We start from the raw sequence: 72,089 nt of genomic DNA on the forward strand, positions 1-72,089 counted from the left end.
TAATGTGCCAGGGACTGACTTCTGCCTCTGCACCCTGCAGTAGCCTTTCAGCATAGCCATAACTGTAAGACACAGAACCAGACATGCCCTGGGTTACAAAGGAGAAAGCAGCGGTGCGTGCAGTAGGCCTCTAAACGACACCGGCAGGATTTGCACTGAAGAGCGTGTGTTCATAATTAGGATTTGTTTCCTCATCGGTAGTCTCCTCCTCTCTGGAATTGCCTCATGGCTCAGGGCTTAGGATGTGACAGACAGCGTTTGGTTTCAGGCAAATTGCTGGAGGGCAGGGTTGTTGGTGTGTGTGTGTGTGTGTGTGGGGGGGGGGGGCTTTGAGGCGGGTGCACATGTTCCCATGGGGGCTTTTGGTTGAGGCAGGGTACGGGTGGAGAGGCCGAGTGGGTGTGGGTGACGGAGACTCTGGGAACAATAAAGTCAGACAGTGCTGGCTAACATCTGTGAGCAGGATTAGAAGTGGAAAATGGGAAAAAAGTGTAAACGTCTGGGCTCCACACACAGCCTTACTTACACGCTAATACATCTCTGACTAATTCATGTACATAATACATGAATATATGCACATGTGCATTTGTGCAAGTACATGTGCCACAACATGCACACATTCACACACACACACACAAACACACACACACACACACACACACACACACACACACACACACACACACACAGTTACCTCCACAAGTGCACATCCTTACTCTGGGGTTTAAGGCAGAGCTATAAATCGGTGCCGTGTGCACACACTGTGCAGGTTCCCCCCAGGAGAGCCCATGCTGGACACACAGCCCGGCTCCACCCCTCCTGTTAAACTCATTCGTCTGGGTGGAGGAACCTCTAGCAGGCCAGCTGCAGCATATGGAGCTCGGTGACATTTAAGAGCCCACACTCCTGCCACCTCTGGCAAATCACACACACACACACACACACACACACACACACACACACACACACACACACACACACACACACACACACACACACACGTGCCGCACACAGTCACACATTATGCACACTCATAAACATAAACACATGCATGCACACGAAACACACACACACACACACACACACACACACACACACACACATGCAGCCCACACTCACACATATGCACACACAGAAACATAAACACACGCACACACTCATTCACTCCAGCCCCAGCCATAAACCTGTGTGTTTGATCCTACTCCGACCCTAACTTGTGCACCAAGGATTTCCAGACTGTGCTGCTCCCCTTCACCCACTGACTCAGCCCACAGCCATAAATACAGGCCCAGCAACTATACATCCACTATACGCTTAAATATATATTACATTATATGGCCGCTGTCAAATCTCTGAAAATTGTTGGCCGAGCAGTCGGCAGGGCCTGACACTTTAATGAATATTCTGCTCTAGCAAAAGCAGTGGCGAGGCATATTTTTGGGGGGGCGGATTTAAAATAGGGTCATTTTCTGTGTCAGACGTGAGTTTACGTTGGCAGCAATGTTGGCATGCACAGCACAGCGAGGCTGTGTGAACTTTACTGCACCACAATCTCCTCTGCATCCTCATCAGCAGAAAAGACGGTTTAGATGGAATGAGTCACAAGGCCTTACCAGAAATCTGTAAAGAACTGGCTAGCGGCGCAGACAAGCATTAGTCACTCAGAAATAGAAAGACACAAAAGCTCCTCTTTTCCATGTGTTTCAGCCTGGCAATGAATGGCTGCAAGCTTAGTCTCAGCTACTCCAGTAATTGTTCCACTAACCTCGACCATGACCACCTATTCATCAGGACGCAATGTAACAGTGTTTTTTAGGTTATTCTGTCATACTGCCACTCTAACTGCATTTTGAAGCCTTGAATAAATGCCTATAAACTACCTATGGCTATAGATGAAACCACACCTGGGACTGCTAGGTCTGCATCAGCTTATTTCTGCTCTTTCCGTGGACCTGAAATACGGCTCGACCACGTTTGAACTTGAACATGGTAATGTCTTAATCCCGCGGGGAGCCGTCACGGCCGACACATTGCATGTATATCATCAGTCGCACAGAGGGCCCCTATAACAACACCATTGCGCTTCGGCAAGCCCAGATCCTTCACCTACCCAAATGCCTTCCTCCTACCCAGAATCCCCCCTGGCAGGAGAAGGAAGGAAAATATTTTCCCTCCGAATGGTGTAGTGAGGGGGAGGGTGCATGGGGTGGTGGGGGCGACAAGGCTGTTGCCCACTGGGAGACCAGGACCTGTACAACTCCGACCCCCAGACAAACTTCACGGTCAGCGGGCACAGCCGGTCGGATGTCAGGGCGACGGAAAAACATCCATGACTGTTTCAACAGAGGGAGCGTTGTTCTTTTATGTATATGGGGGTGTGGGAGGCAGTGGGTGAGGGGCAGAGGCGATATCAAGCTTCAGGTGACCATTAAGGTCAAGTGTGAGGCTTGATCGCATCTTTACTACTGCGGAGGTGGTAGTGTCCAGTGCTCACAAAAGACACAGATCCAGCCATGTTTTTACCTCACCTAACCTAGAGTTGTCTGACAAAAGGGTCAACTAGTCTGCATATCTGTTTTCAGTTGAGCTATAGTTCAAAAACACAATCCAAATCTTGGCAGAAACAATACTGAGGAGTAACTGTCTGCCATTCCCTCTGTCTGCAGTGAGAATGTCTTTATCTGCTGTCTGTGGAGCAGGAAATGAGATCGTTTTGAAAATGGTGATTGCGGCTCATTTGAAACGGCCTACATTTCACCGCCTCAATTGGACTGAAAATCTGATGTCTGCCTATGTGTGGATAATCTCAATGCTGCTGACAGATTCTGCAATGTTGCCTTTATTTTTTGCTTAGCTGCAGACATATTCTGGTCTGTCAAAGCATGTGTGTGTGTGTGTGTGTGTGTGTGTGTGTGTGTGTGTGTGTGTGTATGTGTGTGTGTGTGTGTGTGTGTGTGTGTGTGTGTGTGTGTCACTAAGATAAACGGCTTCTCCAGGGAGTCTATGTGTTCAGCTGCATGTGTGTTCAGCCTGTCTCCATGTCTGTGTTTGTGTATGTGTCAGAGTGTGTGTCCCTAGCACATGCAACAGTGTGTGAGTGTGTGCATAATCAACAAAGGCCACGTGTGTGTGTGTGTCTGTGTGTGTATGTGTATGTGTATGTGTGTGTGTGTGTGTGTGTGTGTGTGTGTGTGTGTGTGTGTATGTGTGCGCGCGTGCACTTATGTAAGTTAGGTCAGTTAGATGACATGCAGCATACACAGGCATACTCACTCACATATGATGTGTAATGAAAAGCCTAAAGTTCTTATGTTCCTCAGCTGTTTCAGACATGCACGTCTATATCAGTGATAAGCATCACCTGTTTCCTCTACCTAATGTTTCCCCCCCAACCCCCGCCTCACAGAAACAGGCACAGTATTCCTAATGGGTCATTGTACTGTATTAGAAATACGTTTGCTTTCCTCAACAAAATAACTCAAACAGCTTTATTGCTTCCTCTATTTTGTGCTGCTGGGAGACCAGATGTATTTCCTGTCCCTGAAAGATGTCGGCATCTTTGCCAGAAAAACAAAAGTTGCTCACTCGCTGCGCTTTGCGGGGAGAGAGTATAACATTTCAGACATGCGTGCCGTCCATGGGCATCGGTACTCAGTGCTCCATCAGCCAGCAATGCTCTCAGAGGTCTCTCAAATCCCTCATCTGGATGACTCCAGCGTCTGGAAGTGTGCTGCTGCCTGAGGCAATAAGTGTAATCACATGGCTCCAGAATCTCAATTCTCAGTAATAATAAATAAAAGAATGATAGTCAGACTCCCTCTTTGTCTCCAGTGTTCTCCCAGCAGCCTCTTGGAGAGGCTAAAGTGGCCACGAGTGGGATGAATGTCGGGTTACAGTAATAATATGTTTCACCTCAAAAAAGTTTTAATACATTTTGGAGTTGTTTTGTGCCGTGGGAAGACATCCAAAATAGAATCAAGAGGGCAACATGGAGTAGGCAAAAACTGGCAATACCAGGGGGGTGAAATGTCCACACCTCTACTGCAAGCCTACATTTCTTCCTTTTTCTTTTTTAATATGATTGCAAGCCAACCCTAATTTATCTATTTTTTCAATGACAGCCGGTGGAGTCCAGTCCAGGGTCAGAAAAATGTAACTGATGAGGTGAGTTGCAATGACTTATACTAAACAACAGAGGGCAGTCAAGTCTAAAAGGAAAACAGCTCCCTGACCAGTATTTCCCCTTTGTATCCACATGCCAAGCAAGTGTTCATCTACTACAAATGAACGTAAAATACAGATGATGAAAAAATGAGATAAGAGATAATTATCTGTAAAAATTGATAATTTTGTATGTGTTCAACATGATATATGTGACCCATAAATGACAAAGAGGTGGAAAGGAGAGGAGAGAGAAAGAGAGTGAACCCATATCAGTTATGTTGAATAATTCTGTATAGTGCTTACACTGAATGTGAGAACTGAGTGTTGAAGTTGGGACAGACTCAGCCAGCCAGAATCTGGGGCACTGTCGAAGTTTAACATAGGTTGGCTACTTAGATAAGCCCAATGTGTGTGTGTGTGTGTGTGTGAGAGAGAGAGAGAGAGAGAGAGAGAGAGAGAGAGAGTTTATGTGTGTGTAAGTGAGTGATTTGAAGTGAAGTATCAGACAGGTCTATAAGTGTGTTTGAGACGAGGTGGCACAGATATGAAGCGTGCCGTGAAAGAAGATGTGATCGGTATGACCTGGCTCCTCCTTACACAACCTCACACACACACACACACACACATACACACACACACACACACACACACACACACACACACACACATACACACACACACACACACACACACATATGAAGTGTGGTGTGAAAGACGTGATCAGTATGACCTGACTCCTTCCTCCACCACCGCACTGCTCCACATTCGCACATGCCACCGTGTGATACACAGACAATTCAAATGCGCCACGTGAGGTCAGATAGAAAGACAGAGAGAGAGAGAGAGAGAGAGAGGGGGGGGGAGGGGTGAGAGAGAGAGGGAGAGATGGAGAGGTCGATGGGGGAGAGAGAGGGCAAGAGAATGATGGAGAAAGAGAATGATACAAAAACCATGGGGAAGAGAAAAGCAGGACAGAGAGTAATAAAGAGACAGATAGAGGGTGCACCTGGGTTTGATCAGCTGCCCCCTAGGGGATGTGTGTGTGTGTGTGTGTGTGTGTGTGTGTGTGTGTGTGTGTGTGTGTGTGTGTGTGCGTCTTGGGGTGGTAGTGAGGGTGGGGGGTTTGTCTATCACAGGTTGGCAGGTGAGGCAAGATGACTGCCCTCATTTGGCTTATATAAATGCCCTAGATCACAAGCTGACATGCTTTGACCTGAAGACTCCTGACAGCCATAGCATACATGCATGTGCACACACATGCCGTTATACCCTCACACAGACACAGACACAGACACAGACACACATACACACACACACACACACACACTGATGAACACACATACATACACAGGAACACACTCATATACACACAAACACACACACAAATAGATGCTCACAGAGTTTTTCCACTAGCTACCTACCAAACCAATCATCATTTCTTGGCTTTTAATGTGACAAAAAATGCTTTTTAATATGCTTTAAATGTTTGAATTCCTCATAAATGCCTTGAATTGTATTGCGTATCAGGACAGGAAGTTAAACAATGTTCAAAGAGAACAACCTCTCTCAATTCTAATCCCATGACGTCAGACCTGCCAGAATAAAATGATTCGGCCTGAATTCCTTCTTATCATAATTACTCACTGATAGCTTCAGCACGTAGGGTGCAGTGAGAAGATTCGTCCACTCGACTATCTCTACACCCCCCCCCCCACCCCCACCCGTCATTTCCTCAGAGGGCCTAAACACCACCTTCAATGACTGCCTATCTGAGTTGTGCTATTATGGGTCTAAATTTGGTCATCCCCTGAAAGAGGACGTGAGGTGTCTTGCGGGAATATGATTGTGCACGACCCGGTCTGAGTGTGTGTGTGTGTGTGTGTGTGTGTGTCCTCTCATCCATATGGTTTAGATCCTGTCACACTCTCAGTGGAGCCCCTGACAGCGATGGTTTTTGGAGGGAAGAGGAGCTGTCCCTAGATTGGTTGCAATGAGGCTGTTAGCTGTTAGAATGCCAGCAGGCGTGTGTGGGGCACAAAAGACCCATGAGAAGGGTTGTTTGGGATGGCATCCCCTCCTCAGTGGAAATGAGTTTCTCAGCAGTTAAGGTCTATTTTTAAAACCGTGACACCAGCTCCGCAGAAAGACCTGTGTGCTTGTTTTGGTCGCTCTTCTGATGAGAGGGATAGAAATAGCCATGAGTCAGGGTACCAAATAGTCAAGAACAGCACCGGTCATTGGAATGATAAAGTGTTATGGCATGCATTAACACTAATGGTAACGCATACACGCACGCACGCACGCACGCACACACACATACCTTTGGCCTAACTGGCACAGACTGGATTAGAATAGCATTCCAGAGTAGCCTGTCTTTATTTGTGAGGGGATAAGTTATGTAAACTTCTCTTAACAAAGCAATCAATCAATTTCACTTGCATTAACAAGGAAGAGTTCCTGCGAGCTCTATAAATAGGCCGTGTTTTGACGACCTTATAACTGTTTAGTGCCGCTACACGAGAAATCAAATAAAGGCTTTAAATTGTTTGAGTGAACTCAGTGTACAGAGAACTGACCTTTTGAGTGGAAATCTATTGCTCTATTTGAGATCCATCTGCATGATGTGTTGAGGATGGTGGTGGGTTATGGGTCTTAGGAATGTTAGGAGGTGTAAAGTAGATCCGCTTTGTGACACGCTCAGGAGCTGACCCAGAGCCTGTTTTTGTCTGGTGATGGTGCACAGGGAATGTGGGTGGAACGACTGGGAGTACTGACCCTAAATCATTCAGACAGAACCAGTCAGAACCAGGCCCACTCACCTATCAGCTGTGCGTGTGTGTAAAGCCAGCACTGCTACTGCCACCGCAGCCCCAGCTGCCGCCATATGGAGAGTCTACAGTAAATGAATGAGTCAGTGTGTGCGTATGTGTTTGTTTATGTATGTGTGTGTGTGTGTGTGTGTGTGTGAGTATGTGTGTGTGTAAAACTCATGATAGATTGCTGAACTGCTTTAATCTACTGGATTATTCAGAAGATTTGATTCCTAATGTAACTTGACTTGTAAAGTGGAATCAAATAAAGTATATAAAATTTGTGTGTGTGTGTGTGTGTGTGTGTGTGTGTGTGTGTGTGTGTGTGTGTGTGTCAGTGTGTGCACACGGCATGCATGCCTGTTTGAATCACTGGGGCCGAGGCGACGAGACGCTCATTGAGCCATAGTCTCCATAAATATGATGAGGAGTTCAAACACCCCTACCCCCCAGGACGCCTGGTACGTCTGGCATCTCTCCGTCTCGGGGCCTTGGACACCTCACAGCTGGAGGCGACAGCACGCGCTAAGCAGGACGGGCCGAGGCAGACGGGGCGCCAACCAAATGTCTCTGTTACCCACATACTGACCCCCACCACTCCGCTTGTCTTCCCCCTCCATAAATCAAAGTTTTTTTCGTCCGCTGAGGAGGGCCAGTTCCCGTAAAACTGTTTCATGTTTGATGGCTCTCATCACCGATGGGGCTCGTCTGACCCGGCAGTGGACCTGCACAGTGATGCATTCAGTCTAATTGGAATAAGCACAGAGAAATAAAACAGTTTCAGGCCACGACCTCTGGAAAGGTACCCAGGAAGCAAAAGAGCACGGGATTAGGAAGAAAGCACAAGACTCAAGACAGGAATTCCAAATAAGTGTAAAACATAACTCTGCTCTTATCGTGTGGGCTAAAAATAACCTGAGTCATTTTTTTTGTGTTACTTTAGAGGAATTGAATCACAAGGGCCTCCTATTCACTGCAGAGCAGATGCCACCCCTCATTTGAGCCTGCGTATGGGAAAACGCAGAGACATTTTGGCAACTGTCCAAATTAACCCTTAAAAGTGAATGACTTCACAGTAATTAGATACCTCTTCACTAAAGAAGTTTATATATGGTCTGTCATGACATAAAAAGCTGATTTCACAAGTGAGATGTAAACTTGAATCCTGACTCAGTCAGCCACTCTGCCCTAAACTATCGTCAGTGTCATTTCCCCCCAACAACCACCAAGAGGTCAAAGGTTAGACAGTTGCACGCCAAAAAGCTTACCACTTTTACTGGAGGGAATGCCATGAGGATAATGCCCTATAAGTTATTATTACTGTAAAGCTAACAGCACTGATAGATAGATAGATAGATAGATAGATAGATAGATACTTTATTGATCTCTAGGGGAAATTCAAGGTGGTACTGGTACAAAATAACTCCATCCTTGTACCACGGGCTAAAAAAGTACTTTTGTGCAGCATTTAGAATCCCTATAGCCTCATATTCACAGCAGATGCCACCCCCCAATTTAAATCAAAGTGGGTCACTGGTCGGCGAGTTAAGTGAACATTTTGTGTTTGTGTGTGAGTGTGCTTGTTTTTGTTTGTTTGTGTGTGTATGTGTGTGTGTGTGTGTCCGAGTTTCCCCTAGAAAAAAATGGTGCCGGTCAATTTCTTTTTCAGGACATTTTGAAGATATGCTGGTCAAATATCCTATTATCGCTTCTTAATTAGTCAAATTGAGGTAAACTGGAGACAGGCTATGTAGCTTAAAGAATGACATAATCAGGCTGTATTGAATGCAACGTGTTCATTAGCCTAACTTAAACATGCCTAACAAGATCTAGCCAGTATCTATGTTTTCATGGACAGCAAGAGTCCGCTTCGTTCGTTGTTTTAAAAAGGCGTTGTTGCTGCTACCCACGTTATCTCCAGTGGTGACTGTTTAACTTGCACAGATGCGCACACACAAGAATGAGCGCTCACACCACTACCCCCTAAGCTATGCCTCTTTATTTTATAACAATAAATTAAGAAATGTTGCTTATTCTGAGAAATGTTTAGTTTCTTTTTCTTTCGGCCCGCGGTTCAATGATACAGTTTAATTGTGCCTGAAATTATCAGCGGACCAGCAATCTCCTCGTCGAGGAGGCCCTAACTCTGCAGATTATAGACAGAGAAAGCATATAGGCCTACTGTATGCTTTGGGTAAAGAACACGTTGCATGTCCAGTGTAGCTACACGGAGAATGACAGTGTCTTGGAGCGGCCGCACCCCCTCAACTCCACTTCCAACGTCACTGATTCCGAGAGGCCTACGCCCGACACTTCTGCTTTTTAGCTGGGGGTGGTGGAGTTGACTGGACAGGCTTCAGACGTTACCAATTTATCATCATCCATCGCGTCTGGCCTCTGAAAAAACTTTTAAAGCTAGTCCATACCTGTCAACATTTAGCTTTCCAAAAACGGGAGATTTTTTTTCGGGGTCAGTGTTTATACCGGATCTGTGTTTGCACATTTGCATATTTAATACGTTTCATACACGTGTTTCCACACTGCAATTCGGTCGTTGCTTTTACCTTACCATTAGGCTACCTTACGTATGCCAGTTATGTATCCACCAGCTGCCTGCAGCCTACTTCCAAAACTCCAAAGCTGCTAAAAAACGGGAGTGTTGACAGGTATGGGCTAGTCTGCCTGGGCCTGGCCATGTTTGAACCGCCTCACTCATTTGTTCGTTGTTTAACATGGACATTTTAAGCGTGCGCTTCATATTTGAAATGCAGCATAGGCTATGCGTGTTGTTTAAAAAATGCCTGTTCATTAAAAAACATAGCCAGAGGATGTATAATATAGGCTTACATATTAAGGCTTATTCTCAAATTCAGATTGCGTTAGGGGACGGGATTATTAGCCAATTTCAATCGGACAATTTGACCGGAGAGATTTAATTTTGTCGGACATTTCATTTTTTTTCCGACCAATGTCCGGTAATTACCGGACAACGGAAACCCTGGTGTGTCTGTGTGTGTGTGTGTGCATGCTTGTGTTTGCGTGTGTGCTTGCATGTTTGTGCGTGTGCTTTTATGAGTGTAGGCTATTGCGGAGAAGATAACGGGGTTAGTGGAGTAATGGCATATCAAGTGAACTCATATGGTTTCCCATCATGGTTGTGGGACATCATAGTGTGCTTTGATAAAGTGGTCTGCAGGGCCTCCTGTTTAGAGGGTGTTGTGTGTGATTCAGCTTAATAAAGCCTGTGTTACTCTGATGGTGCTTGTTGCCCTTTGCATTGTATCCCCTGCAAATTAAAGTACATGTTTATAAATTTGTAAATAAAGATGAGGCTTATCTATACACATACTGCTGGAGTGCATTTACAGGTTCTGATATTTATTGCAATTTCCGCAAGGTAAATTACCCAATGCAATTCAATATATTTACCTCATGCAGGAACATGCAGCCATTTGAAAACTGACTTAAAGGTGCATTAAGTGATTTTACACAATTTCAAGCCCCTAGCATTTTTTGTCACATTCAGCAATCATTTCGTCATGACCACTAGCTGCCCATTCCGTGAGTACACTGTCAAACAAAACGGTGTCTGTAGGCAGCCCAGGCTACGAAAAACTGGAAACAAACAAAGTGGGGGCAGCCAGTGTCCCCCAAACAAAAACTAAACCCTGCGTGGAATTTCTCTGGAAATACTGGTAGGGGTGAGCTACCTCTCTGGCGTGTTTCCATTGGTCCTTTTACACAAACAAATGCCTCTGCTAATACATTTTAATATAAACATAAACACAACCAAATGCGACTTCCTGTGCAGTCCCTGACTGCACTTTTAAGTAACCCTTAGTGAATGACTTCACCATGATTAAACACTTCTTCTAGATAAGTTTGTGCATGCTTCCTCATGACTGAAAGTGAGCTGTAAAGTCATCTGTAAACATGAATTCTGACTCAGTTGCTCTGACTAAACTTCAATACTGAAAAATATATTTTTCCCGTAACATCTTCCAGCGGCTTAGAGGTTAGACAGTTGTATGCCAAACAGCTACCCACTTTTGTTGGGGGATTGTAATAAGGGTTGTACGAACAGAAAAACTAACAGCAGTTCGTTTTTATTATGGCTTGATTCTTCCAGATAATGCTGGTTGTATTCCAGTGGCTGTTTTATTCTTGAGGATGCTCGGGGGAATGGTAAGAGGTGTGATGTCAATGTCATGATAATATATCAGTGGGTGTATGTCTTCTTGTGAAGAAATATGTAATAAGTAGCCAATATTTCACAACAGTCAACAAACTAGCCATGGCCTTTCAGCAAGTGTTCAAGAACTAACTTGAAAGGAAAGGTATTACTGGAGGTCATGGCATGATGTAACAGACATATACAGTATATATGACATACAAATCTTTAACTGCACTGCACACATAACTCTGAGTTAATAACATATGTGATCATACCTGCATGCCTGTGACGAATCTACACAGAGCTTGTCTATGTTTATAAAACACCTGTATGTGGTATGGGTCAGTTCTCATTTATGTTCTGTTCTTGCAGGAGCAGAGTGCATCACTGCATCCACACAGCTGTTTAGAGAAAGGGAGCAAAGAGAGAGAGAGAGAGAGAGAGAGAGAGAGAGAGAGAGAGAAGTGAGGGAGGGAGGAACGGAGGGAGTTTCTTTATGCCTCTGTTTGGGCTTCCGGGAAGAGAAAAGACATTGAGTGTGTTGACCTTGTTAATTTTCCTCAGTAACAATGAGGTGGTGTCTGTGTGTGTGTGTGTGTAAGTGCCTCTCTCTCTCTCTCTCTCTCTTCTGTGTGGAGGAGATTGATAATTTCTGAGAACCTGTGCTTGCTTGGAGGTCTCATTTCCAGGGAGCACACAAACACACACACACACACACACACACACACACACACACACACACACACACACGTTCCCGTAACCTCTCTCTCTCTCTCTAATTCCAATGAATTCTTAGTTTTCTCATGAACTGCTGTGCAGCTGCACTTAATAAGACGGATTGAAAATTCCATTGCCATTAGTTTTCCCTCTCGCAATATTGCTGATTATATGAGGCCATTGCAAATCTTGTGACATAAGCTTGCATTTCTAAACAGTTACAACCTGGCATATGGTTATGTCAGGAGGGCATCTGACAGAAACCTCTCACACATGCACACACACACACACACACCTTTTGCCCTTCTTCCGGGTCTTGCCCACGAGTCTGTGTGGGGGGGAACAGAGGATTCACTCTTTCTCTTTCTCTCTCTCTCTCTCAGCACAGGGTCTGACGCACTTCTCATGTCCTTATGTCCTTGAAGATGAAAGGAGTGCAGAGAACAAATAAGAGAAAGGGAGAGAAGAAAGAGAGAGAAAGGAAGTGAGGGGGGGAGAGAAGGGTAGCGAGCAATAGAGAGACATGGAAAACAATGGAAGAGGGGGAGAGTGTGTGTGAGAGAGAGAGAGAGAGAGATAGAGAGAGAGAGAGAGAGAAAGCTGGCCCTGAATCAGCCCTTTTAAAACAATCAAAGACAGTGGAGAGGAGGCTGGATGGAGGGGAAACCCAGTCTTTTCATCTCCTCTCCCACGTCTGTCTCTGTCTGTGGGCCATGTAGTCTGTCTGATGTAATCACTGAATCCTCCGCCCTCACACGGCCAGCTTGTTCATCTGCCCGCCTGCGCTGTTGGCGTGGTGGCTCTCAATATTCACTGTCCGTATAGCAAACACTAGCCACGTTTACATGGACAGTTTTTTTTGTCATTCCGATTAAACTATTCTGATTGAAAAATTTCAACTGTCTGTTGACATAGGGTACGTTCTATTCTACGGAAGAGTATTAGGGCCACATGAATAAAAAAGATTTTTGTAAATTCAGAGAATAAATCTGTCAGAAAGTAAGAAATAAAATAAATCTGATTCTGTTAAGACAGGGTACTGCAGCCAAGTCATTGCCAACTGAGCACAGGGCACACACAGTGTGTGTGTGTGTGTATGCGCTCTCCAGGTGCTGATGCGTCACACACGCTCACACACAGTCACACACACTCATTAGGGACTCACTCTTATTATGCACACATTAAAGCCAATTATGTTTCATCCTGCTAATGACCTTGATGCATTTTTTTGAAGTTCATTTCTGCTGCATTTCAGATGACAGGGATGTTCTGATACTCTCCTCACTCCCTCAAGTTCAGGGTCACTGAGTTGAAGCTCTACTGTTCTGGAACTTTCTCTGCATTCTATTGTAATTTCTCATTGGGCTATTTATACGCATGCACACACAGAAACATACATTTTTTCATAGGTCTTACGCAAAACCCTGTAGTTAAGCTTATTGTGAGATGTAGTAGCCTATTGTCCTTGTAGATTATTGTAGTTACTTACACGGGTAAGCTGCAGCTGCATGGTCACTAAAGACATAAAACGCATTGGCCCACATCAAAAAACTCATAATGCATATGTCTAATCCTAATAGCACACACAGATGATAAGGGGGGTAATGAAGAGAAACCCCCACTTTAACACCACCCCACCACACACACACACTTACACACACACACACACACACACACAAACACACACCATTCTCTTTTCTCTGAAGGAGAGAGCACCTTGTTATGTATCACCTAGGTGAGCTACAACACAGTGTGTGCAGCGCTACAACCATACGCACCTCTGACCAGACGCCACAGTTATCCACTAAAACTGCCCATATGAAGAATGACTCATTATCCTGCCCACTGCAAAACACCTGGAGATTCAAAGGTGGAGGTTTGGGGTCTTTGTTTTAAATAGGAAAGCAAGATGAGCAACAGCTGTGGGACATGAGTCACCTATCGTCACGGCAAACAGAAATACATTTCTATTGTTCAATGTTATTTACCCAGGCAGCAATCAACACAATATGCTCATGAATATGTCTAAATCACCTCTGTAACATTGATCACTCATGCAATCATACACATGCAGAGCCCTTGAATATTAGTCCTTGAACCAGATCCCATAGTTTTGGTCAATCGGCATTCGAGGGGAATAAGTCTCATAGTGATTTTTGCCAGCGTGTACTACCCTAGAGTTAGAAAGTAAGCGATATCATTGCATTGGTAGTAGCTATTATATGCTTTGGTTCGAGGATATGTCAAAGTCAAAGTCAAAGTCTGCTTTATTGTCAATTTCTTCACATGCCCAGACATACAAAGAGATCGAAATTACGTTTCTCACTATCCCACGGTGAAGACAAGACATATTTTACAAGTCCACAGAAATAAGAGCAGCAAAATTGGGTTGAAATTGTGCAATTGTGCATAGACAGTCAATATAATAGTGCAAAGTCAGGTGGAGGTAGTTCTGTTTGACCTAAGTAAGCAAGTGGCATAGTGGTGCAAGTTATGTAAGAGCAGCAGAAGTGTTGTATTTTCAGGACAACAGGACAACAACAAACAAGTTGCAAAGTGTGCAATAGTGTACAAGTGGAGTAGTGCAAGTGGAGTAGTGCAAGTGGAGTAGTGCAAGGCAGTCATTGTGGGTCCAAAGTTCAGGATGTTATGTAGCTGAGGGTGGAGGGGGGAGAGAGTTCAGCATCCTAACAGCCTGGTGTATAAAGCTGTTGGTGGTGCTGAAGCTGAGTCTGGTGGTGCGGGAGCGCAGGCTTCTGTACCTCTTCCCAGAGGGCAGTAGATCAAACAAATTGTGAGTGGGGTGACTTGCATCACTCACAATTGTGGTCGCCTTGCGGGTGAGGTGGGTGGTGTAAATGTCCTTCAGGGAGGGGAGTGAAGCACCAAGAATACTTCCAGCTGTGTTCACTATGCGCTGCAGGGCTTTCCTGTTGTATTCAGTGCAGCTTCCGCCCCATACAGCGATACAGCTTGAGAGGATGCTCTCAATGGTGCCTCGGTAGAATGTGGTCATGATGGCTGGTGGAGCACTTGCTCGCCTGAGTTTCCGCAGGAAGTAGAGGCAGCGCTGAGCTTTCTTCGCCAGTGATGCAGTGTTGGTGGTCCAGGAGAGGTCTTCACTGATGTGCACCCCCAGGAATTTGGTGCTGCTCACTCTCTCCACCACAGCACCATCGATGGTCAGTGGCAGGTGTTGGGTGTGACCTCTCCGGAAGTCAACAACAATCTCCTTGGTCTTGCTGACGTTCAGCAGGAGGTATTAGAGGTGAATAGGCTAAACATCTTTACTAATAGATATCCCCACAAAATGTCCACAGCTGATTATTTACATTAAGTTGAATGATATTTTCTTGTATTGGAGGTTTTTGGTAATTTTATGTACTATAAATACTTAAATGAGTCATTATCTACTAAAATATGCAAATTTGCATACCTTTACAGTATAGAAACCTTAACATTGGATAACACCAGGTTTAAAATTCATTTTGTTTTTTCATTTCATCTCAGATGGTACCGACCAATCCCTCTAGCTCAAGACTATATGCTTTCACATGGCACCTTGGTGGACAGATTGCAGAATGCAATGAGTGACCAGAGGTAAGGTGAGGTCTTAGTCCACTTGACAATGAGTGTGGTGATTGAGAGGGTGGGAGATGTATACTGTGGGGAGAATGGAGAGAAGTCCCATGTCCTTGAGTGGCCTTTGAGGAGGGTGATGGTCATAGAAAAGAGTCTGATGAAGTGGGGATGATATATTGATGAAACGCTTCAGGGGAGCTCAGTGCTCAGTAAATGACAGATTTTGGTCCACAAGGGGATCTCTGCCCCCCTGGAGCTCAGAGTAAACGCTGCTCCCTGCGGGGGAGCTTTTTTCCTGGGAGAGGTGTGTTTCAGGGTCATGGCCTTCATGTACACTCACTTTTATATACACACACACACACACACAGAGAGACACAAACACGACTAGCCGCAAACACACCGTAGAGATTTCTGTGAAAGTTCTGAGTCTATCCACAGGCTCATGGGGTTTACATTAATGACCTTCCCTGCCACACACACACACACACACAATATGACTTTGTTGTGAAAGTGTAGAGGGATGGGATTACTTAATCTCCTTGCTCAAGAGAGTAAATCAGGTGTGTAGGCTAGCAGGGTGATGTCAGAAGAGTGAAATTAGTTAACACAATGCTTCCTGCCTCAAGTGGCTTACCTCATAGAGGTAGGTACATACACACACGCACACACAGTGGTTGTGATGAAGGTGCTTTAATCAAAGTTCACTACCCTCGGGACACAGTTTATTGTTGTGACGGTTCCACAACAGATTGTTGTGATATAACAAATATAAGATGTTGCCATTTACATCAGTTCCCCTTGCCTGGGGTTGTTTTGGCGTCTTAGATCATAGAGCTTCCTTTTTGCTACAGTGTTGCAATGTGTCAGTTGGCTTGAAGTGTCTGTCGAATAGACAAACCAAAAATTAGGAAAAATTAGCTTCGGTATTGCTCAGCATAATGAGAATTTCATGACATCTAATCATTCGAAGTGCATGTCAGAGAAACACATTAATGATAATGAGTTGTGTATTTTTTTTATGATGTTCTGGGCCCAGTTGTTCAAAATAAATCTGATCGGATTTCGGCTATTGGATTGGGTCAAATCTTGAAAATGGGTTGTTCAAAGGGAAAAAAAAGATCCTGAAATCGGATTGGATCACGTAATCTTCATCTTGGTTTTGATCCGGATAAAACCTTCACTTTGTGTTGTTAAAAACTTTTGAGTTGGTTTGGGATACATTTGATCCAAAAAAATAGGATTACCCTGATCCCAACAGTAGGGTGGATTTCAGGCACAAAATGATTGTTTGTATTTATGTGTTTGTCGTGGATAAGATGAGGGGTCTGATAATAATGGAAGGGGATGTTTGTATTGTTTTACTGTGGTGTTTAGACAACACAGTCAAAGCTACCTCAGGCCACCTATTCAAACTGTTGTTCTTTACACAGCCACGAGGCCAGATTGTGATATAGTTCCATTTAGAAACATAGGTAATCTGGATTTCGTAATCCTGAAAAGGTTGTATCTGGATCAGGTTGATCCAATCCTCAATTGCTTTGAAAAACAGGCATAAAAGAAACATGGATTACCTGATCCTGGATTTCCAAATCCGGATCATTCTTATACAGATTAAACTTTCTGAACAACTGGGCCCTGGTGCCAGTGCGGACAGGATAGGGTAAAGGTTGATGCTCTGCGATGTTCTGGGGCCTGGTCAGTGTTAAGTGCAGTCCTCTGTGTTTGTCTGTTACTCTGTACGGTACGGACAAAATACGGTACCACTGCGGTACAGTGTAGTTCCAATGAAGTGTGGTACTCTGTGAGGTTCCTGGTACCTGGTTAGTGGTCAGTATGAAGTGTGATTCTGTGATATTCTGGTAGCCAGTGTGGTTAGCCTGAAGCCTGCAAGCCAGTTGCAAATAACAGACACAGACACACAGGTGTGTATGTACATATAAATAATGTAGAACACTCAAGCCTGATTTCTTATGTTTATTGAGAAACCAGAGGGGAAAAAAAAACACTCAAATCTCAGTTACTCCACAGCTCTTATTAAAGCATTTTAATTCTGCGCTAGAAAAGTGCACTTACAGTTCCACCTAGAAGAACACACACACACACACACACACACACACACACACACACACACACACACACACACACACACACACACACACACACACACACACACACCTATGGTGAACAAAGTCAGACTTAAAAATAAAAAATCTCAATGGGGACCAACATAAGCACAAACTTACACACAATGTGTGATTAACAGAACTTCTTTCGTACATTGGTCTGTATGCACATTTTAAAAATGGAATATTTACAAAAATATAACAAAGATAATCATGGTAAGACCTTGATGATGCAACAATTATGTATGTACGTATGTGTGTGTGTGTGTGTGTGTGTGTTGGGGTGGGGTGGGGTTGGGTAGGGGGTTGTGTTTTGACAGACAAAGCCATTGAATTCACAGCTGTCTTTTCCGAGACCAGACAAAAAAAAAAGTTTCTGGAACTGATACAGAAATGGGACTGACCAACCAGGTTGAAAACTTCTAGTGAGCATTGCATTTATTTGATAATTTCTTCCATCTTCACAATAGACCTTTTTTGTATAACCTTCACTTTTTTTTTTCTTCAAAAATATAGATATCGATTTCAAAGTCCTAGCAGATATTTCTACGTTGTACCTATGTACAAAGGTATGTTAGCAGGTAACATAGTGTTCATCATGGAATTCTTCTAGAAGAGTTTGCATGTGAGTCTCTCCACTATTCCAGTTGTGGTAGCTGTTCTTGTCCATGTGCACACAGTTCTCACTTGTGTAAGTGTTGTTATTATATTCCAGTTTTGGCACATCTTTATAAGAATGTGGTTCCACTTCAAGTTGCAGAGGGACAACTCAGGATACACGATCGCATGGGTACCGAGCAGAAGCTACATTTGCTTTTGTACCCACTCTTTACATACACACAGGTGAACACACAGGTGAACACACACGCACACGCAGACCCACACACACTAATAATTGCTCAAGCATAGATAACTAGGTAAAAAGGTCAAATGAAAGGGGGGAGGTATCATCAGTTATGCCAGCATCACAGTGAGTCAGGGTGACATTACGGGACTTGTGAACCAACCATTCCAAACACTAATGTTACCCCATTTTCATCTCCAATGCACAAAATGATTACCTATGAAATAAACCTTACACGGTGAGAATAGCTGAATTTAGTTGCTGGCAGTAACATATGTCAAGGTTTCCCATAGGGAATGGTTTCAAGTAAGATGACATAAAGCACATCAAACAAAGACAACGCAACAAGGGAAACTACACAACAATGGGTGTAGGTTTTTTTTTTGTGAGTACTACATTAACTAACCAGAAGGTTAGCATCATCACAAAATGTGATTTTAATCAAATCACTCGAAAAAATGTTCATACCAATATGTGGTATGATCACTGTTACTTTATTGCACCATGATATGGAGTTGAACCTCCATTCCCCTTTCTACCACACACAAACACACACATACACTCGCATACACACACACACACACTCGCACACACACACACACTTGCGCGCACACACACACACACACACAGCACGCACACACACACACCTTTTCATTGTTAAAGATTAAATGCATTCACGTAAGTTTACATACTGGTCATACTTTCACCACTGCAGGCATGGAATGCCTTCAGCATGTCTGCAGACTTAAGTAACACTTCTATACACACAAACACACACATCGTCTCTGTCTCTCTCTCTCTGTCAGAGAGTGATGTAACCCTCTCTAAGCTGAGCTCAGTACTGGAGAATGAGAAGCAGAATCAATGGATGTCCACTGCTGGGAAGTTGTGTGATAAGAGCTCACCTTTACCCCCACCCCCCTCCTACTCTCTGCCCAGGCACCTGCCTCTCTGCTGGGGGACAAATCTGTCGAGGACTAGAAAAGGCAAGCCTGAATGGAACTAAGGCTTTTAACGATGCTTCTGTCTGGAGTTAAGATGTGTCCATGTGTGGTGTTGACACGACACCATGAAGGGGTTATATACACAAACATAATCCACACACACTCTCTCTCTCTCTCTCTCTCTCACACACACACACACACACACACACACAAACAAACTTAAACACTCACACGGCAATCCTGCTACCTATAATTAGGGCAAATCATTAAATGAGATCTTAGGAGATGTGTCATGTTAAATGTCAAACAGTTGCAATGGGAGGGTGGGGGCACACCCCACATCACAACAACACAATAATAATATATCAGTGAACTCCACACAGCCAGAGACTTCAATGCGTCACACACTGCAGAGGAAGGACAGATATTTCCCCAGAACCAGACCCAGAAGACTGCAGTCTTACACACACCCTAAGCCAATAACAAAGCAGGAGCAGCTGTAAAACTCGCCGCCACGGCACTGCAAAGCCGCAGACGATACATCAGTGTTTGATACAGCTGCTCAGCCAAAGAAAGCCGACTGTTTCTTCATTTCTTGTCAAAGTGAGGGGCCCTATGGCTAGACAGGAAACACATGGTCACAGAGACAAATAGTGCCAGTATCTGGAATGAAACAAGCAATTTAACAAAGCAAGCTGGAGAAAGGATGCGAGACGACTGTGGACCACAACAGCTCGGTCAGAAAAAGACGAGATTACATTAGAGCCTCTTTTGTCATCACTGCTGAGTGACAGGCTGGCCTTGCTATCTCCCTCTTTCTCCTTCCCTCCTTTCCTTTCCTTCCCTCCATACTCCCTTACTCTCGCTCTCCCTCTCTCTACCTCTCTTCTCTCTCTCTCTCAAAAACTTTGCTAGAAGTTCATTGGAGTCACACAAACCTGTACCAATCTTCTGTACAGAAGGGATCCAAGGCTGCTCTCCTTCAACAGATCTCTGCGTCTCTATGGCATTCAGAAGGGGAAAAAAAACCCTTGAATTCCCCAGTGTAAACACTTAGGGGCGGCTGGATGGTTGCAAAAGCTGCAAGGTCTCATCTATTGAGATGGCATAACAAAGAGATCTACAAACATGCAGCTATTCAAATATCAGAGCGCAGAAACAGTCATGTGCTTTTCTGAGCAAGACGACAAAATCCACTGGGTAAAGATACGGTGTTTTCCCAGTTCAACACCAACTCCATTCAACTCCACTGTATCCATCCATCACATCCATCACCTGCAGCTTCAACTCCTCCACTGTTCCTATGGCAAATTCCACCCTGTGATGGTGTGACGTGATGGTGTGACATGACGAGCCAGAACACGGCCAACTCGACACAGGAGCCATTAAGAGACTCCCCGAGCACGGCCGACGCCTATCAAAACAAGCTCCCAGACTTCAGCACTTTGCAATATAAGCTCAGCTCCACGTGACGACACCTGTGCATTTAGCACACAAATATGTGCAAGGTCCTGCAGGACACCATCTTGCATACTGGTACAGGCTTCTGTGTGCTTACACACACACAAACACACAGACACATACACACACACACACAATACCTATTTTACCACAAGGTCTGGTTTTCACTGTCCCCTTTCCAGACAGAGAAACAGTTATTGATATGTTAAACACTAGGCCTTTGACAGTACTTTCAAGTCCCTTCTATATAGTCAACGAGAAATCAAACACACACACACACACACACACACAGACATACACACACAAAGCCTCTGGGAAGGGATCAGCACCGCTCTGCTTAACATCACTTCAAACACACTCACTCACACACATAAACACACACACACTGAGACAGAACAAAGGCCAGGCACCTTGCCAATTAGTATCAGAGTTCATTTGATTCACATGGAAATGCACATGAACTCTGCTCATCAGGCACACACGCACACACACACACACTATACATAAATATAGAAATTGAGATTTCTTGCTAAGTTTCCTCTACTGTGGAAGAGAGGCCCAAGCAACGAGACCACACCCCCGGTAACAGTGAGAGAGATGTCCATATTTGGGCACTGGGCAGTCAGAGTCCCTCCTCATAGATAGCTGAATAGTGGGAGCTTCAGTTGTCAGTTTTCTCCTCACCCAAATCCCTTTCTTTGTCTTTTGATATTTGTTCTAAAGTGCCATTCAAATGCAGGTGAAATGCAGTTTCTAAGAGAAAGAAAGAGTGAAATGTAGTGTTGGCAGACTGAGAGGGAAGAAATGGCTGGGTTACTGGCACACAGTTTTTTGGGGGGAGAGGCTACTGAGGAGAGGAGTGTGTGTGTGTGTGTGTGTGTGTGTGTGTGTGTGTGTGTGTGTGTGTGTGTGTGTGTGTGTGTGTGTGTATGGGGGGGGGCGTTTGGGGGTTAGGTTTAAGGGGTTCGAGTCAACTTGTTTATGTTCCTTTCCCCTCCCTCCCTCTGTGTGCTCTCTCTCTCTCGCTCTCTCTCTCTCGCTATCTCTCGCTCTCTGTCTTCCTTTCTTCCTCTTTTGTTTGTTATTCCCTGGACTGGTAGAAGAGAATATATCCAGACTCGGAATTCTTGGAAATGTCAGAAGTCAAGCCGTAGAATTCCTCGATGGCCTGTGCATCGATTTTCTGCAACATGAAGGGGAAACAAAGCCAGAGAGAGAGAGAGAGAGACATGTAAAGACACAAAAGTGATAGTGAGAGAAAGACAAAGAAATAAAGAGAGAGAGAGAGAGAGAGAGAGAGAGAGAGAGAGAGAGAAAAACAGAGAGATCAAGTGGTCATTGGTTAAGAATGAGCTAAATAGGGATGATTCATGCACACTCAGGCAGACACAAACACATTTGATGTGGGGTACGCACCTCCACTATGTCGTCATCAAACAGCAGCCAGAAGCCGTGGCTCTTCACTATGGTGATGTAATGTCCTCTGTTCGGCCCACTGACAGTCACACACACGCACGCACACACACACACACACACAGTTTTTCATTAAATGTGAATACAAAAACCCTACCAGTTGTTTACCAGAAGCACAAGGACAAACCGACCACACAGTGTGCAGCACCCGATAGCCTGAGGGCACATGACTGCGGTGTCAGAGGATGACCAGATGAAGAGGAGTGTAAACCTCAGAGGCAATAAAACACAACTAATTGAGCCAGTGGTATTGGAGCCAAGGAATATTTCTCTAATGGTGTTTGTGTGTGTGTGTTTGTTCTTATATCCCTTTGCAGACGGCCCATTCTAATTTTTATCAATACCCCAAAAACGTACCATAGGCTTTCTGATGGCGTTCAGTCTAATAACTCAGCAGGAAGCCATACCCCAACCAATTTTATCAATGAAAACTTCCTCAAAAATTTTTTGCGGTCACATCATAGGCTTTCTGGATGACGATATGATTGGTTAAGGGATTTATATGGCGACCTACTAAGAATTTCTTTGTTCTATTTTTGAACGATGAAGGAAAAATCAAACGAGTTGACGTCTCCCTCCACGTATTTTTGCTTGTAAGCTGGTATGCTATGTATGGTTTAGCCAAGGCAATAACACTTACTGTAGTGAGCTCTGAGACTAATGCTACCTCTCCAAGCAATATTGGAGTCCTCCAGTGACAATAATACTTTTTTAGTGAAAAGAGTCATGGTTGGTGGTGATTAGGATTATGTGGAAGTAATGTAAAAATAAAACTAAACAACCTATTCACTATCAGACCTGTCATTTTTTGTTATTTTAGATGGAGGGAGAGAAGTCACGTGCAACTGGGGTGAAAGCAGCCCGACTGCTGATGGCAAATATGACCCCAAGGACCACGATGGCATGGACATGGGACATGGATGGGTAGCTTCTGGATGAAGAAGAAGACAATGATGTGCTACAGGAGGAGATAATCTCCCATCAAACCCCAGCTGGGTAAGCATGTTTGTGTGTGTGTGTTAGTCCATCTGGGCAAGCACATTTCTGGTTGTGATAAGAGTGTTGCTTATAACAATAATGAGAGGGATTATAGTGATAATAGTTTGGTTAGATTTGTAATTCAATTTCTATATTTCTTATCTGACAATTTCTTTTATTTTGAGTTTGGTCAAGTCCCATGTCAGATAGAAAGCATACACTTTGCCTATCCTTCCAACACCGACAGAGACGCCAACTCCAATAGCATTTACACCCCATCGTCTGCTAGGCTTAGATGGACACACGCATGCACACACACACACACACACACACACACACACACACACACACACACACACACACACAACCACACAACCATGCCACAGCTGTCACAATGCACACACCACGGATCTGGTGTGAATGTGGCGTTAGTCTATCACCTTATGTGTAGGGCAAATGATATCGATAATTAGATATTGTATCGAATTATATGCTGTATGGTTGTTAAATGTATTGAATTTCTTCTAACGTTTTAATTGTTTATATATATATGTATGTGTGAATGTTCGTATGAATTGATGTTTTGTTCACCATGTAAGATTTGTTGATCTTTGTTATACTGTTGTCTTGTCATTCTTGTAGTTCTAATAGTTACTGCATGTTTGTAAACATATGTTTATGTTATTTACCTGAAGTTGTTGTTCCTGGTTATTTAATCACATTGTTTAAGACTTTTCTAAATAAAATGATTTATTTCCCCTTTAAAGTAAACCTAACACATGTGCCAGTGTCTCTATATTCTTGTTTTCATAGTAGAATGAAGCACATGGAAAAAAGCAGTTACAATCAGCTAGTCTGTCTTTCAGCCTTTATCTGTCCTCCCCACAATTGATTTAGCCTCTTCAGAGTACAGTAAGACATCCCATATTGAGCTTGTTTTGATGGTAAAACATCTTATTTTTGTTACATGACCATTATATCTGTATTTTTAGGTCAGATGCCAAACCGGGAAATGAAAACATTCTACTCTTTAAAAATTCTACTTGTTAGTGTTATGAGTAAATTAATCATAACTTCTGAACCAAAGGTGATAAATTGATTCTGTTTTTTTCACTGAGGAGAACACAACACTGGCTATCCTTTGCACACTATATCTACAACAGACATTAGGTGAAAAGAAAGATTCATCTTGACAAATTGATATTTTCACGTTTTTTGATGTTGAATTTTGAAGGTTTTGTTTAAAAACAATGTGTGGTACACTCAAATGTATTAACTATGATGTGTACCTATGATATATATATACCATTTTAAAGGGCTAGTTCTCCTGATTACAATGGTGGGTATATCTTATCTCTGTCATGTGTAGCATGGCCACACAATAAGCCTTTTTGTCTCACAAGGGCATCAAGTATGAAAAAACGGAATGTTTTGTGCCGTCTACAAAGGTCTAATAAATTTATCATAACTTTTGAACAAAAGGTGACACATTGATTCTGTTTTCATCACTGAGTAGAGGACAAAATTGTGAATCTCCCATACACTCTATGTTTTTCTCTATCTACAATAGAAATTGGGAGAAAAATGAGATTAATCTTGACAAACTGATATTTTTAAGTGTTTTTGGGGTTGAATTTTAAAGATATTTTTTAATAATTATGTATGTTCTCCTCAAACTTATTAATTATATTTTATACCATTTGAAAGGGCTATTTCTCCTGATTACAGTGGTGTGTATATTGTATCTCTGTCATGTAGCATAATCATACAATAAGCCTTTTTGTGCCATAAGGCCATCAAGTATGAAAAAATGGAATGTTCGGCACAGTCTGCAAAGGGATATGCATGTACATGTTTTCTATATGACTGCCGATGCATATGTAGACTGTAGCTCTCTCTCTGTGTGTGTGTGTATGTATATGTATGTATGCTTATTTATGTCTGTGCAGTTGTTTGAGAGTAGGCCTATATGAGCATGTGACTGTGTGTGTGTGTGTGTCTACCTGCCGCAATGGACCACCACGGCCACCAGGTCGTACATGCGGTCGAGGTTGATGGCGTCGCCGGAGGTGTTGAAGAGGCGCAGCTCCAGGGGGAAGACCACGCGGTAGGACAGCTTGGTGTAGCGGTGCAGCTGCTCCATGTACTTAAAGCGCTTCAGGTGCAGGGCCAGGATCATGGGCAGCTTCTTCACCCGCATCCTAAACACACACACACACACATACAGGTACATTTTTAAAAGAAAATGTGTTTAAAAGGACGACACAATCCCTAGTCTTCTTCAGTCGCTGCCTTGGCATGCCCCCCAGAACCCCCTAAGATTGTCGGGTACCACTACATGTGTATTTCAGATCTTTGGGAAACACTGTGCACAGACAGACACACACACACGCACACAAACACACACAACACACACAGGCACGCACGCACGCACTCACACACACTAACCTTTTCTGGGCCTCCTGTTTGCTGCAGCATGTTTCACAGTAGTATTTATACTCACTGCACAGAGTCTCTGTATTACTGAAGTCCCTGCAGGGAGACACGGTAAAAAGAGTGCAAATCAGAAACACTTTAAAACATTTTTTATATATATATATATATAAAAATAAAAATATATAAAAAGAGTGCAAATCAGAAACACTTTAAAACTGTGAGTGTGTTTCAAACAAATGACCAACATGGTCAAAAATGTATTGTGTGTGTATGTGTATATATATATATATATATATATATATATATATATATATATATATATATATATATAACCTGGAGGGATTGGCTTAATTCTGAATAACGGTAATGAAGTAGCTCTGGTAAAAAAAGTTCTCACCATTCCACATCAATGCTTATGAATGGTAACTATAACAACCATAGTAGGACGACAGTTGTGCCTGGAAGCAGGCTTCACAACAATGGAATCAACTGTAAACAAGACAACTGTCCATGCTATCTCTGTTAGGGCCAAAGAAAGATGTAGAACAAACTGAACAAGTCGGCTTCTTTTTAAACGGAACTGCTTGTTTCCTTTGCGTGCTATAAAGGCATGACTATTGCCTATAGTGGCAACCAGATGATAAGCGGGATAATGGCCTTCGAGGTGTCCTGTTATACAGAATTAATGGACTCGGGTGGAGAAAACTAGTAATTTGCCTCCCCCCTCGTCCATTAATTCCGTATAACAGGACACCTTGACGGCCGTAATCCCTTAAACACACTTTATGTGTGTGTGTGTGGTGAGTGGTGTGTGTGTGTGTGTGTGTGTACCTGAGGCAGTGTGTTATTGACGTGTTCTGCTCCACGTCCACAGACAGATCAAGGGAAGTCCTCATCCTTGCTGCTGACCTGTAGAACAATAAAAAGAATGCACAGGTGAGTGTGTGTGTGTGTGTGTGTGTGACCTGTTGGGAGGGGTCAGGTTCCACTCATGGTTGCACCTGCTTCTCAGTCTTTTCAGACTGAATTTATGAATACATCAACAAACGCCAAGCACACACACACACACACACACACACCACACACTCGAGACACACACTCGTCTTTGATATGCTGATAGGGGTGTAGCTCTTAAGAGGGTGTTGAGTGTGTGTTTGGCTGTGTGTGTGATCATTTCTCTATGTGTCTATGAATCAGTGTGTGTAGGTGGGGGTCATCTGAGAACGGCCACAGAGAGGACAAAAGCTCCAGACAGAGTGACGCAGACATGGCTTCCCGCAAGTGAACACACACACAGACACGGGTTGTTTTTCAGGACAAACTAATCCAGTCCCCTCAGGTATTTAATTCTGGTATTACTGGACATCAAATGGCACTGCTGGAACTGACACCTACACCATCAGAGTCAGACAAAACAGGGGGTATGTAAGAGAAGAAAAGGAGAAAAATAAAAGTCATGGAGTAGTTCTGGTGAGGTGACATGGGAAAAGGCTCCAGTGTGAGTTATGCAAACAGGGCTTCCAGCAAGAGAACACACTTACACAGACAAGACGACACACACACACACACACACAAACACAGACCCATAAATGTGCACACACAAACACATATGTGCACATGCACACACACAAAACAAACACACACACACACACACAACAACCATGCACACAAACACAGACCCATAAATGTGCACGCACACATGCACACACGCACACACACACACACACAAACACACACACTTCTATTCCATCCCCAAACACACACCCCTGGCTCTCACCGTCTCGCAGTTGAGGCAGCGCGTCTCGTTGGTCAGTGTGCCCTGGAAGATGTCATGCACCCACGTGGGCTCGGCCTTGTTGTCGGCGTCGGCCGCGTTGACGGTGTTGTCGCCGGTGATGGCGGTCGTGCCGTTGTTCTTCAGGCGTCCGTTCTGCTTCTCCTGTTTCTTCTCCTCCTGCAGGATGTCAGCCACGGTGTTCAGCAGGTAGTTCAGGAACTCATGCGCGTCCTGCTGCATGTAGTTATCAAACAGGTCTGCAGCACGGACACACGGACACACACACAAAGAGAGAGTGTTACAGTTTCAGGGAAGTTCCAGGTATGCAACCTACCACACACACAATGTGTGTGTGTGTGTATATATATATATATATATATATATATATATATATTCACCCCTTCGATTCGATTATATATATATATATATGTATGTGTGTGTGTAGATGGGGAAAAAGCAATTTGGGGAAATGCAGAAATATTTATGCGCACACACCAAAGATACCTACAGACTGAGACATACAGTATGTATCCATGTGTGTGCATGTCTGTGTGTGTGACAGTGAATGAGTGAGTGGAAGTATGTGTGTATGTTACAGTATGTAAGCGTATGTTTGGAAGGAAGGGGTTGAATCTACAGACAGTAATACATTACAGTACAATAATACGTAAGGGATAATGTATAGAACGCCGGTCATTATTGGGAAAATAAGTCCCAACAGGGCGAACCGGACCCCGATGCGCAGCGGAGGGGTCTTGTTCCGCCCTGATTCGTCCTCCCTTCCACATTAAACCATCGTATCAGCGTCTCCAAAGTGGAGCAATCAGAATTACGCATTTTAACGCAGGTTTTGAAGGCTTCCCAAACTGACACAGTGTTTTTGGACACGGATTGGATTTGATCCGAAAATCCGTGTTGAAATTGATTCGATGTAGTGTAGCTGCAGCCTCAGACTCACACATACCTGTGGTCAGCAGCCAAGCCAGCACAGAGATATAGGCACAGGTGAGCACACAGACATGCATAGAAAAGTACACACACACCCACACACAAAAGACGCAGAGACAATATCCACCAAGTGTGTATGTGTGTGTGTGTGTGTGTGTGTGTGTGTGTGTGTGTGTGTGTGTGTGTGTGTGTGTGTGTGTGTGGTGGGGGGGAATCTGTCAGCTGACCTTACCCCAGCTTTGACAGAGCATGGCATTGTTAATTCATCTGGAGAGAAGCTCAGGATCAGACAGCAGAACAATCTCTCTCTATCCCCCAATAGCAGCGCTGGCTATCTGAGAGAGCAACCCTTCCCCCTCCTTCACTCTTCCCCCTCTTCTCTCCTGCTCCAGTCTCTCTCTCTCTCCCTCCCTCCCTGTTTCTTATTCTCTCTTTATTTCTCTCAGAGTGTCTCTCTCTCTCTCTCTAAACCTTGCTCATATCACTCACTCTGTGTCTTCATCCTCTCTCTCTCTTTCTTTACTTTTTCTCTCAGGACTCTTCATCTCCATCAGTAACATGTACTCAGTGAAGCACACCTGAATCTGTGTTTAGCCAACAACACAACTACCAAAAATCCATTCAATTGGGCTCATAAGCAGCACAGCAGGCAACCTGGCATCTGACCCTGCCGTTAGCCCTCCATAAGCAGGTCTAGGACCAGTAAGTATGTGTGTGTGCGTGTGTGTGTGTGTGTGTTGAGAGTGTGTTTGTGTCTGTGTGTGTGTGTGTGGTCGTGCCCGACCCTCTCACCATTTTCCTTGCGCAGGCGCGAGATGAACTTCTTGGGCGGGATGACGCCCACCTTCTTCTTCTGCGTGGCGATGCTGTGGAAGAGGTCGGCCAGACAGGTGAGCAGGTTCTCCTTCTTCTTCTGCTGGGCCTTGTACGCCAGCACGTTCTCCCGGAACGGCCGGCAGAAGTACAGCGCCTGCAGCACCGAGTTACAGTAACACGTGTTCCCAAACTGAGAGAGGGAGAGCAGAGAGAGAGAGGGAGGGAGGGAGAGGGAGAGAGGGAGGGAGAGTCGGAAAGGGAGTAAAAGAGAGGGAGAAAGAGAGAGAGAGAGAGAAAAAAACAAAAGAAAAGAGAAAGAAAGGTTAGATGGGTGAGGGAATTTGGAGAGTGGGAGGGAGAGAAAGAGAGAGAGAGAGAGAGAGAGTGAATGAAGAAAACAAGAGAAGGGAGAGAGAGAAGGAAAGTGTGAGGCCAAGTGTGTTTGACAGAGCGCAAACGTGCATCTTTCATTATGGATTAGCAGGGCTCCGGGCATGCCTTTCCCCCGGTAAACACGGCGAGGGGGAAACGCCACAACGGTGAGGAGCCGGCGACAGAGGCCACCCATGGCGGCTGGTTCCCGTTAACAACACAGACAGGTGGAATCCGACGGCCATTAACACCGCTACAACTCAGCCCGATAGCGCCGACCCCTTCTGGCACTCCTGGCTATGCCCCAGCCGAGAAGCCAGGCCAAGCCAAAAAAACGGTTCTGCTTGGATGAGCACTCTCATCAGGGGAGAGGGAGTGTGTGTGAGAGAGAGAGAGAGGGAGGGGGAGGGAGAGAGAGAGAGAGAGAGAATGTTTACTCTACATGCATAAAAACGCTAGATGGTGTGGTGGAAAGAGGCATCAAAACACTGGGATGACTCATTCGTTTTGGAGCCCCCATATCTGCACCTGACTGATTAAAAAATATGGGCACGAATGGATAACACACACACACACACACACACACAAAAACACACACACACAACCTGTTTCACAACAAGTGCTGGACCTGAGAGGAACACCGACAGCGAATTGCCATGGAGACAGCAGTTTTGTTGTGGTTCCGGGCGACCCGTTTCTGACCCCTGCATTCTGAAAGGGACACCCATGTTTTTGTGTGCTTTCTTCACGGGAACCACACTGTAGGCCAAGCAAAAGCCGCAACAGAGAGAACAGAGAAAGAGAGAGAGAGAGAGAGAGAGAGAGAGAGAAAGCCCTCTGCTGTGTCACCAGGCCAAAAACAATACAGCAAAACAAAAAACGAAAAACATATTATGGATATTCATCTCCAAAAACAACACCTACAGCCACTCCACAAAAACATCAGAGACACTGAAGCATCGGAGCCTTTTGATAACTAACGGAGACTTGGCTGCCTCTCCTTCCTCCCAGAGTGCCCCTTTCTCTCGCAACACAACCAGATCGTGGGCATGATACCCATTTTAGATACACTGCTCTTGACAATATGGCTCCCTTCAAAGAAGCACAAGGCGAGAAAAAGGGAACCATTTTCTCCTTGCTGTCTTTTCTCTCCTTCCTGTTCAACTTGTTTCTTTTTTGCTTCATATTGGGGTTGAGTCTTACTGACTCAGCGTGAATGGGAGCAGTTCTCTAGGCCAAGACGGAATTTTTTTTAAAATTTGTCCTTGTGCTAGGTTTTGGCGATACTTGTTGTTCTGTCACAGCGAGTTTGGATATTTTGTGTGCAGGCCACCGATGATGAATGCCTTTTGGTAACAACATTTGGAAGGCATCGTTACCGCAAGGATGAAATGTTATCCCCTTCCTAAATGAGAACACGAAAGGCTTTTCAATTAATTGAGCTGCAGGAGGGGAAAAAAATCAATATGACATTGTATCTGAAATACGACTCGCAGGAAAATGCTGGCCAAACCAATGAGAGTACAGCCTTCATGGAAAAATACTGGGGAGAAAGAGTGACAATGCCCACGAGTATAATCTCATGTCAACACAAAAGGGACCTAAAATGAAATCTAATCAAGTGTAGATGTTGATTTAAGCAAAAAGATCAAAGCAAATACAAGCTACCTTTTTATTCTCTAGGAATATAAAACACATGCATGCAACTTCTCCTGATGTTATGTAATGAGTGAAGTGTGTGTCATTTGTTGCATAGATACTCACATTGACCAATCCAAAGTAGTGTTCATTAATGGGGAACTGCTCTGGCCCAATGTCTTTTTCCAGGGCAGAGGCATTGGTGCCCTGTGAGAAAGAAAGAAAGAAAAGAAAGAAAGAAAGAAAGACAGACATAAAGAGGGAGAGAGATAGAAAGAGGGAAAGAGAAAAAGAGAGAAAGTAATAGTGTTACTCTAGTTGATCAAAACACCTCAGAATGCCTTCTCCCACTCTCACCAACCACACACACACACATATACACACACACACACAGCTCTTCCAGCAAGTAATTATCTACCACACGTCATCGGTTATGCCAACTGCAGCCGTTCAAACACACAGGTGAGAAACCCTTTTTGGTGACTTTCCACGTCCCCTGGGCAGCGCTGAAAAAACACTGGGCAAGGTCAGCGGTCCGCCAACCAGCCGGCGAGTCAAGACAGCCAGCCCCAGGCGGTGGGGGTAGGAGTGGGACGAGGGGGACGCAGACATGAGCGTACAGCCTGTTCTCTTCAGACCGGAGTCACGACCACCGCACGTCGCCTCGAGGCACCGCACTGGCGTGAGTGGGATGAGACAGACGGACAAACACACACTACAGCAGCACGTCAACATCCAACAACGTCCCCGATTGGTGGCTCGATTTTGACCACGACACCTGCGTGTGTAAACCTCAGACACAGATACAAGCCATGCGTGCGGAACGGGTGGTCGGGAGGGGGTAATGGGGCACTAGGGCATGGTGCCAGCTCTGTGCCAGCCCGCCTTTTTAGAGAGCTACAGGGCGAGTGAGGAGAGGGGAGTTTGCCAGATTGTGAGACTCCCCGAGATTAGCAAAGAGAATGCGAGCAATAAGACCTTGAATTTCCCCTTGGGGATCAATAAAGTATCTATCTATCATCTATCTAAGACCTCCACCAGTCATGTGACAGGGCAGATATGCAAAGACTGCATAAATACTGACTTTTTTCTGCCCACAGAAAGCCCACGCTGTGCCTTGCCATATTTCATGGCTTTCACTTCATCAAGTAAACCCCCCTCTAAAGTCATTTGCGGTGCCCACAACTTTTACCTTAGCATAATAGCTTCAAACTTATTTTGATGTTGCCCTGACTTTTTTTCATGTTACACTGATATGGAGCATCGGTCATCACCGATGCACACATTGTTGTCCTGGGTATGAACGTGGAACGTGGCCCTATTCCTCAGCTTTATGAATAACCAATTTGGATCAGAAGAGTCAGAGAGTTGATTCAGAACCCAAAGAAACTTTCCAGCCTCACTGGAAAGTTACGCTGAAGCAGAGAGAGATGGCTTCTCAAAGACTACATTGATGTGAGAACACAAGCACTTCACTAATTAAAAGTCCTCTCAGAGTGGTCTTGATTGCCTCAAATATCACAACGATTTTGACGAACACGATACGGCTGCCTTTATGAAGGGAACAAAACCACTTCTGACTGTGTGTCAGATGGATGACATATGACTGACAACAAATCCCTCCTCCATTATGAAGTACGGTGCATTTAGCGGTTGGCTGCCTTCATCTGATGGCAGGAAGCAGTCTATGTGAATGCCTGGCGGATGGAAACACTTTTCTCCTCCCTCTTCCCCACCACTCCGCTCTGCTGAGATCTGAATACCCAGCAGATTTTTTGACAGGAGCGACGGGCCACTTATGAGTACACAAAAACCGCCGACTTCCCAGAGCCAGACAAAAGCCATGTCGCTGCTAAAAGAGAAGCATCAAAGATGTTAAGAGATGCTTTGGACCTCAAATGACAGCAGTTTTTTTTTTTTTCATGCAATCTCTGAAGCTCAGAATGTTGGCTCGGATTCTCTCACTTCTGTTGGGGCTCGGAAGAGGGAAACGCCGATATGAAGACACAAACTGAGGCTGAGAGAGGCTGACCAAAGGGCTCTTCTGAATATCTGCATGAGACTAGAGGAGGCAAACACCTTTTATGCAGATAGGATCATGGGCACTTTAAAAAAAATAAAATTGCAATAACCTTGCCATTCAGATGAGTCCACGCTGATGTGACAAGGTAACCTTCCTTACACACACACACACACACACGTTCTCACATGGTGTGCCAGAGCTGTGTGTGCGTGTGTGGGAGAGAGTGGTCAATACTCAGTCACCCAAGCCTCTCGTTGCGGCCTCATTAACTCCCCTGCATTAACACCGCACTGAGTCATAATAATGGCCCAGTAATTGACCCTCCGAAGCAGCGTCCTCATTTCCTGTCCCGGCTGTACGCACAGCCGTGTCCTAGCCAGCCGATTGACCACTGCAGCAACGGTGGCAGGCAGGTACCTGTGCAGAGAAAAGTCATCAAATCCCCCCTGAGGAATGGGCTTATGCAATGCTGGCACATGGGGTGTGTGGTCTAGGCTGGAGCATGTTTGTGGAACATACACAAAACGGTTTAATTAATCAGTAATACTTCTGATTAAGCCGAGCCGATCAGAGGCAGGCACTCTAGTCTTAGACAGCGTGCTTGGGGCGCCCATTTGCACAATGTCAAATTAGTCGTTATCTGTGATAAAGACGGATCCTTTTTGTACAGCGACTTATTACACAATATAATCAGTGTCCATGCATTGGGAACCCATTCTGTACATTTGAGAGGCTGTGTAAATTAATTTAGTCTCCAGTTTTGTAAAACATGGACAATGCAGATGAGCAATACACCCATAAAGGGACATCCACAACATCTCTGATCAGTGATGGCAGTACTCCATTTGGGAAATTCTTGAAAATATTGATGGAACCAAGACATCTAGATTATTGGTCCTGTGTGGTGTACATGTCAGCCATCTTCTACAGCAGTGAAGTGGTTACTTTTGACATCAATGATGATACACAAGACACAAGGCTTTCATTTTCTTCAAGTTTTCCAACAGAGACAACTGCTGTTGTCATTGTCCATACAATTAACTCAAACTTGTTGCTCATCTAGCAAATCGGTCATTGAGCTTGAAAGGCTTTGGAAGGCTACTACTGAATGGCTTCGTAGTATATGACGTCATGGACATATGTAACTCTACTGTAGCATTCTCAGCTGATCCTACGACACGTGACTAGACGCTACAGAACGTTCACTGCATGTGCACGTGGGTCCAGTGTGGTCATATTTAAAATGCAAATGAACACTGCAGACATATGATATAACAGAAGTTGGTCCTTTATTCCACACATTAGGCCGGTGACCCTTTCTTAACCCACTTCTGCTCTGTCAAAACATCGGCTGCTTGACACCATGATTGCATTCCTGCCCAGAGCATCACCCATTGACTCTTGACCACGACAGATGTTTACTAGCTCCCAGGCAGACTCTGTTACATGTTGCATGCAACATCAGTATGCGCAGGTCATGCATTTTGAGCCGAGCACACAACCAGGCCGTCCCCTATTTCACGTTTTATCGCTAAATCTCCACGTCAAAGCCATTCCCCATGCACGTCCCTGTCGATAAAACATCAGAGGCCGCGGACTTAGCCGAGATCAAACGGCATGAGCAGTATCATATGTTTTGCTAAAACAGGAGCCGTTGGTCGAAAGCTAGCTAACAATTCAAAGGACACATTACTCACCATATTACAAATGGAGGCGATATTTCTGACAGTCATTTAGTTTACAGGGTCCCCCTCACAGCCATCGTTGTGAAATAAACATGATTTCAAGTAAAGGACAATGGTGGAAATGAATTTCGCAGCACGGGCAAGAGGCCAGGCTGCAATCCCAGTTGTAAAGATGCAAATGCCACGGCTAAACACCAGGCAATCCTCGCCGTTCGCCAACACCAATGTGTTGGTATGTGCTGCGTGCACAAAACAAAAGAGAAAGCGGTCTTTGGTGGCTATGTTAGTTCATTTTTGCTAGCGATTACAATGTCCTTGATGAAAAATGACGGCTGTATTGAAAGTAAACATCAGCAGCTAGCAGCGGCAGGTTGCTAGCAATGGATTAGCCTACATCCTAGACGTAAGGACCTCACATGCCCCGCCCACTCACTAGAAAAGATGCTGGAGGAAAGTTCCTGTTTGAAAGACAGCGCCAGTGGACCAATCCTAGCTGAAATGGACCAAAGTAGTCAAAGCGGCGACCAATAACATTTATAACAGAAACCACTTCCCCTTCACTGTTAAAGTTCTCCACATCTAGGCTACTGAAGGCTTAGTACAAAAGTAGGCTAATGTTGAAGATATGACCAAGAAAGCTTTTATGTTAAATGGAGATAAATTATCTACTGATGGCTTAGGCTACTATGAAAACAGTGTTGTGGATGTGATCAGGGATTTTCTTTATTTTTTAGCTTGAAGTAAAAAGAATACTATTATTTTATCATTAAATAGAAATGCCATTCTATGACTATATGATATAGGGCTAAAGTGTTTATTCCTTGTGCTATAGGTAGGGGGTTTCACACATCAGCCAATCTACAACCAAGCCTATTTACCGTCAAAACCAAAATCACTAACAAATCACAAACCACTCACAAAAACATCACCAACAGAAAAGCCTTTCAAAAGCATTTCACTGAGGTTATCAAGCAGACAACTTCCTTCATACGTGTTTCAACGCCATAAATTGTTGAATTACGCCATGACACCTCAAGACTCACCCATAGACATAATATACATTGTAATACATTGTATATTATACATCTATGGACTCACTCCCCTCCACAGTCATGATGGGTCCTATACCAACAAATATCAACAACGAACCAAACCAAACAACACAAAATCACCAACAAAGCAGCCTCTGTGCGCAACAAATATAGCAAGTGCTTATATGCACATAGTGCACATACTACCTTACCATACAACAAGCGAACATCTGCAGCCATACAGACCAGTAGATAGCCTATTCACACAAATAAGTGTATACACATGAAAAATAAAAATGGATTCAACAGGTTTGAGTTGCACTCTACAATGAAATCACATAAAAGATGCTGAGAGGTGGCAGGTGATAACATTAGCATCTTTACAGTAGCCCTAATGACTTTCAAGTCTTTCGAATGAAATGGATAAATGGTCCTAGCAGAAAACAATCACTTTATGTGCTTCTTTGCAGTCCTTGAATTTCCCCAAAACTTTATATGTTTGGAGATTATTATGTGTGTGAGTCTTTGTTGTGTAGGCTTGCAGGGATGGGACTTAGGTCATGTGACTACTCTCACCTCTCTCTAACAGGTACACCTGTGTTTGTCTGGCCCTGATGAAGACTTAAAGCTGAAACGCATAGGCATTGTAGCCAGTAAGAAAAGCTTTTTATTTTTAAACAGTGAGTGTCTCAATTTTTTTTTTTTTTCATTGAATCACTAATGTTCAGCTAACTTTAAGCTCCAATAAATAAAATATCACTTAGTTCATTAATTATTAATCAATTAATTAATTAATTAATTAATTCATTCATATGCTCATCCACTCATTCATCATTCATCCATTTCGTGCGATTTCGCCTCTAGCATTTCCCCTTTAATAGACCTCCCCGTCACGTGGTCCACTTCTTCCGCTTTCACGCAAGTCTTTCAGAGCGGCATGCTTAGGTGGAAAGACTGCATCTATGGTGGCTCCGTGTGAGAAGTTATAAATGTAAGTTTTTACAGAATTTATTTTGGTCATTGAACAGCTTTTTGTTTTGTTGCTCTATCTCAGTAATTGCACATGATTTGTCCGAGCTCATTACAAGCATGTGAGGTGAAAAACTGTGTTCTTTCACTTACTAGGAAGCTACTTATTTTAGTAAGCTAACGTTAGCACGTTTAGGTGGTCGTAGGCCCGGTCGTTTTGCTTATCGTACCAATTGAATCTAACCTGAGTATCCACGAAGAGCAGGATGCGAATGTGAAAAACGCACAAAACTTGACTAAACACAGTAGTAAAGCGATCCAGTAGGTCAGTACTTTAATGATGGCTAAGTTGCAGATATTGTAATGGCTTCTTTCCACGTGGTTGGGGTATGAGGCTAGTCGGTCTAGACTAGACGCACTTTGCCTGCTAGCAGATGACTTGCTAAACTGCGGAAAGAAAGCTGACAGCACTTTATGAGTGCAAACAAATCAAGTATTGCTAGTAATACTCTTCAGACCATTCTGACCTCGTCTAATGCATTCTTATTCAAAACAGGATCTTGGGTCATTATGAACCTAAAGGTCAAGAATGGAACGAGTAGTTTCAGAAAGGAAGCACATAGGTAAGTCAAAACAAAGTCTAATTTTATTTCTTGTAACTTAACCCCTTTTTTGCCCATTTAAGACTCAAAAATGTCTTAAGTGTCAAACACAGGGGGGTAGAAGAGTTCTCTCATAAACCTAAAGTAAAGGCTGTCACCTTACTTTGGATCCTGTCGGGAGAAACACTTTCAGTTGACCACTGAGACATATCTGTGTGTGTAAAGGAAGAATGTATATGGGTGTGCTTTTCTCAGTAGAAATGCATTAGGGATCCTTCATCAGAATAGTTGAATATCATCTGCAATGATTAAATACAACCATGTGGTTTTGTTATCACTGAGTGCAGCCCATGGTTTGCATATGTCAACAGATGACAATGCTTTTTTGAGAATTTGGTTCAGTGCAAAGTATGCTTCTGTAGACACTGTCTATGTGTACTGTATGCAAGACACTATTTTAGTCATCAGCGCAGTCTGCACGGAAAGCTGATGCATGTTGACCCATGCCCACAACAGCAATAATGCAGGCATACTTTGGGGACACCCAAATGCATGTCGGCAGAAGTATACTTCCACCCTTATCTGCCAATCCAATTATTATTTCATTTCTTCCCACACAGAACTTGTGGAGTGAGCACAAGGCCACCAGCTAAGGGCATTTTGGAAGCAAGGCATGCAATGACCTGATGAGCAAATTACCGGGAAGGTAATGAAGATGTTTAAACTTTCATATGCGTGGTCCCCTTTTTTGCCCATTTAGGACTTTGTGTCCTAAATGACTAACACAGGGGGGTAGAGGAAGTCTATAGAGTCTTTCAAAAACCTAAAGCGAAGGCTAACACCTTGCTTTGGATCCTGTCGGAAGATACAACTTTCTTTAAAATGTGACATTTTTAGTTGGAAATTTCTTCCAGTTGTTTGAATGTTTCTTCTGTTGCACAGGTGAATGGTAATGTGGCCTGGCGTTGCTTGCATAGATGAGTCCTGCATTCTGCCCAGCCTACAGGTAATAAAACTACTCATGCAGTGGCTGTAGAATAACGGCATACATGCGGTGTGTGTGTGTGCATGCCTGCCACCATCCCTTCTATGCTTTGCCCACTGGATGCTGCCCGTGTGTCTAGTGGCCATTACTGGGGGGTAGAGAGAACCCTCTCTTAAACCTGGGGCAGGGGCCTTACCTCTGCCTCTGGACATGTCGGGAGGTACACGTCTTCATGCAAGTAGTGTTAGCCAGTCCATTCTTGTGCTTTTACATGTACACCCTGAGGTCTGGTCACCTCCACCAAGGAGGTGTTTGCAGTGCTGTTTGTTTGTTTAAGCATGATCACACACATTTTTGGGCCGATTTTCTTGGGCCTTACTGGAAAGGTGTAGCATGAGCCACATATTAAACCCGGTAAACTTTGGAACCGACGCGACCCACAAAGTGGCTCTGCAAAGTTAGTTTCACTTTCTCCGGTGTTGAAAGATATGGCATTTGGCCTCCGTGCAAGCCTCTGCTCTCCAAGTGCTCTTCTAGTGATGCATGTACTGATCCATTTGGTTGGCACTTTTATCCAAAGCGGCTTACATGGATCGGTTATTACGAAGGTCTCCCAAGAGCTACTCGGGGTGTAAGTGCCCTGCTCAAGGGCACGGTGGTACTGAACCCAATACTTTTCTGCCTTCCACATGCCAGCTCCTTAGCTGCTAGGCAACCACCGCCTGCCAGTCAAAGATATTGCATGTAGTTAGCTGTTAAGCGTGTGAATCTTATCTTCCTCTACTTCACTTCTTTCCCCACTCAGAATCTGTGGAGTGAGCAGAAGGTGCCCAGTGTGGGGCAGGACTTCTGACTTCTGTCTTCAAGCAGGAAAGTGGCCTGATGTGCAAATGGCTTGGGAGGTAATGAGCGGTCCTTGGCTTTCTTCATACGAGTGGTCCCCTTTTTGCCCATTTAAGACTTTGTGTCCTAAATGACTAACACAGGGGGGTAGAGGAAGTCTATAAAGTCTTTCAAAAACCTAAAGCGAAGGCCAACACCTTGCTTTGGATCCTGTCGGAAGATACAACTTTCTTTGAAATGGGTCATGGTTAGATTTTTCAGATTTTGTTTCCGGTCTGGTTTCAAATGTTAGTTTCTGGTTTTGTTATCTACAACAAGAAGTGTTTTTGGTGTGGTTTTGGTGATATTGGGTTTAGTAAAATGTTTAATTTTGCCATCTTCATGTCTTCCTACCCAGAGCTCATGGTATGATCAGGAGCCAAGCTTAAAGCAGGACCTCTAACTGGAAACAAGGCAGTACGTCACCTGACATGCAGATGACTTAGAAGGTAATGAAGTTTCTTGAATGTCCTTCATATGAGTGGTCCCCTTTTTGCCCATTTAAGACTTTGTGTCCTAAATGACTAACACAGGGGGGTAGAGGAAGTCTATAGAGTCTTTCAAAAACCTAAAGTGAAGGCCAACACCTTGCTTTGGATCCTGTCGGAAGATACAACTTTCTTTGAAATGTCATGATTTAGATTTTCAGACTTTTTTTCTGTTCTGGTTTCAAATGTTAATTTCTGGTTTAATTACCTACACCAAGGAGTTTTTGGTGCGGTTGATTGGTTGAAGAGGATTAACTTTCCCATCCTCTTTATTTCTACTTACCCAGAGCCCATGGTATGATCAGGAGCCCAGCTTAAAGCAGAACCTCTAACTGGACGAAAGGCAGGCCGTTTCCTGACTGTTTGGAAGGTAATAACGTTTCTTGATGTCCTTTATAGGCTTGGGTATCGAGTATTGGTTGGAACCGGGATTATCTTTGCATTTTTCCCGGAATCGTTGAAAAGTTTAAATTTTGATTCCTAGTTTCGATTCCCAGTCCGCCGAACGGCTGAACACCAACGAAGAAGCGCATAACCGGAATCGAAATAAGAAATCGGAATTTGAATCAGAATCGTTCAAATTGAAACGATACCCAACCCTAGTCCTTTATATGAATTATCCCCTTTTTTGCCCATTTAAGACTTTGTGTCCTAAATGACTAACACAGGGGGGAAGAGGAAGTCTATAAAGTCTTTCAAAAACCTAAAGCGAAGGCCAACACCTTGCTTTGGATCCTGTCGGAAGATACATTTTTCCTTTAGATTTTCAGATTTAGTTTCTTTCATGAAATTGAAAACGATTGTTTCAGTTGAAGCGCCTTGTCCAAATGTTTCTTCATGTTGCTCAGGTGAATGGTGTGGTGGCCTGGCGTTGCTTGCATAGATGGAGACCTGCATACTGCTCAGCCTACAGGTAATAAAACTACTCGTACAGTGGCTATAGAATGACTCCATACATGCATGGTGTAGCGTGTGCCACCATTCCTTCTATGCTTTGCCCACTGGATGCTGTCTGTGTGTCTAGTGGCCATTATTGAGGGGTAGAGGGACTCTTGCTAAAACCCAGATCAGATGTCAATCCACTGAGCTTGGATTCTGTTGTAAGAAACATGTTAATAAGCATACTTTGGAGTAATATATGGACCTAGTGATCATGGAGCATCCTTAAATTACATTGATTGTGGGAAAAGAACAAGGCTTGATTAACTAGACATTTTATTTTTTTCCCCTTTGGCTCAACAGGTTTCTGCTACTGGTCTGAATGAATGAGGGAACATGCAAGGTCATAAAGACTGAGATGTTTTTCAGATTTACAGAGGCAAATATGAAGTAGTGTTATGTCAGAAATTTGACAATAAATATTTCAACTTGCAATTGTTGTCTGTGGTTGAATGTGAGAACTCTTATGCAATGCATAAGACTACCAACATGAGCAGGCATGAGTGCACCATTGGTAAATGCATTAATTCACAAAAGGCCAAACAGTTGAGACTGGTTTTCTACAGAAATATATCAGGTAATTGAATTCTCACACATGGATCAGTTTATGGGCCTCTGTTTTGTAGAAACACTGATATCTTTGACGACAATACATGTGCCCTTTATCAGCATGTACATTATATAAATATATACATCATACAATCACATACCCACATTTCTACTTAAAGTAATCATACTCAGAATGGAGATGGTGGAAAATTGTTGACGTGTCAAATCACACATAATTCCCCTGGTAGCTGCCTTGCTAAAGACGAAATATAGTCAAGGTCCACTAACAGATCAGTAGGTCTGTGTTCGACAGTATCCAAGCCTGACCTTGAAAGGAGTGGGAGAGACTGTTCAAACTAAAATCTTGGGATAAAACACGTACACACATACCGCTTTCTGTCAGTCATGGGCCTAGTGGCATTAGTTCTTAAAATAGACCTGATGTTGGTGTGGGGTGTGTAATGGCTGCAGAGTGGTTGGGGATAACAGCCTGCTAAGTGCCACCTGCTGTCACTTAAGATCCCATGCAAGCTGGGGCCTCATGATGGAGTCCCATGATGCTGCTGCATCATTATCATTGTTTACATGTGAGGTCACAGCCGAGTATGGGTCATTTCCAGTCCACGTGCACCCCTCCATTTTCCTCACACTATCAGCATGAACTGTGTACGTGACTCACATTTACAAAGAAAGCTACCATGACTCCGAATAATGCAGGCTAAAAGGCTGATTAGATATATCTTCGAGTAAAGAAACATGTTGAAGGAAATAGAAATATGACAAGGCTTGGGGAAATGGATGGTGAATACCTGTAACATGCATGAAACGTACATTTACAGTGGGGAGAATAAGTATTGGACACGTCAACATTTTTTTCAGTTTTTTAAGTATACTTCCAATGAGGCTATTTGCATGAAATTTTCACCAGACATTAGTATTAACTCAGATAATCCACTCGTATAAAAAAAATCCAAACATTAATGTCCATAGGTAGAGTTAAGTGGAATAAAGTGGAATGACACAGGAAAAAAGTATTGAACACGCCTGCTGAAATTTCTTAAATACTTTGTGGAAAAGCCTTTATTCGTAATGACAGCTTCAAGGCATTTCCTGTATGACGAAACTAATCAGTCACAGTATTCTGGTGTGAGTTTGACCCATTCTTTTAAACAGATAGTCCTTTAATATTGAATATTTCAGGGGTCCCTCTTGTGAATCCTGATCTTTAGTTAACTTCCAAAACTGTTTAATTGAATTGAAGTCAGGGCCTTGATTTCCTTTCTCTGAAACCAATTGAGAGCTTCTTTGCTGAATGGTTTGGATCATTGTCCTGCTGGAAGGTCTAGGTCTCATCCTCATCATCCTGGTGGAAGTAAAGATTCTCCCAGAACAAAATGACTCCATTCATCATTCCTTCAACTGTATGAAGTCTGCTAGTACCATGAGATGAAAAACAGCCCACACCATGATGCCACCACCTCCAAACCTCACTGTTAGGGTATTTTTAGGGTGATGCACAGTGCCATTTCTCCTCCAAATATGGTGTGTAGTATGACATCTGAAAAGTTCAATTTTGCTCTTGCCTGACCAGAATACATTCTCTCAGTATTTCATAGGATTGTTCAAATGTTGTGTAGCAAACTTTTAACGAGCTTTAACATGTTTTTCTTCAGCAATAGAGTCATGCGGGATGAGCGTGCATAGAGGCCATGGCGGTGGAGTGCATTACCTATGATTTTCTCAATTGTACCTGCTGCCTCCACATCTTTCTGGAGCTTTCTCAGAGTGGTCCTTGGCTCTTCTGACTATCCTTCTGACTTCCTGGTCAGAAATCCTGCAAGGAGATCCTGTGCATGGTCAGTTGATGATGCAGTGATGTTTCTTCCACTTGCAGATAATGGCTCCAATACTGCTTGCTGAATGATTCTGAAGTTTTGAAGTGCATCTGTAACCAGTTCCATTGATATGTTTTGCAACAATAAGGTTGCAAAGGTCTTGGGAGAGCTCTTTGCCTTTACCCATCGTGAAATGTTTCTTGTGTGACACCTTGGTAATAAAAAACCTTTTTATAGCCCACCAGTATGTACTAACCCATTTTATATCAATTTGCACAGACAGGAGGGACAATTTCTCTAACTACTTATAGATTCCAGTTTGTTCCTTGTCATTCCTCGCCTTTGTGTACTGCTTTTTCTTAGCGTGTTCAATACTTTTTCCCTGTGCCATTCCACTTTTTTACTCATAACACTACTTTTAGACATTAATGTTTGGATTTGTATATATGTGTGGATTACCTAAGTTAATACTAGTGTCCGGTGAAAATTTCATGCGAATAGCCTCACTGGAAGTATACTTACTGAAAAAAATGTTGACGTGTTCAATACTTATTTTCCCTGCTGCATAGAAACTGATGAAAGCAGGAGTAGGGTTTTGATTGGATTTGGCTGTGTGAGTGAGAGAGATTGGGATTGAGAGAGAGATGGGGATGGGTTGTTCCTTTCACAGACTTTGAGAAACTCTAAACGATTTCAGTCTGTTGCCTTTGTAATCTTACAAACTGAATACAAAACCGTGAGTGACAGAGAGACCGGTAATTAGCAATCACTCTGGACTTCAATTAGACCCAAGTAATGCAGCACTGGGGTGGGAGTGTCAGGATGGGGTGGGGCAGGTAGAGCATGTGAGGGGGCAGGTTCCTCAGTCCCCCTAGGCCTAGGGTATACCCGGGGGGAATCCAAGCGCCCATGGTTAAGCACATCTATTGTTTCAATGGCCTCACAACATTCCAGTGACAATTACCTCCCTGTCTACTACAATACCAACATAAACAGCAACAAGAAAGAATTGGGGGGGACAGCTTAGGGTAAACAACAGACTTCAAGGACATGCTGGGGTAAAAAGGAGGTAAAATGAAAACAAGGAGAGGAGAAAGCCATCTGAGGAGTCAAAGGCAACAGTGTGATCTGTGTTGACAATCTGCGGTCGGGGGATGGCGAGAGGACTCTGGGTAAATGGCCAAGTAAGATGCCGAGTGGCGGCCAAGGTTTCGGTATGTGCCGTTGTGGTTTGTCTGAGAGAAAGCTTGCTGACGGACATGCTGCCAGCCCATGCCGAATCCCATTGATTGGCAGGTGAACATTAACCACGGCTGGGCTTTGTTGGTCTGGTTCCGTCTCTCTGGTACAAGATGTTCTAAGCAGCCCTGTGCCTTTTTCTGCGGAAAGAACTGTAATTGCCCTGATTGCTCAGCAAGCAGGATTTTCTCCTTTCTCCTCCTCTTCCATGTGGCGTGTGATTTTTAATGCTGCATGCTTATGCCTCAGTTGTTCACTTCAAATACAGAAACATCCAGTATGAGAAACAGGCAAGAGACATTCAGTTCCTGCGCTAATCCCCCAGAACAGAGTATTGCACAATGTTGCTCTCCTCGCCTCAAACGACTCACGGGGAGACAGGGAATTGCAGAGGCCTCCGAAAGATCATTACCTTTCCCCCGCATTTGACCAGGAGACACTGATGGATCCCAAACGCGGTTTTAAAGCACACAATGTAACAGGAGTAGATGGAAAAAAAACTTTTATTAAAAAAAACAAGTTCAAATTCAGGCCCCTGTAGCTATTTCGGGGACAGACCATAAAAAGTCCCAGGCGGGGAAGAGAGCGGTTATCTTGGAAACGTGGGGGGAAACGTTGGGTGTGTTTGGGCAAACAGTGCTTTGTTGTGCAGAGCGCCATGGTGCTGCAGTGGTGGTGGCCCTGTCTGGCCTGCGGCCACGTCACTACTTGCATGAGAAATGAGGAGGAGCGGATCAACATCAGGACAGGGGAGAGGAGAGGGAGAAAGAGAGAGGACAGGGGAGAGGAGAGGGAGAAAGAGGGGGGTACAATGGCTGGAGAAGAGGAGAGAGAGAGAGAAAGAAAAAACTGGCTGGAGAGAGAAAGAGAGAGAGAGAGAGAGAGAGAAAAGAGAGAGAGAGATGGGTACAATGGCTGGAGAGGAGGGGAGGAGAAAGAGAGAGAAAGAGGGGACCAACAGCTGGAGAGGAAGGGAGGAGAGAGAGTGAGGTGCAATGGCTGGAGAAGAGGAGAAGGAGAGAGAGAGAGAGAGAGATTCAATGGCTGGGTTGCTTTGCTCGTGGTGTGTTTAGCAGCTGTGCCTAATGGTTCTCAGGCGGAGCAGCTCTGGACGGTCGTCTCCTTTCGGCTCTGTTCCTCCGTCTTTTTGGAGCGGTCTAGCAAGGCAGTATGTACCGTGGCACGTTTTCTGGCCAGGGCAGCGACGGAACCACTGGACCCGACTCCAGCACTGCATGACTTGGCTGCTACCCTAAAACAAGGAGCACCATCAGTCACATGCATGTACTACACACACGTACACACACACACACACATGCACACAAATACAGACACACAAAGCAAACAGAATTATGCTTGCACACACACATCAGCTGGACCTTGTTTTGAGTCTTTCATGCACATGCACATACACACACACACACACAAAACTCTCGCATGCATAAATACAGACACAGTGATGCTGTGTTTTGATTTCATGTGCATAACAGCCACTCTGTTCAGTTTTTTTTATTTTAAGTCTCTCTAGTTCTGTCTGGCACACACACACACACACACGCTTCCACTCTCTCACTCTCTTTCACTCTCTGTCTGACACAGACACACACACTCACTCTTTTTCTCTCTCTTCCACTCCCACACGTGCCTCACTGCTTGCTTCCCCCCCCTTACCCCTTGAAGAGCTCTAGTAAACCTTGAGTTGCTCTGAAAACCAGACTCCGGGGTGACCCTCCTGTGCCAGGTCTGCTCTCCCGCAGAACAAAGGCCTGAATTATGGATCATTTCCTCTCGGTGCGCAACTGAAAAATTAATTCAGCAGAGGTTCGCCGGCTGACTCAGATCCGAGGCTAGCAGCGGGGGCCTTGGAGAAGAGGGGTTCGGGCTTGTCCGCCCTACTGCCTGCTCCAGCGATCAGAATAGATCTGCCAACAACAAAAACGTGTGTATGAACCCATACTCTCGTTCTCATTACTGCTCGGAAAAAAAACCCATAGCATTTCTTGCCCATAAAAAAAACCCATAGCATTGAGAAGCGGAGAGGCGACGATGGTTGAAGGAGCTTCTGGAAGGGTCCAGGTGAGAAGGACTGGGTGCTGAATTGAATTATAGCCACTGTTATGGTGTGAACAGAACGTGACATCCTGGTCATGGACACAGTACACAGTACACTCTCGCCTTTGGAGAAAAGCAGACCTGCCAATATGTGTGTGTGTGTGCGTGCATGTCATCAACCAGGGCTAAATGTTCTTAGTGGACTGCTCCCATACACACTTCTGATGCATATATTACACAGTCTACATTACTCGGTTTATACACACACAAACACAAGTTCACCCCCTCCCCCCACACACACACATTCAGAGGAGAGTAAGTGTGTAGGTGTAGGTGTGTAGGGGTGTATTCACTAAAGGGGGCTGTTGTCAAGGTCACAGGACAAGGGCACAATTACAGCATACCTGAAGCACATGTCTAATGGGCCAGAGAGAGAGAGAGAGTGTGTGTGTGTGTGTGTGTGTGTGTGGTGGAGAGAGAGAGAGTGATTGTGGGGATAATTGTCCAGTTACCTCCGCCACTGTGGTGATTAGATGCTTTAAATTGAAACGAAAGTGTGTTCCACTTCAGGAGGACCACACTCAGAGTCACACGGTCACTGGGTCCGCACTGGTCAGGGGCAGTTATGAAGGATCGAATCACATAACAAGGACGACAATGTCATTCCTGAGTGCCTCCGCATTTCCTTGGTTTGCATTCCATGGACAATTACAGAATTAAGAATTCAAAGTTGGATGTTGTATTGAGAATCAATAGACGACTAGCATAGCCTGGGAATACCCATACAAACATTTTTTTGGGGATTTGGGATTTGCTCTGCTGGTCAGTCTGGCTGATTGAAGCCCATTTTCATTGTCCCTGAAACACAGGCACACAAATACAATCGCTAATCTGGCATGGACGTGTATTTCTTTGGAATTGAGTAAGCAACTGCATTTAAAACCTTTGTTTACAAGATTGCTGCACTTCTGAAATGATTTGGTAAGAGTTAATGTACCAATTTAAGTTTAATTTCACTGCTAGTTACGCCCCTGCTGGATGTCGTAATCAATGAACCTTCCTCAGACCCTCTGTCAATTCCTATTGAGAAGGTCTGCGTGCTAACCAGGCTAGGACTATTCAGGTTTGATGTGTGCAATGTCCAGGAGGCCCTTTGCTGGTGTGGCTATTGATGGTGCTGATGAGGAATCTCCTGTGCAATGTAACAAGAAAAGTACATTGCTGCCCTGGTTCATTATGCCTCAGTGTACAGGGCTGGACATTCAGCTGTGCTATGCTATAGTGAGCAAGGACATGGGGAGGGTGTTCTAGCCTTTAATGCCCATCTGGAATCTATTCCAGCATGTCTTATAAACGCAAGGCTGGAAACATACAGGGGCAAGATGACCTGGGTAAGCTGGCAGCCAGATTTGTATGTGTGTGTGTGTGTGTGTGTGTGTGTGTGTGTGTGTGTGTGTGTGTGTGTGTGTGTGTGTGTGTGTGTGTGAGAGAGAGAGAGAGAGAGAGAGAGACAGAGAGAGAGAGAGTAAGGAGAGGGTACAGAGAGAGGATAAGGAGAGGGAGAGTGCACTTTGTCAACCTTTTAGCCACAGACTCTATTACCTGGGAGACACGCAGAGTCACCATGGCAACCCTAGAACAAAGACCACAGTGTATGTGTGGTGTCCACACGCGCACGCATACACACCACACACAGACCGAAGTGTGTCAGAGAAAAAGGGTGAATATGATCCAGGGAGGTTGTGTATGCATGACACACGTGGAACCTTTGTGTGACACAATGAGCTGTTATGGTGACTGTGTGTGTGTGTGTGTGTGTGTGTGTGTATGTGTGTGTGTGCACGGTGTGCCACTGAACTCCATTCCCTCCCCATGTGTGTGTGTGTGTGTGACAAAATAAGGCCCTACACGGAGAGCACAAAAGTCGTGTGTGTGTCACGGAGAGAGAGGAGACTATGGTAGGCACGTACTGACCCCGAAACCTCAAAAGTTTAGAATGTGTGTTTTACCACCATTCCTGCAACCTCTCACTCAATTGACAAATAGGGGATGTCTAGAAGAGGTGCTTGGCTGTTCAACTCAGCCCTGTCAGTTTGTGTAAGTGTCTGGTGTGTATGTATGCTTGTGCATGTGTGTGTGTGTGTTTATGCGGGAAGACAAAGACAAAATGAGGGAACAGCTTTTTTGCCTAATTCCTTCCCTAACATCCTTTGTCCTTCTCTAAACAGAGGAACTCGGCGGTCGATGAGTGTTTGTGTCTAAATGCGTGGGGGTAGATGAATAGGAGCAAGTCGTGTTATGTCACTCTGCCCTGCTGTCAAGCCACACACACACACACACACACACACACACACACACACACACACACACACACACTTGCACTCACTCACACCCATTCACACACCCATTCACACACACACACACACACACACACACACACACACACACACACACACACACAACGTGTGCAAGCACATGTGCTTACTCTTACACATACATATCCACCAACTCACACACCCATTCACACACACACACATAACACACACAAACAAACATACACATGCACATGCACACGTGCACACACACACACTCACACACACAGCAACGGCCCCTCCGTGGGTGAGGTTGACAGTTACAGAGGAGATGAAGCTGTGTGTGTGTGTGTGGGATCCACTGGCAGACTACCGTGACCTACTTTCCAACCACTCGAGTCAAGCACAGGCACATGGCTTGGGATGCCTCCCTGACAAGGTCAGAATCTAACAGCCATGGCATTTTAGGCTTTTTTGGCTATTTTGTATGTGTGTGTGTGTGTGTGTGTGCATAAAAGGGAACATATGTGAACAATAATTAAAGGAAAAATCTGGCGATTTTTTTCACATAGATCTCCGTTTCTCGAGGTCACCAAGTACTGTCGGTACGAAAAAAAAAACTTGAGTTGCTGCAACAGTTCAACAATTAGAGCTTCCAGGCAGCTACGGTGCTACACTTCGGGGGCATGTTCATGACCCCACATGTTCATGCCCCTAGAGTGTGGCACTGTAGCTGCCTGGCTACTTTAGCTGTTGGCTGCAGCAGCTCGAGCTAGGTAAAACTGATTGCTTTTGGTTTGTTTCTCTCGTACTGATAGAATTCGGTGACCTCGAGAAACGGATATATCTGTGAAAAATCACCGGATTTCTCCTTTAAGGTCACGCGAGCATGACTTGAAGTGTCTCGTTCGATACTTCTCCCTGACTCCCCCTGCAGGATTATTTTCCCTCCTTTCGTAACGTGTCTCTTCCTGTCTTCCTGTCTCCTTCTCCTCTCTCTCTCTCTCTTCTGACCTCCTTCACGCTATTTTCCTCCGGTGCTCTGGTATCTCATTCCGACTGTACACATTATTCCCCTGTTTGTTTAACCCAGTTACTGAAGGGGATTAGGGCTGCCCATGCCAAAACACAGGGAGTGCACACCAGACACAAGACCAACTGTTCAATCGCTGCAATTTTTTGGTAACACTTTCCTTGGCTAGTTCACTTATAGAGACTTTAAAGATCATCTGTTTACTGAACATCACCTTAACCCAACCCAAACGTCAACTATACATTTTAGTTCACAGAGGATTGACAGATAGTTTGTATATAATCTGAACATAGATAGTCCAAAGAAGACTATGCAAGTAAAGTGTGACCCGATTTTGTGTCCCTCTCATCATCCACTTTTTTATAGTAATACTTTAACCTTAGTTCCCTCTTAGTCCACCTTTCTCTCCGGCACTGCAGGAGAAAGCTCATGCCAATTTAATGTGCTAGGTTGTTAAGCTAAGCTCCCAGGGGGACAGACTGGCAGTAAGTACTGTAAGTGGCAGAGAGAGAGAGCAGAGAGAGGGGGTGAGAGGAAAGAGAGAGAGAGAGAGAGAGAGAGAGAGAGAGAGAGAGAGAGAGAGAGATTAACCTGACAATGTGCACCTGAGGAAAGGATCTCCACTCACAAAGAAATTGAATGTGTGTGTGTGTGTGTGAGAGAGAGAGAGAGAGAGAGAGAGAGAGAGAGAGAGAAAGAAAGAAAGCATGTGTGTGACACAGAGAGAGAGAGAGATAGGTAGAGGAAAAGTGATACAAAGTAAAGAAGGATCAGGATTAGAGATGCACTGATAGATTGACTGGTGACCGGAATCGGCCGATTTTCACGTGATCGGCCATGACCGGCGACCGGCCGGTCAGTCTGAGACATGCCGATTTTATCCCGGTCAAATGCACTTGTGCGCCACAATTGTAACAACACCCAGCTGAGTTTGCAAAGTTTGAAGAAGCTAGCAACCAGGCCAACACTCAGGGCTGGATGTAGGGCTACAAAGAAAGCGCTTATAGGCTACTGAGTTTTTCTATGCAGCAAACGCTGTGCTTTGCCATTGGCCTACTGCGTGGAATTTACTAAGCTGTCACCAGTGGCGCAAAAAGTGGGTATGCGCTATATGCGGCGCATAGGGGCGCAGCTCCATGGGGGCGCCAAAGCGATGGTAAAAAAAATAAAATAATATATTTGTTTTTTTCTATATGTAGCTACCGTCCGTTTCTAAATCATTTCAACATTTTCTCAATGTTCTATAACATTTTAGAGGACTAACAGGCTAGAGTAGGCGCCCTATCTCATAAGATTCCATCATAGAATTTTGACATAGAAGAGGGAGTGAGGGCGCCGTGAGCGCTGGGCGAGCAGTAGGCTTACGAGTAGTGAGTTGCCGTCTATGGAAAAAGATGGATACAAAAAAAAGCTGTTGACGACTAAAAATAGAAAAAGAAAGAGGGAAAAGGAGATGGCATGTCAAGGGATGCAACAGCAGTTAAATAAGTGGACGATGAAAGGCAACAGGTAGGATTTAAAAGTGATGACGCTCTGTACTTGGAGGCTTGCAAATATGAATGTTAACAGACTAACTAGCGTTTGTTAAGCATAATGCCGATTGAAACATAGCCTATTCCATTCAGATAGCTAGGTGGCTACCATGCTCATACTGCACTTTTAATGGCCAACTGCAAACAGAAATGTCATGCTAGCAGCAACATGTTTCCATATCCTAACAATAAAGGCTCCTTGTAATAACTTAATATTGTGTTGTCAATGTGATGCAAACAAGGCTAGAGTGCCTATCAGCCTTATCCATTGTGAGCAATAGCTGGAAAAAGGACGTTATGAGAACCGTTTAGACTCTCTTAAAGTGGCAATGCACCATTTATCAATAGGCTACTTATCAAGTATAACATCAAGTTAAACATTAAATTGACAGCATTTCTTTAAAAAACATATTCAATAGACACTAATGCAAAGTAATAGTGTAAATTATTGGCCTTTTGTTTTGCTTTAGTTGTTTTTTTTTTTTTTTTTTTTGGGGGGCGCCAATATTGTTGTTGCATACCCCTCAAAAATGGGTAGCTGCGCCCCTGGCTGTCACTTCATTAGGCTACGTAAACATCACCGCCCGTCACTGCCGCTAATTGCGTGCCCACAGCTGAACCACAAGCGCTGCTGAACGGAGATAACCGATTGCGACATTAAAAATAATCAAAGTTTAGCGATCATAGGCTACATAATAAGATGTCAACAAGCAGCAACATACAGTAGCCCTAGTAGTTCTACTCCACTTACTCGGAACTATTTACTGCACGTAGACTAGGGCTATGACTTAAAATACCCTAGTAGATTGAGAAGTGGATGTCGTGAAAGTGAACAAATGATAGCCTATTAGAAAGGCAAACAAACGTTAAAGTTGCTTTTGACATAGTAGCCTACAATGAAGAAAACTGATGCTCTGAATACTGAATCAGCCGTCTCTGAAATGTTCTAGGCCTATAGCCTAATTGATGCATTTAACCGGAATTTGGATTTAATTTTTTCACCGCAAAACCGACGTGCACTGTTTTCATGTATGGTGGAGCACCTAATCGCTATTAGCACTTCTCCTCCCCTGTGTTTGGTGATAGCCTAGGGTACAACCACTTTTCACTCGCCATCCCATAAATTCATCAATGCATATGAAAATATGTTACATGGTAGCATGTTCAAATGTATCATGACAATTTTTCTTATATCTTTAGTTGGATATTGGATGTGAGAAGAATAAAATGGGTGTTCCATAACTTAACTTAATCCATAATTTGATACTGCAACTAAAGTTAGACTTGAAGAAGAATCTGTCTGCTCACCAGTTCCATTTTTTTAACAGCCATTTCATTATTGATAAGTTGATTACATGTCTATATTAACATGTTCTATCAAAGAAAAGATAGAAAATAACTATTTGTGTGTGTGCTGTAAAATGGTTAGAAGAAATGAAATCGGAATCGGCTAAAATCGGTATCGGCAGGTCAAATTCTATGAAAAATCGGAAATCGGTATCGGCCCAGAAAATTGCAATCGGTGCATCTCTAATCAGGATGGTTTGTCCTTCCTCTCAACTCATTCAGTGGTCTGTAGATAGATAGATAGATAGATAGATACTTTGTTGATCCCCAAGGGGAAATTCAAGATGTATTTATGTGTATTTGTGTTGTGTGCATGCGTGTGTGTGTGTGTCATTATGAAGTAGGCTAGTGTGGAAGTGTCAGGATAGTCCAGCCTCTTCTTTGAACTCATTTGGCAAAGGTGGCGAGTTGAGAAAACAGCTCCTCAACTACGAGAGCTGAAGAAGTGCACCAGAAATAAACCGCTTCTGTCTCTCACTCTTCTGTTTACCCCTCTGTGTCCCCTGTTCTCTGGCCACGTGGTCTATGATGGCTAAGGGTAGTCACACACACAGCGGCTGGTCATATTGCCCCAGGCAGGCGGGGAGGCAGGCACGTGGCATTATCTGTCTGTGGCAACCATCTGGTGACGCACTGCACTTTTGCTTTCCTCTCCCGCTCTCATCTGTCCTCTCCACACTGCCCCTGTTCAGACAGTTACTCTCTTAAGGGTACAAACTGTTTCTGCCGCCACTTGTTTGAATGGTTCAGAGCGGCGACGACTGGTGTGACTCTTTCTTGTCGACCACTCCTTTATCTCTCCTTCATCTCTCTCTCTCTCTCTCTCTCTTTCTGTGGGCTAATGGTACCATCACAGCAGAAGTGTACAGCAGATGTTTAATAGTCTTTCTGTCTCCATCTCTCGTCAGAAGTGTGTGTGTGTGTGTGTGTGTGTGTGTATGTGTTTTTTGTGTGTGTTCGAGTGTGTGTGTACTAGGCTGGTGACAGGATCTTCTGAGGACATATGAGACTCCAGTGTCCAGTCCAGTCTGTTGGAAAAAAAGACTAGAGGGAAGGGATGCCTTTCCTTCCCAAACCAAAACAGCAGACTACAAAGCAGCCTCCTAACCATGTTACACAGCCGTTTACTGCAAACAGACAGACAAAGGCATCTGAAAGATGGGCACCCTAGAAAGGGTAAGAGCTTTTCCTTAATACCAATCTACCTTCAGGGAATGTTGGAGTGTAGCTACTTGCGTTAAGTTGACTATCAGAAGCCTGGCCTAGAGAGAAGCGCGCAGACAGTGATGGGACTAAATCCAGTCTGTCTGGGAAACTGAGAAGCTATACAGTTTCATTTGCTAATGGCTACAGTAGCTTGGTTTTGTAAAGGTATTTAAAATATCTCCAGTGACCATAATGAGAAAAGATTCTTTATTAACTGTAATTTTTTGATATCTTAAATCGCAATCAGTTACGTATCACTATGGCAACCACCGTACAATAAACTCAAGTCATTCCATGTGAAACCATTTAAACAAACATTTGGTGTTGGTTGTGTGTCCTAGCATGGCTTGGCTTCTCTCAAAGTGAAAACACTTTATACTACTACGGCTAAGGGATCCTTATAGTAAAGACTAGCTGGATATAAATGTGAATGCTGGAGCTTTCTTACTCTGCATGAACTGTTTCATGCAAACTCTCCTCTCGTACCACATAATGATAATGTATCTCTTCATGTCATTAAAGCCACAACGCAGCCCAGATGAATATCTTTTCAGTCACATGCAGCTACAAATCTGTGATTTCTTCTGAAAGACCTTGTGGAGCCGTCGTCATGACGCTAAGCGGCTATGGGAATGATGCATCTTCTAATTGGTCTGATGCAGATAGTTTTTTTAGCATTACAATCACTGAGTGGTGATGCACAGTGTTTCCTGTGTCTAAATGGCGACGCATGGGCAGCACCACATCCACTGATTTTGCCTCTCGTATCGCAGGCTTATACGCACCATGACGCAGTCGGGTTTTCTGACGGCAGGTGTGTGGTGGCTTTTCCTGTGAGATGCAGCGTGAGGTCCAGACAGGTTCTCGAAATTCTCCCACGCCTTCCGGCGACACACACAAACAGACACAAAACACACACACACACACACACACACACACACACACACACACACACACACACACATCATAGAGAGTGGAGCAAGTGTCCTTGGTTATTGAGACAGTGTGAGAGACTTCCCCTTCGAGCCATTAAATCCACAGGAAACTCATTGCCCAGGCTGCAAAGCAAGTGGGTGGCATGTGACCTTGTGTGTCGGTGTGTCTGTCCACTGTGCCTGCCTCACTCACACAACTCAAGCACACGTCAGTCTGCAGTATGTGTCATCAGGTCTGGTTCATATGAAGTTCAGGAGAGTCTATCCACTCACTGTAAGAGTATATGACTGTTACTCGTGTCACGGTTTATGAGTAGGCAGCCTAATCTTATTTGCATTGCATTAGGGACCAGATGATGTTCAGTGTGGTATATACACACCTACAAACAGGATATGTCAATATATAACAATGAGGAGGGGGGGGGGGTGTAGAGTTGTATGTTTCTTTAAAATTATATTAAAGGCCTAAATCAAGACATGCAATTAGTGATGACAGAATCAGGACAATGTCTGATTAGGGAACTGATTTGATGATATCAAATGTGTCTTCCGTAATGGCGACAAGATAGATTTAGCGCAGCACAGCACCATGGGGAGTGATTTGGCTTACTAACTGCAGCTTGTCATAGTCGTCTCATGGTCGTCAAATACTGATTATGTTGCTCTGCAGGAAACAAACATGTTGAATCACTGCGACTGAAAATTACCCACATTTGCAACTTTTCAAAAACTAGAGCAAAGACGATGATATAACAGAGAGAGTTACATCTGCTGTCATATCTGCTGTCGGCAAATAAAATGAAGACTATATCAAAACTTCTATTAAAGCTTAAAGGCCACCGCACCTAGTGTCACTTACCCACATACACCAGCAGCAACATTTTAAGCAAGCATTCGATAAACAGTAGGTTTGATTGAGCAGTGCTACAAAAATAGAACTTAATGGCAATGTGCAAGGTGGCGATGAAAGGGTCCGTCTGTGTTGTGCAGGGATGTATTGGTACCAATGGAATGGAATCGAAATGTGCCGCTCTCATGTCGGCACTTCTGTGTGCAGAGGCCTTTAGTTTAGCGTCATAATGGGAGGTTGTCACTGAGCATAAACAACAACAAACACATTTCTATAAAAAATATTTGGCCTACATTACATTACCATTGCAATGTTCCATTTTACTTTATTGCATTTGATGATTAATAAAGGAATTATGAATAAAGTCAGACATAGAAAATAGAGCAGATGGTAAAACACTAAAACACACTCTTTTTTTAATGTAAAGCACATCGAATGACCTGTGTATGAAATGCACTATATACAGTAAATAAACTTGACTTGACTTACACTTAAATAGTGATGCCCAGATGCTGACCATTCAGCTGAGGACATTAACCATCATCTGTGGCCATCATTGGTGTTTCCATGTTCCCGTTTCAAAGACACGTCTGGTTCCCATCCGCCAGCACCAGCAGCAGCAACAGTAGTAGTAGCAGCACCCCCCCACCCACCCACACACACACACACACACACACACACACACACACACACACACACACACACACACACACGCACACACATAAGTCCACTCGCCCTGTGGGTGTCTGGGTCTCGGTGCTGAGATTACTCTCCCCATCTCTGCACTCTAATTACCACAATTTACAGGCTCCTGGCTCCAAGACACAGGCCACAGCCACAAAAAAGTCAGAGAGAGAAGGAGAGAGAAAACAAGTGAGACAGAGAGAGAGCGAGAAAGAGAGAGTGTTAGACAGAGCGAGAGCATTTTTAGACAGAGGAGAAGAAAAGAAATGAGGAGTCATTTATCTCAACGAGACGAGACGAGACGAGACGAAACAGCCTGACCTTTGAAGTTGTCTCAATCTGAACTTGCCGTTGCAAACTTCCCCCCAATTTCATTTGCGCTGCTTTGGGCTGCCAAGAGAGGAAAGCTGGGGAAAATAGGCTGATTATCTTCATTGAGAGGGAAGAGGCTCTGACATGAACAGAACAATACAAGAGCCCTGTCTGAATGACCTTTTTGGTGGCAGACCCTCTCAGTTAGCTGATTAAGGTTTCTAATCCACAACAGCGCCTTGAATAGACCAGTCAGTTAATACGATACGAGGGCCATGTTATAATAGTAATGATGTAATAACGCCACGTCCTGACCTGAGTGTGTCGGTGCAGTGGGGCGGGAGGTCAGCAGTTGAAGAGAAGTGTTGACAACTCCAGGTTCCTTGCAAACACACACAGGGACCTAATTTGAATACAAAATCTCTTTTGTATCATTTTTGCTCTGATGAAGGCAGTAATGCCGAAATGCGTAGGCATGTTTTAAAAAAAACAGCCATGTGAAATTAAAGGTTTTTAAAAAATATATATAACCCTCATGAATGCCTCAGATCTTCTTTAATCTGTTCCCCACAAAACTCTTAAATCTGTTCTCCAAACAGAGGAGCACCAGAGGGACACCCAGGCTTCTACCCTAGCGACCCTCCTTGCAAATTGTTACTGGACAAATACACTGTACTTGATGATGAAGTCAATCAAGTGTATGATTCCCTGACTGGCAAGCATATGATGTGTTGATTATGAGAAGTTACTCATCTCACGTATCTACCAAAAGGAAATCAGTTGTAGGACAACATGTGATGTTTTTAGATGAGTGTTCCTGCAGCATATGTGGGTTAATAGAGTTGGTCCAGTCTGGTGGGTTGTGGGACATATTGCTGACATCTCTGTAAACAATTGTGTAAATAATTGTAATTGTGACTCTACTACTGTGAATATTTTAATAAGCTGTATAAATAAAGTTTAAAGGAGAAAATACGGTGATTTTTCACATACATCTCCATTTCTCGAGGTCACCGAGTACTGTCTGTACGGAAAAAAAACTCAAAACAATCGGTTTTACCTAGCTCGAGTTACTAGTTCCAGGAACTGAAGCAGCAAGGCAGCTACAGCGCCACACTATGGGGGCATTAACATGGGGGCTCACGAACATGCCCCCAGAGTGTAGTGCTGTAGCTGCCTGGTTGCTTTAGCTTTAGCTTTAGCAATAGAGGAGGATGAAGAGAAGGAAATGGAGAGAGAGAGAGAAAGAGAGAGAGAGAAAATAAAAGAGGCGAGAAAGAGCAGCAGACACGGAGAGACACGCAGACACACAAATTGCAACAGGTGCTGGTGAACTTGTGCAGACCACCCAAACGCAACGGTTCGCCGGCCATCCGGGCCACACCCTTCTGTGCTGCTGCGTCTCGTGTCTCCACCCAAACCCACATGACCCCTTTTGATGTGTGCTGGTCTTGCTGTAGACCGCTGCCGCCCGCACGTGCTGCAAAGTGCATCACAGTAATAACATGTCTCTCCCTCCTACTCGCCATGACAACTTCACACCACATCATAGCATCACGCTAAAACACACACACACACACACACGCACACACGCACACACACACGCAGAGACAAGAGTGCCATGCTCATCTGGTAAAAGAGAGAGATGTTAGGTTCAGTACTCTGATCAAATATTTAAATGCCCTAAAGGGCGCTACATTTAAAAGAACATACATTCAAACAGGTTTCTTTTGAGTAGTGGAGTAGAAAGCAGTAGAAGGCAGTTTAATTATAAACCTTTAGTCACAGGGCTACATGAATACCAAAACATGTCCTCTTTGCTTGGTCTGAGAGACAAGAGACCTGAGAGAAAAGGAGGAATTGTCAGACACCAAACAGGACGAGTCCACAAAAGCGCACTGAAAGTTTATTTAAGGGTTGGGGGTTACAGGGGTTCCGGGACCTTAATGTGTTCCATGCAAAATGGCCTTGATCTATGGTGTGGACTGAATGTTAGGTCTTCTCAAAAGACATGAAAAAGGTTCTTTCATGTTCTTACATCTGTCTGTTTGAACAGAAATACACTTTTATCTGGACTCGCTTCTGTAAAAAGCAATTAACACCACACGTGCCGACAGAGAAAGAGGGCGAAGAGAGAGAGAGGGGAGGATGAGGGGAAGAAGGAAAGAGAGAAAGAGACATATGTACGTAATCACACACACCCCACACTGTGTGTGACAGCTGTGGTAGTCTCTCACATATGTTTCAACATATGCTGACAAACACACACTACGTGCAGCAACACATCTGCCAATGCAATGCACCAACTGATGCCACCCCCACTAAAACAAACACACACACACACACGCACACACACACACACACACACACACACACACACACACACACACACACACACACACACACACACACAACATTACAATCAAATTACAAACAAGTGGCACACAAACACACACACACACACACATGCACAGCACCTAAGTCGAACAAAGAAGTACATATAAGTAGGCATTTGTCTGACATTGAAATCGTAGCCTGATAAAAAGAGGTCCACTTGGCCGATAAGGCTGTTGCCTGGGGTCAGTGTTAGGGAGTGGGTTTGGCCCATAGACTATATATGAGAGGGTCTGGCCATGTCAAATAACACTCCATTTGACACACTCACAGGTGACACGGGATCTAGGAGAGAGAGCAGGGAAAATGTCAAGAGGTTTTAACACCACCAACCCATGGCTTCTAGTGAGCTGTTTATCCTGACCTGCATGTGTGCGTGTGTTAATGGGAGAAAGTCTCAGAGAGAAGCCTACTTTGCTATTTTCTACAGTTTGACTTCTGAGCATCTGGTGAGAGAGAGATTGTGTGTGTGTGTGTGTGTGTGTGTGTGTGTGTGTGTCTGTGTGTCTGTGTGTCTGTGTGGTACACCATGTATGTAATTGCATGACTATAATTCTTATATGACTATCATTGCTCCCTAAATTGTTCTGTCTGTATCTGTATCCACTCTCTCTCTCTCTCAACCAAACACAATCTTACTGTAATACAAACACTATCCACTGAAAGTGTGTGCATTCAAGCCTCAGGTCTGGTCTCTCTCTTCCTCCCTCCCTCTTTCTCTCCCTCTGCAGGAGTAGGATATGCAGCAGACGGACGTAGCTCAGGGGCACATTGTGCTCCGGCACAAGTCTACAGCCACATAAATCTTTCCCCTGCTCCTGACTGAAATTTGCCTGTGTGTGTTTGTGTCTGGGCGTGAGTGTATGTGTGTGTGTGTGTGTGTGTGTGTGTGTGTGTGTGGGTGTCTGTGTTTGTGTATGTGTGTGTGTGTGTGTGTGTGTGTGTGTGTCTGTGCGTAAATGTGTGAGAGTATGTGTTTGCTTATCTGTGTTTGTGTAATACGTAAAGACACAAAGACAGACAGAGACACGATGAAAGGCAGATAACAGAGATAAAGAAAGAAGACAGTGTGTGTGTGTGTGTGTGTGTGTGTGTGTGTGTGTGTGTGTGTGTATGAGTGTGTGTGTGTGCGGTGTGTGGGTGTGTGTGTGTGTGTGTGTGTGTGTGTGTGTGTGTGTGTGTGTATGCATGTGTATGTGTGTGTGTGTGTGGGTGTGGGTGTGTGTGTGTGTATGTGTGTATGTGTGTATGTGGGTGTGTGGGTGTGTGTGTGTGTGTGTGTGTGTGTGTGTGTGTGTGTGTGCGTGTGTGTGTGTGCCCTCAGCAGTGAGTTCACGGGACACATCGTAAACATTGGCGCGTCAGTGAGGCGGCTAATAGGAGCCTGTTTGAAGTCTGATTGTACGCGCCGTTAAGGCTATGGCAGCCCACTGCGTCTGAGACCACCTGCCCGCCCATACGCACGGGAGCCATGATGCGGACGATTATGGCTCCCTATGCAAGACAGAGAGAGAAAGGGAGAGGAGAAGAGACAGAGAGGGGGATGAAAAGAGAGAGGAAGAGAGAGAGAGAGTGGAAAAGAGGGAGCAGGAGAGAAAGATATGGCTTCCCACTGCCAAGTCAAACCAGTCATTTGTTCTAAGGATAGGCTACATCCTAACGCCCAGAGGTGCAGTAACAAAACCATCAGAGGGAAAGAGAGAGAAAGAGAGAGAAAGAAAGAGACAGAGAGAGGGAAAGAGAGAGAGACAGAGAGAGAAAGAGAAAACAGTTCAAATCTACACAGACATACCCTGCAATGCTGTGGTGTCATGGTAAATGATTCCAGCAAGACTCCATGATTAAGCTATTTAACATCTTTGAAAAGACATGAAATATAGTAAACCTTTATGAGCCCAATGTTTACCAAATGAGTTTGTTTGTTTATATGTTTATGTCTATGTGCTGGTATATTCACATGTACGAGTGCTACATACTGTATGCAGAGAAATATTCTATGAAATCCATTAACATATTCTTTTCAGAGAATGCCATGAAGTATGGAACCCTGGAGGGGTCAAATTGAAAAATATTTTTGGTATATAGCCAGAAAAGAACGCCTTTTATTGGCTGCTCATTTTACTAAAATGTGTGATCATTTTAAGTTTTGTAAAATGAGCGCATAATTTAGCAAAACGTGCACATTATTTACTAAATTGAGCACACAATCTAATAAAATGAGACCAAAAAATGAGCACTATGTAGTAAAACGAGCACACAATATACTAAAATGTGACTACAATTTACTAAAATGAGTGCACATTTTCTCGATATACAAAAATATCTTGCAATGACCCCTCCCGGGCTCTGTAAAGTTACTATTTAAAAGGAAATGTTTTTTGTGTGTACGCCTTGACGTGTGGTTCTGAATGTATCATGACAGATACAAATATTAAATTAAAACACATTAAATCTAAATGTCTGTGGGGGATCCTGTAATTCAGACAATATATTTGTTTTTTTGTTTGTTGTCTTTCATCTGGGTTAATGTGTGTGTTTGTTTTTTAATCTGGGTTATTTTTCCTCTGTGTGCATTTCACCTGCACTCCTGCCTAAGAATTAAGCAAGCAGCATTCTCTGGATTACCTCCTAATTGGTCTCCATGCAGTGCGTCTGCAAATGGTTGTTTTTCCAGCTTTAAGGGCGAGAAAGCTGTTGCATGTTGCCTCCTCACGTGCGAGAGCCAAATAACGACTTCATTCTGGAAGAAAAGCCACATAATCCCTTCTCTGGTTTTACCTTAAGCATGCCCCCGACACACAGACACACACACACACACACAAAGAACGAGACAGCTCTCAATCACACATACACACGCACCCACACCCACACGCATACACACCTCGGCTGGTAAGCATGCAAACACGCATCTTCTGACAAATAGTTTCCATTAAGTAAACCTGTGTGAACATGCATACACATCTAGTTGTTAGAGTTAGCATACAGTCGCCTGGCCCAGTTAGTCTCACGGCACACACACACACACCCACAGACTCACCCATTCACACACCCCCACATCACATTTTTCCTGGTGGCGAGGCGAATGAAAGACTAATGAAAAGTGAGAAGAGAAAGCCATTACCCAATCTCACGGCTGACAAGGGCCCAGGTATGCAAACACTTATCTCGGGCTCCTGAAAATAGTTTCCATGTTGTTTTTTTGGCCCAGCAGGTCAGTAGTGGCCAAGCCCTCACTGTACAAGCCCTGGGCACATTCCTGGGGTCTTGCCTCTGTGTGTGTGTGTGTGTGTGTGTGTGTGTGTGTGTGTGTGTGTGTGTGTGTGTGTGTGAGAGAGAGAGAGAGAGAGAGAGAGAGATGATGAGAGGGGGTGGGAGGGTGTTGAGAGTATTGTAATTCAAACAGATCCCCCCCACCATCACCACCTTCATTCATCTCTCTTTTCCCTTCCCCATGTGTTGGCATGCAGGGAGATATGCAGATGGCCCGGTGTGCTGTGTGTGTTTACATCTCAATAAGAGCAAGCAGCCTCTTTTCCTTTGTCAGGGTGAAGGGCATGTTGGAACAAAAAACACACAAACAAAAAAAGCAAAACACAAAACGAAACAAAACAAAAAAAAAAGTGGCCAAAGGAATTTCCATCGGCCTTCGGAAATGCTAACAACGATCGTTGTGCCAGAGATAACCAGAGATAACAAGGCCGTCGGATCTACCGGGGGCTTCTGACGGGATCTTAGGAAGTTTGCGGGAAAAGTGGGTGGGCCGCGGATTCCTTATCAATGACACCATCCTTTTAAGCCTCTGATGGACGCCGAGGAGGAGAGGCACATCAAATGAACGTGACTTTGAGGGAAGACTGGAGGCTTGCTCGGACAAGCCCCCTCAACGCATTACCGTGTATTTGCAATGTATACTTCCAAGGCGTCCATCTTCTAAGGCATTGGTTTTACTAAGTGGCCTGTGTTTCCACTGCATACCGAGTCTCTGAAAACATCAGCAACATCAATTAGAGGGCTGCTCCCTAGTGTTAACTGCCATGCTGTTGTGTTTGAGGCGGCCATCCCTTTAGAAGCTAAAACTGTTTTCTTTATGGTGTGACCCCATATTAGGTGTCTAATGGTTGCTGACTAAAAATAGTCCTGGATCCACCCATTCGTTCATGGACCATACACTTTTTTGTGAGGGGAGGAAAAATGACTATACTTTGGGTAAACTAGAAGATGAAAAGTGGTGTTCTTCTGTTCATTACCAAGCAATCTGCTTCTAAACCAAACTATTACTGGCTCAGCCCATGCAATAACAGTGGCAGACTCCATTCAAAATGAAACAAAAGGGGCTCAACATTTCACAAATACAGCGTTCACAAAATGTCCTCTCCCTTTGGAGATGTATGTGTACGGTCACTGAAGCATGGCTGTAGCAACACATTCATGAATTCTGCAGAGAGGCCCCATGTATCCCTAATGTCTAATGTGTCTGTGTTATTGGACTTATGTAACATATTCATTCACCCCATGCAGAGCACCAGGAAGTTGTAGAATCTCTGGTCTGACCCGGAGTATTCACTAGGGGGCTAGTCTAGTAAAATTACAAACACACACACTTGGAAGAACTTGCTCAATCCCAGGCTAACCACTGCTAATGTAGCACTGAGCATTAAGGTGTGTGTGCCTATGCCCGTGTAGTATGCAGGCACTGCTGACTGTTTAAATTTTAATCTTAAAATGTCTCCAGAATGGGTAATATTCATGAACATCAATTAGTCATGAGATCAAAAGTGATCAGCAAGTATGCTCATAAGAGACCAGGACACTCACGTCAAATGAGGCACTCTAGAGAGTGACTAACACGTAATGTCATTCGCCAGTGGATACTGCTTGAGCAGAAAATGGACTCAATTACTCTGTGCCATCGTGACGAGACGCCACCTTTCATGGCTGGTTGGGGTGACCTGGAGGTGGCCTGGCCTGGTAGAGGGGGTCACTCTGAGGGAGGGGCACTCCAACGACTTCCCCCAGAACCCCACCCACACCCCCAACCACATCCTGGGAAATCAGCCCTCAGCAATGTGTCAATGAGGACATCCTTTTGAGAGACCCACCTCAAACACATACACACACCTCCACCCTCCCTTCCCCCTCTCTCTCTCTTCACACACACACACACACACACACACACACACACACGACTAATGTTATTACTAATACAGTACCCCCCCCCCCCCACACACACACACACACACACACACACACACACACACACACACTCTTTATCTCCAGTCTTCCATCTAACCCCTCTCAATCAACCCCCTCTCCCCCCAAATCTAATACCTCCTACTGCTATTTGATTGCCCCTCATGGGAGGTCCATATTACCCCCTTTCTCCACGCTAAAGCCCAGCCCCAGTCCACCCCACTGCTCCATTGTATCGGCTGTGTGAGTGACACCTCTCTCCCGCGCTGGCTGTGTGTGTGTTGGACGTGCTGGACTGAGCCTGATGCGGATTCTCACCGGGCCTCTGACTGGCCACCCTCTTTTCTCATGCGCCCCGGACCAGCCTAGAGACAGGTCCCGTGCTGGTCTAATACGCAGGCACACTACGCGTGGCCGTCCCACACAAATCAACAACACAGCTCAAAGTATACTCAGCTTATTTCAGACGACTTTTGACTTAACTCAACTCAGTTATTAGTTTGACTCAACTCAAAGGTGACTCAATACAACTGGGATTTGATAGAGTTCAGAACGGTATAATAACACGACTACATGTTGTGTGACGTTGTGACTGAATACTGACTCACCACAGCAACTCCAAGTGTAATTTAATACAGCTACTGTATCACAGCCACAGTGACTTGACGACTTATTTATACACAATATGTGCCATGTCACTGCAAAAGCAAAATGGCTACCGCTTCACCTTTTGTAGTCTTGTTACAGATTTGATGACTGCTTCATCAAAACACAACTACAGAGAAGATCCAAATGTTTCAAATGCTTTACAAATGCTTTTCTTCCTCAGAAAATCCTCACCTTTTGGCAATGACTTAAGAACCCATTACAACTACCTTCATGGTGTTAAGTGATCAGCAAGGTTTCATGAATCTCAATCCTTTGCATGAAAGGGTTCTTATCCAGTCCACACATGCTTACACAACAAAAGTATATCAGAGGAAAAATATATAACAGCCCCTTTGATCATGTGATCATGTGATCATGTGATCCCTTTCCCTTAGCACACATTACCAGGCCTCAAATTCACACCCTCTCTGCACTACACATACTTGTGAACTCATTTGCACTAATAATTGACGGGCTCTCAATGACATGTTAAATTCTTTGACAGATCGCACCCTGGACGCTCACCTCAGGTGGATGTTGCTGTCGTTGTGGCACACCTGCAGCTATTGTCGGCAAGCTTGCGGGCTCACATTTAGCGGCGGCGCGTTACAGCAATACAGGGCTGCTAAATGTCTGACACTGATGTGGCAACCTTCAACAAAAGTGGCATCAGTAGCGCACCTGGGGTGAAGGCTTTCACGCCGCTACACGTTAGTTACCCTGGGCAGGTGTTATTTCACCCACAGTAATCAATCTGCAGTGGAGGAAAAGGATAAATCTAGAACAAAACAAAATGGTGTTTCCTCCTTTTTTCTCTACGGAAAAGACCAGGAGACAGAAGTTAAAAACATTTACATTCATTTATTTGGCAGACGCTTTTATGCGAAGTGACTTACAACTCAATGATGAAGCCCAAATAGCATTCTAGAGAGTTTACCTCAACCACTGGGGTCTACTTCTCCATTTTGATCCTGTGATTCGTCGTATGGCAGGTTCAGGATGAACTGGACCGAATTCATGCTTTGTTTGGAGTGACAATAGCCACTGAAATAAGCCACACTTCTCTGTGTGGATGAGGTGCTGCAGAGGGAACAGTACATCCCTGCCTCTCTCTCTCTCCCACTCTCTCTCTCTCTCCCACTCTCTCTCCCTCCCACTCTCTCTCTCTCTCACTCTCACTCGTGGCACATACCAGGAGGGACCTCTTGAAACACAGACAGGCACAAAGAAACACACAGGCACACAGAAGTGCACACACACACACACACACACACACACACAGACATTCTGTTCAGTGGCGAGCTGAGCCAAGTGAGGTCGGTGGGTGGTGGAGGTGTTTGCGGGTCAGGAGGGAGGGGGTCAGATCGGGTCGAGTGGCATGGTGTGGCGTAGTGTGGCATAGGGGTGGTGTGGGGGTTATTGTAGCCTGCACAGACCCGTCTGCTGACGCTGAATCGAAGCCATTAATTTCATATTTCAGCAGCAGTCTCCTGTCATCAGGGCCCTTATCAAATATACATACCAGACCGTAATCACACAACCACCGGCTGCCAAAAATACCAGTGCAGTTAGATGCATGAACACCAGTGAAAGACAGCTAGGGAAAGAGAGACAGAGACAGAGACGGAGAGAGAGAGAAAGAAAAAGAAAAAAGAGAGAGAGGGTAAGAAAGACAGAGAGAGAGAAAGAGAGCAAGGGAGAGACAGAAAGAGAGAAAGAAGGAGAGAGACAACGAGAAAGGGATGTGGGTGCATAGAGAAACAGACAGAAAAGACTGAGGAAGTCAGTAATGTGAAAGTGGGCCAGGGAGAAAAAAGAAAGAAAGAGAGAGAGAGTGAAAGTGAAGGAAAGGAAAGGTGGATAATAGTGGGTTACGCAGGGTAACGCCACAGGCAGGCTGTCATTACAGCCTGATCCGCTGACTGGGAGAAAAGCTCCTCACTCCTTCTCAGTGGGCCACCAGCAGCAGGCCTCATGATTCCCTTTGTGTAAGAACACATGTATGGGGTGAGGACTGGAGAGAATGGAGGAGAAATAGATAGAGAGAGAGATGTAGAGGGAGAGAGAGGGAGAGAGAGAAAGAGATGGAGAGAGAGAGAGAGAAGGAGGGAGGGTGATTAGAGAAAGAAAGAAAAGGAGGCAGAGAGATGTAACTGACCATAGTGAGGCAGTGAGACTACAAAGGCAAAAACATGCTAAGACTTTGATCTCCAGGCAGGCAGGCACCCCCACTATCCTGACAGGGCCCTACAACACATCACCACTCTGACATTAAACACACACCTCACCACGCGCTTGCCTAGCCGTATTCACACACACACACACACACACACACACACACACACACACACACACACACACACACACACACACACACACAGATGAAAACATAGACACAGACAGTATAACACAGCAATAAGTGCATTGCTTGTGTGTACTCCAGAGAATCCCCTATATGCAACAGACACATTAGTGTGTATCAGCCTACAGATGTGAAAGTGCTGTGTTGCATTGGTGTGCTACGCAATCTGTTTTACATTCGAATATTTAAATATAATGGCTTTGTTTTGAAAGGGCCTGCCTACCCCTATTACAGTCTGTGTGTGTGTGTGTGTGTGTGTGTGGGGCTATTAGAGGGGGGGTATCCACATGTATCCACTCCCCTACTGAGATCCAGGGGCATGTTGGAGCCTGTCACAGCACAGTATGCCCGATGCATTCTGACATTAGTCCATGACAGAGTATAGGATTGTCAACACACTACACTTAACACACAATGGACGCAACACTGATGAACCATCTGTATGTAAGAAGACATACATTAGAGTCTCACAATCATTGCTCATTCCTTAAGTGGTGTGTATGTGTGTATAGCAGTGTTTCTCAAACTTTTTCAGACCAAGGACCACTTAACCAATAAAAAAAAAACTCACGGACCACCTAGCTAAAACAAAAAAGTAGACCTACTTCAACTGTATATTACACAATAGGCCTAATCACTGAACCACCTTGCTAATTGTCTTTGCACCTTTCTTATTGTGTCAGAGGATTCATATGATTTCAAACGGAGTAGCTTACATTAGTTCAAGTTGGTTCAATATTGCAAACAACTCATCTATATAATATTTTACCACGTCTGCTCACGGACCACTTGGGATAGCTTGCGGACCACCAGTGGTCCCCGGACCACACTTTGAGAAACACTAGTGTATGGGAACATTAGAGTAGTGTGCTATGGGCAATATGCGATAATCCAAGACTAAGATAGGCCTACATTAGATAATGGTGAACTATACCATTGGGGAAGTTGGAATAATTCACTAGAGGTGCTGACTGATGATGATAAATTGTATTACCATAAATAGGCTACTTCAAAGATTCTGGCTCTTGCTAAATTACAAACATGTGGTTTCTTCTAAAGTTCGGAGTGAAACTGATTTTGCCTCTGATCTAATGAGAACGGTTGATTTCTTTAGAAGTGCGACAGATGACTAATTGTGTAGGATTCTAGAGCTTGTCTTATGCGGCCAACGAAATGGCACACATTGACACTTGTGAAATAAATATGTTTATTATTAGTAGTAGTATTATTTATCTAAACATGATTTCGTTTTCATCGATAACATTAATCACTCAAATAAGGGTCAGATGTGTTTCCAGTCCTTCCTTCGAACGTCTTTTCCCTGGAAGAAAGGATGTTTTGTCAGTTCTGAAGCTAGAGCCACCTGTTGAGCGCTTTCTCTTTTTGTCGCTCTCTCTCTCTCTCTCTCTCTCTCTTTCCTCCGTATGTTTGGTTCAGCTATACACGTGAATCAATGAGGTGGGCTGTGTTGGGAAGTATGCTGATCGTACTAGCCAATCAGAGAAGAGCGCTCCAGCAGGATTATAAATACCCCTGAGCGCCTGTTAAAGCGCACAGACAGTCTTCTGAGCTCCTCACAGCACACTCACAAGCTCTTAACGACTGTTCAGCACAACAACGGGATTATAAACTGCTCGCACACGCCAAAGAAGGACTCGTCTGATCTGAATTACGGATCTTGTGGATATTGTGATATCTTTTTCGCTTTTGGAATTCAACTGGAAAATATCCTCAAAATGCGTCTCATTCAAAATATGTCCACCATCGCTGAGTACCCAACTTCGGAGTGCCCGTCTGGTCGGGTTATCAAAATAGCAGTGATTGGTGGAAGCGGCGTTGGAAAAACTGGTAAGTTACAGTTAAACTACTTACTTATATTGTCAACTTTAAGCAGAAAACGCATCTATACCAATGTAATGAATTGCAGCTGTGTATTGACTCTGATTCCTTGCTCTCTGCAGCGCTGGTTGTGAGATTTCTAACAAGAAGATTCATCGGTGATTATGAGAGAAATGCAGGTAAGACTGAGCACCTACTTCAGACACAATCAATCGCTCAGTGCACATTGAACATTGATTGACAGTGTCATTGGACTAATCATCCGTATTTTGCTTCAACAGGTAACCTCTACTCTCGGGATATCCAGATCGACAATGAGCAAGTGGCCATTCAAGTTCAGGACACACCAGGCATCCATGTAAGTTTGCTGTTAATGTTTTAGCCATGAAACTATATAATAACAAAGTTTAACAGCTTAGCCTAAACGCACGGATCATTAGTCCACGGGTTAAGTTAACAACAGCTGCAGACTGCATACCTTCGCCTTTTGTCTCTGCAAACCCTTTTGTGTCCTAAATTCGTTTTGTAACACTTCGGGGCAATTAGCCTAAGGATAGTGTTTGTCTCGGTGCAATGCACTCATATACGTCAATCCAACTTAAACCATGAAAGCAAGTGCGTATTTGATGTTTAAATCGGATTTGGGGCATTTGTCCACCCAACAGTATATGAAGGGGCCACTAATTTTAATATCATTTTAATTGCACTAGCCCGTAATTGCAAAGCGGTTTTGAGAATTAGAGAGGAAAATTGATTTAATTAAGATCCAATCGCTCAGTGGTGGCTTTCTCCTCAACAGTCCCATAGTCTGAAGAATTTGGAGCCAAGATAAGTGCGCGAGGTTAATTTCCTCGTCTGGGCAGTAGTCCAAAACCGCGAACCGTCAGCTTTTTTCCCCCGTCCCCCTTTCTCTCTGGCTCGGGTGCAAGAGTCTGTTAGTCTGGCCGGCTAATTTTCCTGCTCTGTACAGTCGCAATCCGAGCCAGGGGCAAATGATACGTCCAGCACTTCAGCCAATTCAATCACCTTCACCGTACAGTGGTCTCATGGGAGGCGAGCTGGATTGGTGCAATGCTATAGCTCATAACCTCAAAAAAACAGTAGCCTAGTTTACCACCCCCCCCCCCGGGCTGCCAGACATGTTGCATAACAACCCCAGATATTTGATAGGCTCATGGTTCGAATTAAGGTCGCTGCACTAGGTGTGCTTAGCTTGGAGGATTTTTCAGATTTTCTTTCCGATTTCCCTTCATTATAGAACCCGCAAATGGAGCTGTTTTGTTGGCAGATCAAAAAGAAAAAATCTGTCACTGTTTTCTGAATGTTACACTTTTTAACCCCTTCCTTCTCTCTCTCTGTCTTCCTTTAGGTCACAGCAAATGGTCCAGGTTGCACTGACCATGTGACTCGCTCCATCCAGTGGGCTGACGCCATTGTCCTGGTCTACTCCGTGACCGACCAGCGCAGCTTTGACCTCATTGGTCCACTCCACCAACTCGTAGCCCGAGCCCATGCTGATAGAGCCAGCGTGCTGCCCGTCATCCTGCTGGCCAATAAGGCCGACCTGCTGCACGTGAGGCGGGTGGATGCCCAGCAGGGTCCCCTCCTGGCGTCCGCGCTGGGCTGCAGCTTCTACGAGGTGTCAGCCAGCGAGGACTACAGCCAGGTCCACGGCGCCTTCCACCGGCTGTGCCGCGACCTGGCCAAGCAGCCCCCTGCTGCCGGCGCCCTCCCCTCGGCCAGCAGCACCGCCACCTCCGCCGGGTCCGAGAAGCGCCGCTCGCCCCTCATCCCCCGGCCCAAGTCCCCCAACATGCAGGACCTGAAGAGGCGCTTCAAGCAGGCCCTCTCGGCCAAGGTGCGCACGGTCACCTCCGTGTGAAGGAGCGAGACAGAGAGACAAAGTTACAGATGACAAGAAGGATGAAGTGAGTGGCTTACGGCTGCCATGAAGTGAAGGAGAGGCAAGACAAGGTGAAGCCATGGGAGAAGAGAGAAATGGACACCTTTGGTCAGCCTCCTCCTCATATGGGTTTTTTCGAAACCTCGGGTGCCTCGAGTGCAGAGAGCCCTTAGCCTTACCGTCGAGACAGCACGGCGACTGCTGAACTCTCAACTCGTCGCATGAGATGCGCAGAGCCAGCTGAAGATGCAGAGACGTGTGACCTCTGACCTTCATTAATGCTGGTGGACTGCTGTTTTTAAATGACAGACTAGACTCTGAATTCTGTACCTACACAGCAGAATCATGGGAGGTGTAGTCTTCAAAAAGCCGTAGTACTAAAGGGCTGAAGAGGGCTGTCTGAGACTGAGTAGAAACAGACCCACACACACACACACACACACACACACACACACACACACACACACACACACACTGTGCATCAGCTATGAAAACTCAAATATCTTCTCCTGGCAACAGCGACTCTCAAGGATGCGGCAGAGGGTATTTTTAGTTGCCTTTCAGTGGCACAAATGCCACCTTTTTTGCCTCTCTTAATGCTAGCCTCTGCTCGTGTCCCTGAAAAAGAAAGTCCAATTGATGAGCTGCTGGAGAAGCAAGGCACTTTTTTTGTAAAGCTCCACAATGTGTATGTGTGTGTGTGTTAGTGTCACTCACTCACTTGGTTTGAATGGTCACAGCAAATAATTTCTATTTGGTACAATCATATGTGATGCACCACTTTCAGTTTGTGGGATGAAACATTACAGACTTTGATGGAACATTTGAATATTGGGGATTTTGCTGGGTGGGTAAGGGACAGTATCTCTTTTTGAAGCACTTTATAAAAACAAAGAAGAATTTAGAAAAAAAAAAAACAATGCCAAAGGGCTGAATATTGATGTTATTTATTTCTACTTGTTCACAATTTTTTTTGTGGCTCAAAATAAAACATTTGAAATGAATT

At 44.4% G+C, this 72,089-nt stretch overlaps 2 protein-coding genes, 1 long non-coding RNA gene and 7 other non-coding genes across 11 annotated transcripts; 9 read left to right on the forward strand and 1 right to left on the reverse strand.

Moving 5' to 3' along the window:
• Nucleotides 1-21,756: 21,756 nt before the first annotated feature.
• usp46 (ubiquitin specific peptidase 46) lies at nt 21,757-35,360 on the reverse strand. The gene is given in 10 exon segments (XM_048253005.1): nt 21,757-22,002; nt 22,236-22,314; nt 25,274-25,471; nt 25,719-25,802; nt 26,538-26,590; nt 26,592-26,615; nt 27,484-27,740; nt 29,224-29,437; nt 31,384-31,464; nt 34,978-35,360. Coding segments are annotated over 10 exon segments (1,128 nt in total). The 5' UTR covers nt 35,014-35,360; the 3' UTR covers nt 21,757-21,900.
• A 1,553-nt stretch (nt 35,361-36,913) lies between these two features.
• On the forward strand, nt 36,914-41,296 carry LOC125300615. Of its 2 annotated transcripts, XR_007194591.1 has the most exons (10): nt 36,914-36,987; nt 37,522-37,588; nt 38,188-38,273; nt 38,510-38,573; nt 39,358-39,454; nt 39,793-39,883; nt 40,210-40,292; nt 40,771-40,835; nt 40,947-41,022; nt 41,165-41,296. It is a non-coding gene; the product is annotated as an uncharacterized LOC125300615 (long non-coding RNA). The 2 variants fall into 2 exon arrangements; XR_007194590.1 differs by lacking the exon at nt 40,947-41,022.
• On the forward strand, nt 37,638-37,756 carry LOC125301328. The gene has a single exon (XR_007194735.1). It is a non-coding gene; the product is annotated as a small nucleolar RNA SNORA26 (small nucleolar RNA).
• LOC125301330 lies at nt 38,316-38,440 on the forward strand. Its single transcript, XR_007194737.1, has one exon. It is a non-coding gene; the product is annotated as a small nucleolar RNA SNORA26 (small nucleolar RNA).
• LOC125301334 lies at nt 38,662-38,780 on the forward strand. Its single transcript, XR_007194741.1, has one exon. It is a non-coding gene; the product is annotated as a small nucleolar RNA SNORA26 (small nucleolar RNA).
• On the forward strand, nt 39,499-39,623 carry LOC125301329. The gene has a single exon (XR_007194736.1). It is a non-coding gene; the product is annotated as a small nucleolar RNA SNORA26 (small nucleolar RNA).
• Nucleotides 39,928-40,052, forward strand: LOC125301332. Its single transcript, XR_007194739.1, has one exon. It is a non-coding gene; the product is annotated as a small nucleolar RNA SNORA26 (small nucleolar RNA).
• Nucleotides 40,551-40,675, forward strand: LOC125301333. The gene has a single exon (XR_007194740.1). It is a non-coding gene; the product is annotated as a small nucleolar RNA SNORA26 (small nucleolar RNA).
• Nucleotides 40,917-41,035, forward strand: LOC125301335. Its single transcript, XR_007194742.1, has one exon. It is a non-coding gene; the product is annotated as a small nucleolar RNA SNORA26 (small nucleolar RNA).
• Nucleotides 41,297-68,905: 27,609 nt separating the features above from the next.
• On the forward strand, nt 68,906-72,087 carry rasl11b (RAS-like, family 11, member B). Its single transcript, XM_048252519.1, has 4 exons — nt 68,906-69,189; nt 69,303-69,359; nt 69,462-69,538; nt 70,550-72,087. The coding sequence occupies exons 1-4, from the start codon at nt 69,078-69,080 to the stop codon at nt 71,060-71,062; spliced, it is 759 nt and encodes a 252-aa protein (XP_048108476.1). The 5' UTR covers nt 68,906-69,077; the 3' UTR covers nt 71,063-72,087.
• The last annotated feature ends 2 nt before the right edge of the window (nt 72,088-72,089 follow it).

This window comes from Alosa alosa, chromosome 9, assembly GCF_017589495.1.
Source record: "Alosa alosa isolate M-15738 ecotype Scorff River chromosome 9, AALO_Geno_1.1, whole genome shotgun sequence".
Classification (NCBI taxonomy): domain Eukaryota; kingdom Metazoa; phylum Chordata; class Actinopteri; order Clupeiformes; family Clupeidae; genus Alosa; species Alosa alosa.

Excerpts from the sequence above, each read along its gene's own strand:
- rasl11b (XM_048252519.1), top strand. The coding sequence starts at position 69,078 with ATGCGTCTCATTCAAAATATGTCCACCATCGCTGAGTACCCAACTTCG. Across the intron at positions 69,360-69,461 it reads TGATTATGAGAGAAATGCAG|GTAACCTCTACTCTCGGGAT; the intron begins GTAAGACTGAGC and ends TTGCTTCAACAG. Across the intron at positions 69,539-70,549 it reads AGGACACACCAGGCATCCAT|GTCACAGCAAATGGTCCAGG; the intron begins GTAAGTTTGCTG and ends GTCTTCCTTTAG.